Below are 60,948 nucleotides of genomic sequence, written 5' to 3' on the forward strand. Positions count from 1 at the left end.
CCCCAGAACATCACAGATGCTGGCTTTTCAACTTAGCGCAGGTACAAATCCATATGGTCTTTTTCCTCTTTCGCCCGGAGGACAAAATGTCTCTGATTTCTAAAAACAATGTGAAATGCGGACTGGTCAGACCACAGCATACGTTTCCACTTTGCGTCTGCAGTCCATCTCATATGAGCTCGGGCCCAGGGAAGCCGGCTGGCGGATCTCTGGGTGTTGTTGATATATGGCTTTGGGTTTGCATGGTAGAGGTTTAAGTTGCATTTGTAAATGTAGCGACCGACAGTGTTAACTGACAATGGTTTTCTGAAGTGTTCCTGAGCCCACGTGCAGGCAATATCCTTTACACAATGATGCCGGTTTTCACCGCAGTGCCGCCGGAGGGATCGAAGGTCACGGGCATTCAATGTTGGTTTTCGGCCTTTCCGGTTATGTGCAGAGATTTCTCAACATTCTCAGAATCATTTGATGACGATATGAGCAGCAGATGATGAACTCCCTAAATTCCTTGCAAATGTACGTTGGGAGACGTTCTGAAACTGTCGGTCTATTGACTTCCACACTTTTTGACAAAGTGGTGAACACTGCCCCGTTCTTGCGTGTGAGTAACTGCCCCTTTTATACCCAATCGGGATACTCGCCTGTTTCCAATTCACCTGTTCATCTGCGCAATGTTCCAAACAGGTGTTTTTTTTTTTTTTGCTGAGCATTCCTCAACCTTTTCCAGTCTTTTGTTGCCCCTGTCCCAGCGTTTTTGGAACATGTCAGGCACCAACTTCAAAATGAGAGAATATTTGCCCAAAAACAAAGTAATGACTTTGTAGTGTATTCAATTGAATGTAGGTTGAAAAGAATTGGCAAAACATTGTATTCTGTTTTTATTTAGGTTTAACACAATGTCCCAAAGCGGCAAGGCGGCCGGCCCACGGGTTAGAGGATGGATGGATGGATGGATGGATGGACAATGTCCCAACTTCATTGGAATTGGGGTTTGTACAAACAATAAAAACCACATGGGAACATAAGGGAGGTCTGTATAAAGGCTTCGTGATACAAAAGAGCTTTCATGCCTTGTTTGAAACCGTCCAACTAGGATTCGGCTGATCTAATACATTGCGGAAGTTGCTTCCGGAGAGTTGGGGCGAAGAATGCAAATGCGAGGTCACCTTTGGATGCAAGCACAGGGGTCATGTGGGACCTCTGGCTGGTTCTTATTGAGAAGTCTGGTGGCTGTATTTCGGCGTTTGATAGAAGAATGAGCGAGGCAGCCGTAGACGGAGTGACAGTAATTCAACCACGAAAAGATGAATCGTTCAAGAACCGAAGTAGGCAGAGTAGGTGTTAATCTAGCGATATTTCTCAACCGGACACGATGGTCAAATGTCCTGTACCCAAAGGTGGCATCCAGATCTTAGCAGCAGCTTTAACATTCTGGCGAGGTGGCCCAATAAACCGAGTAGCAGCATTGCCAACGATTTGTCTATTCCCACAATTGCAATCAGATCCCGGGGGACTCACCATGAGAGCTTTGTCCATGAAGAACTCCTTTCCCGGCGTGCCGTCGTTGTACTTGGTGTCGATGGCGAAGCAAAGGAAGAGCACGTCCACCACCATCTCGAAGACGGACAGGAAACAGTGTGCCACCAAGAAGGCGAACAGACAAACGATGACCAGCGGCAGCAGCCACTCGGCGTAATCTCGCCGCGCGTTGAGCAGCAGAACGCCGGCGAAAGCCGTCGTGGTCACGATCAGAATCTGGCAGAGGGAGAGGCGTTAGCCGAATCGCCCGATCTGCGCGGGGGCGTGCCTCCGAGCGCTCACCTTCCCTAGGAAGAGCACGAAATCTCCGATGGCGTTGACGGTAGCCACACGCAGGGCGTTCTCCACCAGCAGGACGAAGGCGTCTCGCGCGGACGTGCAGAAGCCCGTGCTGTTGATGGCCGTGGCCGCGTAAGCGTTCTGGGCGGGCGGGCGGGCGGGCGGGCGGGATCCCGCAATCATAAGAACTTTGATTTATACGGGCGAGCCGACGAAAGAAGAAGAAAAAGTCACCTGGTTGAGATAATTGAGGCACTTCTCTAAACACCACAGACAGCAAATGCAAGACTTGAGCACGCAGCGAGCGCACGCGTTCTCCTGAAACGCAAACACACGAATGCACGTGAGCTGAGCTTACGCCGGCGCCGCCGCCGCCGCGACCGCCGGCGCCGCCGTTACCTTCCCTTTGAGCTGCTTGTGCACGTAGATGAGGAGGAGTCTGGGCATCTTGACCAGCGTGATGATGAAGGAGCCTTTGGCCACCGTGCCCACGTGATACCGCAGCAGCCGCAACGCAGCGCGCGCTATCGGCCAGGCCGGAAGTCGCTTCTTGTCCCTGCGGACAAGTCACTTATAATGACAATCACAATACTTACATACTACCAGTTGGGAGTTTTTCGAGATACGAGCTGAAGGTCGGCCCTTTTTGGGGTTTTTTTTCCTTCGGTTTGAGAGTTTGCCCGACACAATCAGTAAATATTGTTCCAAAAGAGGCCTTAAGCGGTTTATTGCCAATCTCAGCTGAATGTTACTCGAAAACTCAACGTAAAACGAAGAGACTTTGTGTATTTTAAGTAGACCTTACGGTTTCGGCCGATAATTAGCATTTGATGCCGATCGGCTTTCATGTCATAATTCGCCGATGCGATCGATGTCCGCACGAGACATTTAACTCTGCGTCGCCGTTGCGTACGAATCCAAAAGCTGGTTTATTTTTAGACTTTTGAGACACGAGTCTTGTGGCGCAATACTGACGGCCAATCGAGTTTTTTCCAATCTTGTTTTGCGGCATCTCAGACAATTTCTTTGCGGTCTGTGCACAACTGAAGTACGCCGTGGGGAACGTCATCTCAATGCTTCAACACAAATTTGATCGGGCGCCTGACGGATGTACACGACGACGACGACGACGAGGAGGAGGAAAAAAAACAAGAAAAAGGAAAAGCAAACTCTGGCCAGTTCGAGTAAGCATGCCATTGACAAGGCGTCCTCCTTAGCTCTTCTCTTCTCCTTCGCCTTTGATAGCCAGTGAGAGGTTGACTCTATTTTTTATTACTGCCGTTTCTCTTTTTTTTATATGAGCCTCCCTGTCTCCGTGTGATGGATTTCTTCCTTTGCACAGCACTGTTATAAAGTCCCCAACAAACTTGGACAGCATCGGCTAACGTCACGTCACGTCACGCTATCGATCCGCGCGGCGTGTCTGCTGACCTGGTGAAGTAGTAGGTGACCACGGCGCCGGCCACCGTCATCTGCTGGCAGGCCAGGATGAACTCCGTGATCCACAGCAGGCCCACGGCGTGGAACCAGGTCAGGTACTCCAGGCGACCGGTCAGACGGAACTCGGTCAGGCCCGCCTCCTCGTTGCGCACCGCCTCCCCTGGGGCGGCAACGCAGCCACAAGCTAACTCGGCAGCCGACCCGCTAACGGCCGATCGACGGCCGCTCATCTGTCGCTTGACGCGACCCGCTTAATTGGCTTCCTCCGTGAGCCAATTAAGGAGTAAATACTAGAATTGTGTGACACCGAATCGATTGTTAAATGAATGGACAACTCTTTGAGCTTCAATGGATGCGAATCCTCCGAATTTCAGCCTGTCAGTAGCAAATGTTGAGCAGAGCGATTGGCTTTGTGTGGCTTCCAAATCAGACAATTGCAAACATCTGCTTTTCCTTTGGAAAATCATCAAATCTTTCCGTAGTTTCTGACGTGCTACGGACCAAACCAGTAACTGAACCCGAATCGATGTATGGAAAAAGGAATAGTGACTTGAATCTATGAGGAAAGCAACGGTTATTTGCAGCCGCCGAAGGAATAAGGTGTGCTGTCATCGACATGTTGCTGAACCGCCATCAGACGAGTCCCTCTCGGTTCAAAAAGTACAGCGGCGTGTCGCCTGACATTGCTTCGTTGTTGTCCATTCGGTTTGGATTTTCAGTATCCATTTGTAAAGCTACGTGACCGCGGAGCACAATGCTAACATCCTGGTGCTGGCCAGGATGTTAGCATTTGAGTTCTTGAAAAAAAACCCTGGCTTTGGCATCATGAGGTTTACGTGCGTGTGGTGAGCTGGGTTTGGGTTGACTTTTTCTTTGTTCTGTCCTGTTTTTTTCACGTCTTGTCTGCCGGTTAGGTTTTCATATTCACCTGTTCTCGTCAGCCCCGCTCCTTGTGTCAACCAATGAGCTCCCTCCAGCCAGGTACGCCTCGTCATTTAGTTCCGTTTTCTGTCAGTCTGTCTGTAAATCACGTTTGCTTTGTCACGGTAGGTTTTCTGTTGTGGTAAGTTTATCCCTAGTGGGGTTTTTGTTACTTTGAACCTTGCTTTATAAAAGCAAAGTTCAAAAGAAAGTCAGAATTAATGAAGTAATGATTATTCCAGGTGCCTTTTTGCCTTCTCGATCATCGACCCTTTTTTTTGGAGACGAGCGCCGAGACTCGTCGTGCGTCGCCTCCCCTGCTTGCCTGCGCTGGGGTCCTCAAAACTCATTGTCGCGCTCCGAGGCGTTTTGCGGTTTCCAACCAAATATGTCGGGCCCCATCTGAAAAGTCGGCGGCAAGAGCAAATCGGGCCGAAAAAACATCTATTGATCCGCCCTTGTGTTTTCTACATCTCGGGTTTCGGGCTGCAGCTGTCGAATATTTTTCATTGCGTATTCCATCGATGAATTGAATGATCCGATACGAATTTATTTGGCATTAAAGTTCATTGCAAAATGTTGTTTTCTGATTGTTGTTTAGTTTCTATTGTTTAATGATGACACAAAACCAAATAAACAACAATGAAGCAATATCAGCTAAGAGGGCGTGACGTCGTTTTAAAACGGCGACTTCCTGTCTACCGATTCACATTCCTGCAGGATTTTTGTGATTCCGATTTTTGTCGGGGGGAGATGCGTACCGCTGGTTCCCAGGAAGAGCAGGACGAGGATCCAATAGATCCAGAAGAGGAGCAGCACGAGGAAGGTGATGAACGGCTGCAGCGTGAGCAGCGGCAAATGGATGAAAACCTTTCCGGCCACGTGAAAGAGAGCGATGGCCAATGCCACGCGCTTCCTCATGAACAGCATCAGCAGCAGCAGGATCACCTGAGAGAGCACACGAACCCGCCCGTCAGGGAGGAAGCGCGAGGGCACCACACGCCGAAATCCAGCAACAAAATCTGGAAGCACTCCAGATATAAACAGTCAACACAGCCTGGAGGACTATTCAAGAGGGAAGAGGGAAATCCCTCTAGCATTCGAAAATCGAAGTTATTGTATTCAAGGGAAAAAAAAAAATAAAAATAAAAAAAAAATATATATATATATATATATATATATATTTTTTTTTTTTTGTTTGTTTTTTTTTACTAAAGCAGTCGCACATTTTACAAGACCTACGGTAATTATTCCATCCATCCATTTTCTGTCGCGCATCTCCTCACTCGGGTCGCGGGCGTGCCGGAGCCCATCCCGGCCGTCATCGGGCAGGAGGCGGGGCGCACCCTCAACTGGTGGCCAGCCAATCGCAGGGCACATGCAAACAAACAACCATTCGCACTCGCATTCACACCTACGGGCAATTTAGAGCCTTCAATCAACCTACCACGCTTGTTTTGGGGGATGTGGGAGGAAAGCGGAGCGCCCGGAGAAAAGCCACGCAGGCGCGGGCGGGGAGAACATGCAAACTCCACACGGGCGGGGCCGGGGGTAATTATTCCACTTTATATATATATATTTTTTTTTTTGTCCATTTCTTGTCACCTTGATTCAGATACGTCTGTTCAGTTACCCCATTAAGTATTTCCTTGACATTTAATTGTTTATTAAATCAAATGTACTTTTATTTTGATCAATTAAAGGCCTTGTACACACGTAAGGATTTTTCAAATCTTCCAAGATTTTTTGAATTGGGATACAGCCCACACATGAAGATAAAAAAATCTGTTTTGCTCGTATTATGTGCGGTGTGCTCAACACACATCAAGATTCTGTGCCACCACTGATCTCGAATCCAGTCCGCCAAGACAGAAATCTCGCGTGATCAAACAGAAACGAAGATGAGCAGACACCCGAGCACTTGCGCATATGCGCCCACGTTTCCCGAGTGCTGCCGAAGGGACCGGCGGCGGGAGTGTCGTAAATGGCGACGTCGTCACAACGGCCTCGCGAGGGAAAATACTTCTCGCCGTCTGGGGAAACGACTTGTACAAACTACGACATCGGGTAGGACCCGATCGTCTCAGAAGACCTACGGGTCGGGGGCGGGGCTCAATCGGAACAAAAACAGCCCGATTGTCTCGATGTGTGGAGCGGGTCTAAAAGAGCTTGTTTGTTGTTACACTTAATATGTTGTTATTGCACAATCCATTCTTTTTGCACTTTGCTGTTAGGGTTAAGGTCTAACCCAAAAGCCTGTTTGTTTTGTTTTTTTAAACCAAAAAGAATCAATCAGATGACATATTTACAATGAATACATAGTATACCGGTTTATTTCTGTTACTTGGAGAAGGGTGAGATGATATTCAGTTTTGCACTTAGTGCTCCATCATTCCGAGTGTCGTGTACATCCAGCCCGATCCGCTCTCGAGATGGAAAACGCACACGGGAAAGACGTCGGGATGACGGGAACAACGCAGCCGCCGGCTCCGCGGTACGTTTTTAGGAATGATCGATATTTGGCAAGTCAGAATCAAGTTCAACAGATTCAACTCTCAAAGGACTACAGAAATGGCAGATGAACTACAATAACTCGAAAAGGTGGAACTCATTCCAATCAAGCAGCAGACGGCGACGGCAGGAAGACGATTCCAAGCAAAACCATCTCCAAACGCCGGAGACGGTGAGAGACGGCGGCGAGCAGTCAAACTGTCGCTTGTGCGAGCGCGGCCGTCGTGCGGGTTGCCTCGCTACGTGGAGCTTGGTTAGCCATTTGTGTGCTAGTTGTTTGTCAACAAATTAGGATTTGGAAAAGATGGGATTAGATTGTACTTGGATGTTGAGCGCATTTGCGGGGGTTTTGTCTTTTGAGAAACTATGAAAGGAGCATTTATTGTTTCAATTCAGCAATGTAAACATAGCGTGGAACTTCTCATCACTCCATGCTAACATTTAGTATCTTTGAAATGTTCGCACTTCATCATTTGTGTATAACTTTCCTTTTAAAGATGAAATAGTTAATGGTAGAATACAGTTACACATTCATGAGAATGTATGTTAAAGGGGGTTCAAGAATAAATCATAAAAAGTGAGATTCATACTTCGTTGACAAACCGGTTGAAAGAACTGACAGCAGCGGGTCACCGGATTTGCACTTCATTTTCAATTTAACGGAACAGGTCAGGTGTTGGTTTGTATATAGCCATTGGAAATATTCATGACTATATACAGAATTCCAATATATTTTTTGCATGTTTTTGTGGCTCATGGCTTGCAGAGATGTCCGCAAACTGCCCACAAATAAAAGCTGCCTGGTCTTTCGAGTGGGGATGTCGCACGGCAAAACGCGAGGAGCTCGACAACATTCGCGCTCATCTCATTTTGAAGGCGTGTGTTGCGTCGGTGCGTGTCGCTACCGTGAAGACTGAGGCGGCGACGGCGTAGACCAGCAGCGTCCGCTCGCCGTCCCGACTCGGCTCGTCCTCTTCGGCGTCCGTGTGGTTTCTGTGGAGACGGCGGTCCACGTAGAACCACCACAGAATGCCGGTGCCCGCTGGGACACGACGCCTGTCACAGCGATGCTCTTATTTTGAAAACAAAGCCAATGGGAATCGAGCTCACCTAGAGACCCGAGCACCGCCAACGAGGTGAGGATCCACACCAGGACCGCCGAGATGTAGCGAATGATCACCGTCAGCGCCATTGACAGCACTGACACACACACACACACACACACACACAGACACAATTACGTCTGGACCAGCTTTATGGGATGTTGGGGATTCTAGTCTTCACGTATCTGACAGAGCACTTTCAGTCACACTGGAAGAGTCAGCGACAAAGCGGCGTCATACTCGTCACACACACGCCATTCGCTCGGGGTGGAATCACAGACAAAGGGCTCACAGATCTGACAAGTCATTGTTAAATCAAGTCATAGAGCCGACCAAAATGCCATATATCTGTCGACGGGTCAGTAATTATTGAGTCTCAAACACACACGAGTCCGTGGAAAAAGGATCACAGATCTGACGAGTCGGATTTCGACCAGTCCCAGATAAACACGTGAAAGGCAACTGACCGACGAGCCGGCGATTGCTGAGTCAGAGAGAGAGATGAGTCAGTGGTTGTCAAGTGATAGACAGACGAGTCAAAGATCGACGAGTTGGAGATCGTCGGGTCACGGGCGAGTCACGGCAGAGATGGGAGGCGAGGCGAGGCGAGGCGGCGGGCGTTTGTGGACTGACCGAGCGCGAGGAGACAAAGCCCTACGATGACTTCTTTACTGGCCGCCACGCCGGCGATGACTCGATGCAGGAAGGAGTCGTCGCTCACGAAGGTCACCACGGCTTCGGCGAACTTGGAGTAACACGAGATGTCCACCGGCGTGCAGCGATTGAAGAGCGGCAAAGGCTTGCTGGCGACGAACAAAGCGGTCGAACGTTAGAGGATCTTACGATCGGGATTCTTCTTCTGCTTGATTATTATGATGGTTGTCGTTATTCTTACCTGGGCGGGACGGGAAGTTTGGGACACTTGGAGAACCTCTCGGGCAGGCTGGGGTACTTGTGACCCGCTAACTCGTACGAACACAACTCAGAACCTGAAACGCATGCGCACACGTTTCATCCTCATGTGAAATATGAATGACATCTCGTCCCAGGCCACTGTAATGCGCTTCCCGCCAGACCCATGCGACAAGTGTACCGTACCGCACAATCACGTATTTTGGTGTTGTGCGACTTCGTGCGATAGCTTAGCGATTAGCACGGTGGCGTTCCATCTGTCTCTGCTTACCTGCCGGTCCTTCGTCCTGACGATAGTTGAGTTGATTCGCCATTATGGAGGCTGCGCCGACAACGAAACCGAGGCGCATCATATTTGGCCACGTTAGCTTAGCTGTAGCTCGTAGGTAGCTGATGGAAAATCCATGCGGTTCCCATAATTCATTGTGACATGCAAATTTGAATTATTACAGTAAAGAAGACACGAAGTCATCTTTTGTTGTTAATGTGTGTTTATGTTACGAGTAGTTTGTTGAATGGATGTGTTGTTTAAGATTTACACATTTCTGGTTGATTTATGGCAATATGTCATTCTGAAAGCGTGAGCGTCGGGTTCCAGTCGATAGCAATATTCTCCGGGGCATTGCGTGTCAATAGAGAACCATTTGAACCTCTGCACGGCCGTCAGTGACCAACATATGACATTTATTTATTTCGGTGAAAAAAGTATTTTGGTCCGATCGCAAAAATGCAATTTTGGTCAACGTTTTGGCGGCTCGAGTTTGGGCACTTCACGATTCAAAATGGCTTTGTGTGTACCCCACTTGGATGGCGCTCACTGTGTCTTGAAATGTCTTAAGTGTGTGTTTTTCGGTGAGCGTGTGTGTGTGTTCATGTGCGTTTGTTTGTCCGCGTGTCCGCTGTTGTCACCATTGAGCACGGCGAAGGTCTTGAGGTCGTGGTAGGTGTGGAGGGTGTGCGGGGGGCACAGGGACACGCAGAGCGCCACCGACTTCATCTTCCTCTGAACGATGTCGATGTTGCAAGGATCCAAAAAGAAGACGAACCTGAGAGGGCCCCGCAGGACCGGGACGGACGCAATGTTTGTCATCTCGGCAGCGCAACCACCCCCACCCGGCGCCAAATACGGGCGTGAGCAAACACTGACTTCCTGTCCGTGTGGTCCAGGCCACTGAGCCGGACCCCGTCCAGGTGTCGGTTCCGGCGTCCGCAGGTGTTGCCGTAGCTGTCGTAGCCCAAGACCAGGCGGGCCGCGCCCCCCGACACCACCGTGAACGCACACACGCTGCCCTGAGGGACAACACAACATTAACCGCAACAACCACGACAATCTGCGCTTGGAATGTGGAGCTCTTCGAGGACTTCGGCGTTTCCCAACTTTGATGGTGTCAGGATGCCTATTTTGCATTTGGATTTCTATATATCTCACACACACTGCGGGGCGGCGGCCGACACATCTGCCTCACAGTTCTGAGGACCGGGGTTCAGATCCCGATCCCGCCCGTGTGGAGTTAGCACGTTCTCCCCGTGTCTGCGTGGCTTTTCTCCGGGCCCTCCGGTTTCCTCCCACATCCCAAAAACATGCGTGCTAGGTTGATTGACCGCAGGTGTGAATGTGTGCGTGGATGGTTGTTTGTTTCTATGTGCCCAGTTCAGGGTGTATCCCGCCTCTCGCCCGAAGTTAGCTGGGATAGGCTCCGGCACGCCCGCGACCCTCGTGAGGAGAAGCGGCTCACAAAATGGATGGACGGATATCACACACACACACACACACACACACACACGCGGTGCCTTGGAAAAAGTATTTTTGCATAGTTTCCCCACTTGTTTAAGATCTTCAAACAAATGTAAATAGCAAACAAATATGACCCAAGTGAACTGCTTTTAAATGGTGATTTCGTTTCTTAATGAATTTATGAATGAAATTGTTTTTTGAACATAAATTAAGCAATCTGGAAGACTGTAAGTAACTTCTGATATGTTTAACCACAGCATGAACATCAATTCAACAAATAAAATAAAATGCAAATTCTGATGTTGCTGTGAGTGGGCGTGTGTGTCCAAACACAGTCCAAACATCTGCAATTTACTGCACGGCGTTTCCTCAAGTGATAAGCGAGCTGAGCGTCCACGTTTGGGCACACAAATCCGACAATACATGAAAGCTGTCGTTTTTGTTCATCTCAATGTGAACACGAGGAGCGTGCCGTCGCCTTCACGGCAACGACGACCTTCCCTAACCCTACGGTCACGAGCTGTGGGTCGTGACCGAAAGAACGAGATCCCGGATACGAGCGGCCAAAATGAGTTTCCTCCGCAGGGTGTCCGGGCTCTCCCTTAGAGAGAGGGTGAGAAGCTCGGTCATCCGGGAGGGGCCCAGAGTAGAGCCGCTGCTCCTCCGCATCGAGAGGAGCCAGATGAGGTGGCCGGGCCATCTGTTTAGGATGCCTCCCGGACGCCTCCCCGGTGAGGTGTTCCGGGCACGTCCCACCCGGAGGAGACCCCGGGGACGACCCAGGATATGCCGGAGAGACTATGTCTCTCGACTGGCCTGGGAAGTGGCTGGGAAGAGGGGAAGTCTGGGCTTCCCTGCTCAAGCTACTGCCCCCCGCGACCCGACCTCGGATAAGCAGAGGAAAATGGATGGATTTGAAGCTTTTGGAGTGACCTACTCAAATTCCAGACTTGAATTGGACTGAAATGCAGTGGCAAGATCTCAAAAAGGCCGCTCATGCTGGAGAACCCTCCGTTTTGGCTGAATTCAAACAATTCTGCAAGGCAAAGGGAGCCAAAATATCTCCACAGAAATGTGAAAGACTCATTGCCAGTTCTCGAAAACGCTTGAGTTCAGTTGTTTCTTCTGAGGATGACCCAACCAGTTCTTAGATTTTCACGCAGGGCCAGGTAACTGAATCGTTTGTTTTCCTTACTAAATGAAATCACCATTTCAAAACAGCATTTTAAGTTCACTTTGTCTATTTACATTTGTCTGATGATCGTCATCATTTAAGTGGGGAAACTATGCAAATATCTACGAATTTGAGAAGTGGTCCAATACTTATTCACAGCACTAATGTATATCTATCTAGATGTTTTCCATGGGACAACACTGAACAAAGGGCACTTTATTGTCCTTTCAAAATAACGCAACACACAGCCTTCAATTGTCCTACCCACTGGCAACAAACGTGAGTAAACCCCTGAGGGAAAATGTTCATTGGAGCAAAATGTTATTTCTTCGGTGTGGTCCCATGAAGAGATATGAGAAAATATTTACAAAAGCCACGAGTGGACGAGCATTCACGACAAATGTTCTGCCTGTCACCATACGTCACTGGCATACGTAGATTATTTCTAGTGAATAAATAGACTTGGCTCGTTAATGTGTTTGGGAATCATTGTTCTAGGTTAGCGTGATCTACGATGATGGTGATGAGGAGGAGGTTGCGTTACCATGCCGACACAGAAGATGATGAAGAGCAGGAACCAGGGCAGGTCAGTGCAGCTTCGCTCCTCCAGTGGTCTCCATTCTCTCTTTGTCCTCTGCAACACACGCACACGCGTTCACGAGCACGTATACAATGCACAACATATTCGCACACACATGCATGCACAGGCGCTGTTAGCAGGCCCAGTGACCGTGTGGCGGCTAATTGGATGAAGAGCGAACAGTATTCTTGGATTATGGGATGGATTGTTGTAATCACACATCGACGCTGCAGACAAGATCCGACAAGAACCGGGCGGAACCGAGCCGAGCTCACCTCAGCGCTACCGCAGCATCCCATCTCATCCGGGTGGGGGCGTGCGCGCTATGGGACGGAGCTCGAGCCGAGCGGCACCGACGGCCGGAGCCGGGGGGGTGTTAGGGCTGGGGCTTGGGGGGCGGCTCGGAACGCACGGCCCCGCAGACGCAGGCGGCTCGCATGAAAGGCCCAAGTCGGAACCGGACCCGACGCTCGCAGTCCGAGCCGATGGCGTCCAAACGTCTGTCAGATTGGTCGTCCGCCTCACTTCCTGGTGGCCTGGCAGCGCAGCGGCCATTCATGTCATTGCGCATGCGCAATGCCAAAACAACAACGCCCGCTCGGGCGCCAGTAGTCGACGCGGTACTCGACGCTACCGCGGGGGGGCTCTCGGCGAACGAGAACGGCCATAGACATGAATGGATAGCTACGCCAGCGCAATGAAGCAGCCTGGCTAACCGACGTGCCTCTGTAGCGGCCATGATGGGGAGGTCGACGTTCCCATAGAAAGTACGGAAATTAAGTCGTAACTTCCTTATTTCTCAATCGATTTTCATGAGGGTTACTTTTTTTGTCAACGCCAAAGCGTATGCTATCAATAAGCAACATTGTTGAAAAAGCAGCAAAGATTATATTTAAATATGATAGCCGGGATAGGCTCCAGCACGTGAGGAGAAGCGGCTCAGAAAATGGATGGATGGATATTTTTTCATGTGAAAGAGACTCGCAACAGTATGAAGCACAATGTACCGGCAACCTTTAATCTTTTAGTTTTCTTGCCGTACACACACGAAACTCGCTGACGGCTTTGACCTCCTTAGCTTATCGTCGCTGTCGGCACGGAGCTGAAAATGCGCGTGTGGTATCTATCTTTGAAGAAAATCAACTGTTGTCATCATTTTTTCATTTTGGGCTGAGCACTTTGTATGAAGGCATCGATCATGTGACAATCATCCACACTGCTCCACTTCCGGACGGACTCTCCTCTCCAGCACCCCCGAATAGACCTTACCAGGGAGGCTTAGGAGTGCGATCCCCTTATAGTTGGAACTCAGCCCTTTTTAAGAAGGGGGACCACCACCCCGGGACTGTCCCCGATGTCCATGCGATGTTGCAGAGGCGTGTCAGCCAGGAAAGCCCCGCAACATGAAGAGCCTTTAGGAAGTCCGGGGGTCTTGCCATAGAAGAGATTTTTGACCACCTCGTTGACTTCAACCCCAGAGATATGAGAACCCGCCTCAGAATGCCCACACTCTGCTTCCTCATAGGAAGGCATGCCACTGGAATTGGAAATGGTCCTCTAAGTATTCAGCCCACCGACTCACAACATCCCCATCCCCACAATACACAATGTCGATGGTGCACTGCTTCCCCCTCCTGAGACGGTGGATGCTGGACCAGAATTTTGTCTCAGCGACCACCAAAGCCGTATTCCGCTTGGCCAGTCGGTACCCATCAGCTGCCTCCAGAGTCCCACAGGCCGACAAGGCCTGATATGACTCCTCCTTCAGCTTGACAACCAACGGGTTCGGGGATTGCCGCCACGACAGGCACCGACCACCTTACAGCCAAAACTCTGGTCGGCCGCCTCAACAATGGAAGGGCGAAACATGTTCTGCTGGAGGTAGGAGTTGAAACTACTTCTGACAGGCGACTCTGCCAGATGTTCCCAGCAGACCCTCACAATACGTTGGGTTTCTGATCATGGGGGCCGTTCTTCCCAATCATGCCCTTCCAGGTCCCACTGTCATTGCCCACGTGAGCGTTGAAGTCCCCCAGCAGAATGAGGGTGTACCCATCTGGAGCGCTCTCCAGCAACCCCTCCAAGGACTCCAAAAAGGGTGGGTACTTTGGGCTGCTATTTGGTGCATGGGTACAAACCACAGTCAGGACCCGTGCCCCCACCCGAAGGCGGAGGGAGGCCACCCTCTTGCCCACCGGGGTGAACTCCAATGTACAGGCACCAAGGTGTGAGGCTATAATTATGCCTGCACCTGATCGGCACCTTTCACCATGGGCAACTCCAGAGTGGAAGAGAGTCCAACCCCTCTCAAGAGGACTGGTATCAGAGCCCAAGCTGTGTGGTGAGCAAGACTATAACTCGTCAGAATTTCTCAAACTCGCACATCAGCTCGGGCTTCTTCCCTGCCAGAGAGGTGACGTTACACGTTCCAAGAGCCAGCTTCTGTAGCCGGGGATTGGACAACCACGGTTCCCGCCTTCGGCCTCCACCCAGGTTTTTGCGCACCCGACCCCCTTGGCCCCTCTCTCAGGTGGTGAGCCCATGGGAAGGGGGACTGATGTTGTCTCTTCGGGCTGTGCCTAGGCGGGCCCTATGGGTGCAAGCCAGGGCACCGGGCGCTCGCCATCGAGCACCACCTGGCTCCAGATGGGGGCCCGCATCCGGGCGAGAGAAAACGTCTTCCAATGTTTGTAATCATCATGGGGCATCTTTGAGTCATGCTTTATCTGGTCCCTCACCTTGGACCTGTTTGCCATGGGTGACCCCGCCAGGGGCATGAAGCCTCAGACAACTTAGCTCCTACGATCATTGGGACACGCAGACCCCTCCATCACGATAAGGAGACAGCTCAGGGAGGGGATGAATGATATTCATAAATCATAATCAATGATAGTTATCATGTAGACTGAGCTGTATAAACTGTAAAGGCCTCTTTATACTCGCGCGGCCGCCAACGCCCGCATTGCATCACGTGACCGACAAATTGGCCCGCACGGCCCGTCTGCGTAGCTTGACGCGCACACGGCAAAAATTGTTGCTGTGCATAGAACGCCGCGGAGATGATCGCTCGTGATTGGTCTGTTTTAGTACTCTGCTTGCCCCTTGGTTCTACAACCCCAATTCCAATGAAGTTGGGACGTTATGTTAAACATAAAAACAGAATACAATGATTTGCAAATCATGTTCAACCTATATTTAATTGAATACACTCCAAATATATTTGTCCACATTTCAAATTGTTCTTGGAAATTGTGGACGCCGTATCCTCCGGGCCAGAGGAAAAGAACCATCCGGACTGTTATGGACGCAAAGTTCAAAAGCCAGCATCTGTGATGATATGGGGCTGTGTTAGTGCCAATGGCATGGGTAACTTACACATATGTGAAGGCACCATGAATGCTGAAAGGTACAAACAGGTTTTGGAGAAACATATGCTGCCATCCAAGCGACGTCTTTTTCACGGACGACCCTGCTTATTTCAGCAAGACAATGCCAAACCACATTCTGCACGTGTTACAACAGCGTGGCGTCGTAGTAAAAGAGTGCGGGTACTCGACTGGCCTGCCGGCAGTCCAGACCCGTCTCCCATTGAAAATGTGTGGCGCATTATGAAGCGTCAAATACGACAACGGAGACCCCGGCCGGACTGTTGAACGGCTGACGCTGTACATCGAGCGAGAATGGGAAAGAATTCCACCTGCAAAGCTCCAACAATGAGTGTCCTCAGTTCCCAAACGTTTATTGAATCACAGTGGTAAACATGACCCTGTCCCAGCTTTTTTGGAACATGATGCAGCCATAAAATTCGAAGTTAATGATTATTTGCTAAAAATAAAGTTGATCAGTTTGAACATTAACATTGTGTTCACTGTGATGGGTTAAATGCCGGGAACAAATTTCATGTGCATACATGCATGTTCATGACAATAAAAGGTGATTCTTCTTTCATTGGAATTGGGGTTGTACATACAACCTACGCGGCCGCCTTCTTGATCCATTTTGCAGCATCATTAAACGTTATCATCTGGTCCACGGTCGCCATTGTTGTTGCTTTGTTCCTTGTTACTGAAAGCAAAGTAAAAACGGCTACCGGAACTGGCCCAAAAAATGCAGAGGAAACTCCACCCCGTGGCCTCCTAGCCAATAGCAGCCGTAGCGACACCCCCGACTTGGAGGTGAACTGCAGTACATTTTCAAAACTGCGGACGTGGGTTGCGCTCGAGTATAAAGGCAAACGACGCGCGGGACAGCCGCAGTGACGTCAGCGCGGTCGCCGTCCGCGCGACTATAAAGAAACCTTAAGTCGTTTTGATTTTCAGACAGTTGATATGACTCATGAAAATGATATCAATGTGTCAAACTCAATTTTTGTTAAGAAGGGATTGGATGAGATCATATTTGTAAGAAGTGAAGAAAGATGGCAATCTTGGGACGCATTGACTGCCCTCATGAAAGGAACACGTCAATTTAGTTGGGAGCTTGAAGTAGACTCACTTCCACCCAAAAAAGACTCAAACAACCGTTATGCGCAAGAAAAATGATGTCATCATATGACTGTCGGGCAGAACCTTATTCGTTAGACTTTGGTCAATTTGATATTTTTTCACAGATCAATAATGCTATTGGTCAGTCCCAACCTGGTTCTGTTTTTTAAACAATTGATTAACAATCTAAAGTGTTGAAAACAGTGAGCTCTCTTGAACCATACAATGTTTTTTTGAATTTTTATTTGCTGATAAAATGCTTTTCGATATGCTCGGATTCTGCCCGACAACAACGATACGATATGATGTTGAAGATGAACATTTCAAAATCACAAACAGGAAGTGAAGGTGACGGTGAAGCTAAACATCTCCTCATCTTTGCAATGTTACTTCCTCTAGGTGAATATTTTCTACCTTCAACCTGAAGTGGAGTTGCTGCTCAGGACGTCTGGACTCCATGTTGACGGATTGGCCTGGAGACACTTGGAATGTCCTGGAAGGTCTTGGAAGGTCCTGGTGATACATGGAAGGAAGCTTTTGGAGGTCTCGGATGGTCTTTGAAGGTTTGGGAGAGATTTGGAAGGTCCTGAAGTGACTTGGAAGGTGGTGGACAGACGTGTAAGGTCTTGGAGGATCCTGAACGGTCTTGAAGGGCCTCGGAGGCTCTCGGGGTTGTCACTGTGTGAATAAGGTCTGCGCTGATGCGCTTGGGATCACTCACAGAGATCTTTTGTCCTTTTGTTTACTGTTGTACCAGGCCGTGTGTGTGTGTGTGTGTCTGTGAGTGAGTGTGAGAGACAAACAGCTGATTCATTTATTTGAGGAGCAGACTTTATCTTTTAAATGTAATTGGAAGAATCCATCCATCCATTTTCTGTACCACTTTATCCTCACAAGGGTCGCGGCCATGCCGGAGCCTATCCCAGCTATCTTCGGGCGAGAGGCGGGGTACACCCTGAACCGGTCGCCAGCCAATCGCAGGGCACATAGAAACACACACCCATTTGTGCACACATTCACACCTGAGGGCAATTTAGAGTCTTCAATCCACCTACCACGCATGTTTTTGGGATGTGGGAGGAAACCGGAATGCCCGGCGAAAACCCACGCAGGCACGGGGAGAACATGCAAACTCCACACGGGGGGGCCGGGATTTGAACCCCGGTCCCCAGAACTGTGAGGCAGAGGTGCTAACCAGTTGTCCATCGTCTCCCCACTGGATGAGAGGGTAGCCTCCCTCCGCCTTCGGGTGGCGGGACGGGTCCTGACTGTTGTTTGTGCCTATGCACCAAACAGCAGTTCAGAGTACCCACCCTTTTTGGAGTCCTTGGAGGGGGTGCTGAAGAACGCTCCCGCTGGGGACTCCAGCATTCTGCTGGGGGACTTCAATGCTCACGTGGGCAATGACAGTGAGACCTGGAAGGGCGTGATTGGGAGGAACGGCCCTCGCGATCAGAACCCGAGCGGTGTTCTGTTATTGGACTTCTGTGCTCATCACGGATTGTCCATAACGAACACCATGTTCAAGCATAAGGGTGTCCACACGTGCACTTGGCACCAGGACACCCTAGGTCGCAGTTCGATGATCGAATTTGTGGTCATGCCATCGGACTTGCGGCCGCATGTCTTGGACACTCGGGTGAAGACAGGGACGGAGTCGGACACTCGAGTGAATAGAGAGGCGGAGCTGTCAACTGATCACCACTTGGTGATGGTGGGGGAAGATGCCGGTCCGACGTGGCAGGCCCAAACGTATTGTGAGGATCTGCTGTGAACGTCTGGCAGAATCCCCTGTCAGAAGGAGTTTCAACTCCCACCACGGACAGAACTTTGCTCATGTTCCGAGGAGGCGGGGGACATCGAGTCCGAGTGGACCATTTTCCGCGCCTCCATTGCTGAGGCGGACGACCGGAGCTGTGGCTGTAAGGTGGATGTCGTGGCAGCAATCCCTGAACCCGTTGGTGGACACCAATGGTGAGGGATGCCGTCAAGTCCTATCGGGCCTTTTTGGCCTGTGGGACTCCTGAGGCAGCTGATGGGTACCGGCTGGCCAAGCGGAATGCAGCTTTGGTGGTCACTGAAGTAAAAACTGGGGTATGGGAGGAGTTCGGTGAGGAAATGGGGAAAGACTTCCGGACGGCTTCGAGGAAACTCTGGCCACCATCCGGCGTCTCAGGAGGGGGAAGCAGTGCATCACCAACACTCTGTATAGTGGCGATGGGGCGCTGCTGACCTCGACGTTGTGAGTCGGTGGGGAGAATACTTCGAAGACCTCCTCGATGCCAACGACACACGTTCCCATGAGGAAGCAGAGTCTGGGGTCTCTGAGGCGGGCTCTCCTATCTCTGGGGTTGAGGTCACCGAGGTGGTTAAAAAGCTCCTCGGTGGCAAGGCCCCAGGGGTGGATGAGATTCGCCCGGAGTTCCTAAAGGCTCTGGATGTTGTGGGACAGTCCTGGTTGACACGCCTCTGCAACGTCGCATGGATATCGGGGACAGTGCCTCTGGATTGGCAAACTGGGGTGGTGGTCCCACTTTTTAAGAAGTGGGACCGGAGGGTGTGTTCCAACTACAAGGGGATCACACTCCTCAGCCTCCCTGGTAAGGTCTATTCAGGGGTGCTGGAGAGGAGGGTCCGTCGGGAAGTTAAATCTCAGATTCAGGAGGAGCAGTGTGGTTTTCGTCCTGGTCGCGGAACAGTGGACCAGCTCTACACCCTCGGCAGGGTCCTCGAGGGTGCATAGGAGTTTGCCCAACCAGTCTACATGTGTTTTGTGGACTTGGAGAAGGCGTTCGACCGTGTCCCTCGGGGAGTTCTGTAGGAGGTGCTTCGGGAGTATGGGGTACCGAACCCCCTGATACGGGCTGTTCGGTCCCTGTAAGACCGGAGTGAGAGTTTGGTCCGCATATCCGGCAGTAAGTCAGACTCGTTTCCGGTGAGGGTAGGACTATTCAGGGGTGCTGGAGAGGAGGGTCCGTCGGGAAGGCGAATCTCAGATTCCGGAGGAGCAGTGTGTTTTTTGTCCTGGCCATGGAACAGTGGACCAACTCTACACCCTCGGCAGGGTCCTTGAGGGTGCATGGGAGTTCGCCCAACCAGTCTATGTATGTTTTGTGGTCGAGAAGGCATTGGACCGTGATCCTCAGGGTTTCCTGTGGAGGGTGCTCTGTGAGTATGGGGTACCGGACTCCCTGATACGGGCTGTTCGGTCCCTGTACAACCGGTCTCAGTTTTTGGTCCTTATTGCCGGCAGTAAGTACAAAAGTACACACTTATAAATGTACTTAAGTAAAAAAGTAAAAAGACATTTTTAAAAAGACATCAATGAACGAATCACTCTTCAGTTCCTCAGTCCACCAATTCATTGAACAAATCACTCAGTTCACTTAAGTCCCTCCCCTGAACGAAGCACTCTTTCAATTCTTCAGTTCACTGAACGGATCACTGAGTCCCTCCCCCTCCTGCACGGCACTACCTGACGCTGGCCGCTCATTGGTCATTCGCCGAACTGAGTGACAACGCTGGCGAATCGCAAATCACATGGCAGTACGTTTGATGAAGTCCCGCCCCTGCTTGCACGCCGGCTACCCATTGGTCATTCGCCGAGGATTCAGAAGTGAGTGACAGAACGCTTCAGCAGTTCCTTTTCCGCTCCCAGCCTACTCGCTCGCCTCACAGCGGCGGGCGGTGGCCAAGCTAAAAGAACGACTCATTTCATAAGCTGATTCGGTTCAGTTCGTTCACAAAAAGATTCAATCTTCTGAACGAAACGCTCGCGAACGAAACAACACTAGCGTTGTGCTTTTTACGTTGCGTCATCACTAACTTTAGGTTTTAAGTAACAAGCTCATTTTTTAAAATGTAAGGAGTAGAATGTACAAATATTTGTGTTTAAAAAGTAAGGAGTAAAAGTAAAAAGTCACTGGAAAAATAAATACAGATACCTGAAAATGGACTTAAGTACTCTGGTAATCTGCCCTCGGCCTTCACGAGCACTAATGCCCCGGCCTCGTAACGTTCAACTGGACCGGCGGCGGGACTGTTTCTTGAACCAAATTGGTCCTCACAGGGCCAGAGCGCTGCGGCAACCACCAAGCGGGCAGCGACTTGAATATGAATTGGCCGAAGAGACCCTCAGAGACGTCAGCAAATTCAAATCCAGCCGTTTGGTGTTCAAAGGCTTTTGCATTCCGTCGACAAAGCGCATCGATGTCAAACTTCAACCGGGTCATGCGCTCATTTCGACCTTTGTGATGCATAAAGCAAGTGGAAAAAGGGGCTTTACAAGAGCGATGAGAAAAAAGCTGGACTTGAAAACATTGACACTTGGGGCTGATTTCACTTCTGTTGGCAGCTTCGTCCATAACAACCAGACGCTGCTTCACCATGTTTGATTTGAACTCTGGGCTCCACTATCCAACCTGAGTTTGCAGATCTCAGAGCCCTACCGACTTTCTATTCCATCCGTATTTCTTGAACGGTTAGTGATTTACAGAGCAGTAGTGCCAACGTTCCAATCTATTCTACAGCTGATTGGGAGAATTGGAGTAATATGCTGCGATGTCTTTGTTGTGTTCTGAATCTTTTGGGGGAGTCCAGTCTATCGGTGATAAAAGCATGGATGGGGTTCACTCCGGATCTGGATAGGTTCTGCAACTGCTCGTAGGCTGTTTGGGTGATTGATTTGATACGGCTGCTGCAAGTCAGATCTCGAGTCCGATTTAAAAAAAAAAAGTCACTCTCTTGAAAAACCACAGACCAAGGTTTTTCAAGAGAGTGACTCCAGGTATTTACGAGCAGCAATCCTCTCTGCTTTGCTGCCAAAAACAATGACTTCAGTTTTGGTGCTTTCATTCAAGGAAACAGATTCCAGTTATTTATTTATTCTGCAAAGGGAGACAGCACTTCTATTGAACTGCTTGACCTTGTGCGTCATCTGCACAGCTATGATAGTCAACAATAGAATCGGTTGACCCTTGAGGGTCCCCATATGTCATTGTCATTCGGTCCGATTTAAAACCTCCAGTGGTCCTACTTTCCTCCAAGTAGGACCTGAGCAATTTACCGAGTTTCACCGAGACCGTTTCACCGAGTCCTACCAAAGTTTCCAAACTGAATTTCTTGTCATGTTAAGTTCACAATGAATCTAGATTGCGAACTGCTCCAATTGATGTACTTGACACAGTCGAGTGCTGTTATGTTGCCTTTTTGAACGAATTTGAGGGCTTGTACAATTGGCGGTGCTTCCGCTAAGTCGTGTAAGTTCACGTACCAAATGTAGCCACCCGTCCCCACTAGGTCGTAGCCATGTTTTCATGAAGTTGTCACGTGTTGAGGGGATCGGTGCCGTCTTCTCCTTGGTCTCAAGCTGCCGTGGTGATGAAGCGCTGTCATATTAGTCTCTGTTACTTAGCTTTTCTAATCCATCTTATCTTTATCCATCCATCCATTTTCTGAGCCGCTTCTCCTCCATTGGGTCGCGGGCGTGCCGTAGCCTATCCCAGCTATCATCGGGCAGGAGGCGGGGTACACCCTGGACTGGTTGCCAGCCAATGGCAGGGCACATACAAACAACCAACCGTTCGCACTCACATTCGCACCTACGGGCAATTTATAGTTTTTCGATTAACCTAGCATGCATGTTTTTGGGATGTGGGAGGAAAGCGGAGTGCTCGGAGAAAACCCACCCAGGCACGGGGAGAACATGCAAACTCCACACAGGCGGAGCCGGGGATTGAACCCGGGTCCTCAGAACTGTGAGGCTCGACGCTCTAACCAGTCGACCGCCGTGCCGCCTCTTATCTTTATACTTTGTCAAATGTTACACATAGTTTGTCTAATTGTACTTTGAGCAGTTGGAGAATCAATATAGTCATTGTGTGGTTTAGATATTGTTTGTGTTTTGTGCAGTTATGTTTGTCTATCCCGGAAATGCGTTTCCTTTCTGCTGTTGCTCTTATTCTGAAGGAGACAGCTGCTCAACTATGCGTGACCGGAAGTACAGCGAGCGAGATGGATCTTACAAAATAAGTCACCAACATCGGAATTGTGTGTTTGTGTGTTTATTTGTTGACAAATGTTTTATTCTTAAAAGTGAAACAAAACTTGTATGGGCGACGAGGAGGGCCAAAGAAAGTCTCGACAGCGACAGGAGAGGGCGCCAATTTCCAAAATGGAGCAGAAGAGATCTTTTAACCTCTCTCTCTCTCCATCCATCTTCCATTTTCTGAGCAGCTTCTCCTCACGCGGGTCGCGGGCGTGCTGGAGCCTATCCCAGCTGTCATCGGGCAGGAGGCGGGGTTACACCCTGAACCGGTCGCCAGCCAATGGCAGGGCACATACAAACAAACAACCATTCGCACTCCCATTCACACCTACGGGCAATTGAGAGTCTCCAATGAACGCATGTTTTTGGGATGTGGGAGGAAAGCGGAGTGCCCGGAGAAAAGCCACGCAGGCACGGGGGAGAACATGCAAACTCCACACGGGCGGGGCCGGGGACCGAACCCGGGTCCTCAGAACTGTGAGGCAGTCGTCCACCGTGCCGCTCTGTCTCTCTCTCTCTCTCTCACTCTCTCTCTCTATATATATACACACACACAGTATTTTTTTTTGGGGGGGGGGGGGGGGGCAGCACGGTGGAGGACTGTTTAGCACATCTACCTCACAGTTCTGACGACCCGAGTTCAAATCCGCCTCCTTGTTTGCATGTTCTCCCCGTGCCTGCGTGGGTTTTCTCCGGGCACCGCGGTTTCCTCCCACATTCCCAAAACATGCAAGGTAGGTCAATTGAAGACTCTCAATTGCCCGTAGGTGTGGATGTGAGTGCGAATGTTCGTTTGTTTATTTGTGCCCTGCGATTGGCTGGCGACCAGTTCAGGGTGTATCCCGCCTTTGGCTTGAAGCCAGCTGGGATAGGCTCCAGTACGCCGCCCTCAACATTATTGCCTCATGTTTTCCCTCTGGGGCCAGGCCTGGAGGAGGTGCGTGATGGCAAGCCTCCATCCATGGGACCTGAAGGCAGCACGGGTTCCCATTCCCTCACCACCTGTGCACCAAACAACAGCTCAGAGTACCCACCCTTTTTGGAGTCCTTAAAGGGGGTGTTGGAGAGCGCTCCCACTGGGGATTCCCTCATTCTGCTGGGGGACTTTAATGACAGTGAGACCTGGAAGGCTGTGATTGGGAAGAATCTGAGCGGTGTTCTGTAATTGAATTTCTGTGCTCGTCACGGACGGTCCATAACGAGCACCATGTTCAGATGTAAGGGTGTCCGCACATGCACTTGGCACCAGGACACCCAAGGCGGCAGTTGGACGATCGACTTTGTGGTTGGGCGATGAGAGCGGGGCGCAGCTGTCAACCGATCGCCACCTGGTGGTGAGTTGGCTCCGACGGTGGGGGAAGGGGACCACTCCGGTTTCCTCCCACATCCCAGAAACATGCACGGTAGGTTCATTGGCAACTCTCAATTGCCCGTAGGTGCGAATGTGAGTGCGAATGGTTGTTTGTTTGTATGTGCCCTGCGATTGGCTGGCGACCGGTTCAGGGTGTACCCCGCCTCCTGCCCGATGACGGCTGGGATGGGCTCCGGCGCGCCCGCGGCCCGCGTGAGGAGAAGCGGCTCAGGAAATGGAAGATGGATGGATGGATGGAAGCAATTGAATACTATTTACCTTCAAATACAATTTGCCTCAAATAGTCACTTTAGATTGGTTTGAAAGAGAATAAGAAGTCTTTGTGGCTTTCTTGGGAAACGACGCATTCGAATCGAACAGTCTACAGCCACACACAAAACAAAACAGTTGGGCAAAAATCCGCGTCCAAAATGGCAAAAACCGGGCAAAGCCACCGTATTGAAGCGCACGCCTATGCGGGAAATCAAGACGCTTGTAACAACATGGCGCTCGTAAACCATGTGACGTCGATTCAACCAATGACGGAGCAGTGCACCGAGTTCACGGTATCTCCTCGTCTTTGTATCTATCCGGCTTTGAGGGGCGCATTGGCTTTTATTTTGAAGATCCTGGCGGAAGCAGCGCGTGACTTTACTACTGTTCATTGACGCCGGTACTTCAGCGGCCGAAGAACACAAACTACACTGACGAACTTGCAAGAAGAAGAAGAAGGAGAAGAAGAAGGAGAAGAAGAAGCAGCAGGAGAAGGAGAAGAAGAAGGAGAAGGAAGAGGTGGTAAGTTCACGTTTTATGACGTCTTTTCGTCAGCGACCCCTCGAAGTCCTCAGGTGGGGTTTTTCTCCAACAAGTCACCTCAAGTTTGTTGTAGAAAAGTTCGCCAGAGCCCCAAATGACAACGAAATGGGAGAAAAGCAAGTTTGATGGAGTTGATCGACAAGGCCATACAATCAATCGATCGATCGATCGGTCGATCGATCAGATGCTCATCATTTCTTTTTGATTGCTCACTTAGTAATTTCCAAGTTGATTCGTGAAAACTTTGAACAAAAACAAAATGCTCCACTGACTTGTGTGAATGGTTGCCAACCTCCTGATTGATGAGATTGCGTTTGACTTCCAAAGAGGTTTATGAGTTGGACTGATTGATCATCAAGCAAGGTGAGTCACGGCTCCTTCACCGCGGGGTTCGGCTCCAGACCACCCCCGCAAAAGACGAAATCCGCGAAGTAGCGACCACTCCAGACTCTGATTAAGCTTCCCTTACACTCCGACTAAACTCTTAGAAACACTTTCTATACGACCTTTTCAACTCTTAAACATACAGTAATGCAGAGTAATAGTGTACACGCTGTACATTTTATTTCTAGGAACGTTTTATTTCCAAACATGCATACATACAATTCAACCCAAAGTGCTTTTGGTGTGTGTGTGTGTGTGTGTCCCGCGGCCGTGTTTGCGAGCAGGCCAAAAGTTTGCCGAGGATCCGGAGATGCTCCCGCCCCTCCCGACGTGGAGGGCGGGCAACGTTGCCCCTTTCGTCCCCGTTTATTCTCGTTCCGGCTTCTGGCCTGAAGGACAGAATATTAGGAACACTCGTCAGGTCAACACTGGTTATTGATTAGCGATCACTGGGAGATAATCAGGTGTTCCTAATAAAGCGAGCAGCCCGGGAGATGATAGCGTGCGTGGAAGCGGTGTGATCAGCACCTTCGCTATCTGACGCCGTGTTTGTTGACCTTTCCCCTTTGAGACGTGCGTCGGAGTCGCCGAGGGTCGTCGTTCCCGCCCGTGCCGCGCCTGCGCCGGGCGCTCGCGCCGCCATGTCCCAGCGGACGCAGCTGAGTCTGCTGCTGTGGAAGAACTTCACGTACAGACGGAGGCAGAAGGTGAGAGGTCGTTGTCTCACCTGTTCACATACTGTATGCGTCATTTAGGGCTGCAGCTAAACACTTTCATCATCAATCAATCTGATTATTATGATTTATTTATTTTTTCAAGTAAGAATATTTTTCTTTTGCCATCCCTTCATTCAAAAACAGGACATAGTTTCAAAGTGATTCGGATTCAGTTTCTGGTTTGGGCCATGACATCCATCAGAAAATCGTCAAAAATGTTGATGATTGTTCTCCAAAGTAAAAGCAGACGTCTTATTTTGAAGAAAAAAAAACAATCGGTCTCCTGCGATTGGCCGTCAGGAGGAGAACCCGTACGCAAACGGACGGATGGAAAATCGGAGGACCACCGAAATCGGAGAATTTTTACTGTCGAGAGACTGACATTTTGACAAATTAACATGAAATAAGGTCTCGAAACGATGAATCGATTGTCAAAATAGTTGAATCGACTAATTTGATAATCGATGATTTGTCGCCCCTCCGCTTTACAGCTCAACTGCATTCCAGCTTCTCGAAACTAATTTTGTGTGCCTCTCTGTGGCTCCTCCAGTCTCTCACGGCACTCTGTGACATTTGACTCCCTGAAGTTGGGAATATTGGGCTTCGAACGGTGGGAAGAGAGGGGCGTGGCACTGAGCTTATAGTGTCATCTGCAGGTCGCGACAGATACTGGAGGAGTCACAGAAAGGCACACAAGGTTTTGAGCTTTTCATCTGTAGTGAATTTTCTCGTTCACCTTCCAAGTTGAAGCTTTCCACGGTTGGACGCTGAAAAGTTGATCCAAGGTCAAATGGCGTTGACCTGTAGAGGTCAAAGGACCTTTTAGCTGAATTTGGAAATTTCACCCAAAAGATGAAAAGTGGAAACTATTTGGGAGTCGTTGAAAAGGTTTACTCGACAAAGTCACGGAATAAGATCCACGACGAGTTAGCTTTTCTTCGTCATGCATGCCATCGATGAGTTCACAACACGCACACACATTGTTTTGTGTTGTTGACTCGTTTTGTGTCGCGTCGACTCGTGTTGTGCTGTGTGTAGCTGCAGCTGCTGGTGGAGATCGTGTGGCCGCTGTTCATCTTCGTCATCCTCATCGCCGTGCGCCTCAGCTACCCGCCGTACGAGCAGCACCAATGTGAGTCCGCTCGCTTCGCCTTCCTTTTTTCTCGACCGCTCGCCGGCCGATTTCGACACGCTCGTGTCGGCGTCTTGTTCCGCATGCGCTTTCGCGTCGACGTCCGTTCACGTCGCGTCTGGCGGCCCCTTTGAACTTTGAACTTTGAAAGGGTCGGCACAAAGCGGCTCCCCGCCCGTCGACTGAAACGACGAACGGACGGACTTTGACGCTCATGTCAACACGTCAGCTCGCGTGTGTGCGCGCGCACGTGTCCTGCCCTAAAGACGATTGGCCTGCTATCAGCGAGCGGAGCGCCTGACCGATGAACAATTGATAAGCTCGACCTCCTCATACTCAATTATCTTTTTCTTTTCTTTTTTTATGGACGTGATACTTGGATGACTTCATTGTGGGCACGCCGCCAAGAGGATGCTGGGAGTTAGTCCTATTAAAAAAAAATAATAATAATTTTTGGGGGGGTTGAATTTGTCGAAAAGAGACGACGACGACGAGGATCCGCCGTTTGGGCCAAGTTGTGGCGATCCTGTCGCGATCCGTACTGGCCCCGCCCCTATTTCCAGACTATTGGCGGCGGGTAGCGACTGGGCTGGACTGCAGATTGTGAAAATCGGTTGAAATTGAAATTTCTTTCTTTATTTATGAATGAATCTATTTTCCGTACCGCTTATCCTCACAAGGGTCGCGGACGTGCTGGAGCCTATCGCAATTATCTTCGGGCAAGAGGCGGGGTACACCCTGAACTGTTCGCCAGCCAATCGCAAGGCACATAGAAACAAACAACCATTCGCACTCACCCCTCCTGGAAGCCGTCACCTTATCGTGGTGGAGGGGTTTGTGTGTCCCAATGATCCTAGGAGCTAAGTTGTCTGGGACTTGACGCCCCAGGGTCACGCATGGCAAACGGGTCCGAGGTGAGGGACCAGACAAAGCATGGCTAAAAGACCCCTATGATGAAAAATATGAATGGATCTAGGTTTCCATTGCCCGGACGTGGGTCACCGGGGCCCCCCTCTGGAGCCAGGCCTGAAGGTGGGGCTCGAAAGGGAGCGCCTGGTGGCCAGGCCTGCACCCATGGGGCCGGGGTGTTTTTAGGGTAACGTGGGTCCCCTTTCCCGTGGGCTCACCGCCTGTGGGGGGGCCATAGGGGTGCAGTGCGAGCTGGGCGGTGGCCGAAGGCAGGGACCTTGGCGATCCGATCCGTGGCTACAGAAGCTGGGTGTAGGGACGTGGAATGTCACCTCTCTGGCAGGGAAGGAGCCTGAGCTGGTGTGTGAGAAGTTCCAACTAGATATAGTCGGACTCGCCTCCACACACAGCTTGGGCTCTGGTGCCAGTCCTCTCGAGAGGGGTTGGACTCTCTTCCACTCTGGAGTTGCCCACGCTGAGAGGCGCCGAGCAGGTGTGGGTGTACTTATTGCCCCCCGGCTCGGCGCCTCTACGTTGGGGTTCACCCCGGTGGACGAGAGGGTAGCCTCCCTCCGCCTTCGGGTGGGGCGACGGGTCCTGACTGTTGTTTGTGCCGATGCACCAAACAGCAGTTCAGAGTACCCACCATTCTTGGAGTCCTTGGAGGGGGTGCTGAAGAGCGCTCCCGCTGGGGACTCCATCGTTCTGCTGGGGGACTACAATGCTCACGTGGGCAACGACAGTGAGACCTGGAAGGGCGTGTTTGGGAGGAACGGACCCCCTGATCAGAACCAGAGTGGTCTTCTGTTATTTGACTTCTGTGCTCATCACGGATTGTCCATAACGAACACCATGTTCAAGCATAAGGGTGTCCACATGTGTACTTGGCACCAGGACACCCTAGGTCGCAGTTCGATGATCGACTTTGTGGTCGTGTCATCGGACTTGCGGCCGCATGTCTTGGACACTCGGGTGAAGAGAGGGGCGGAGCTGTCAGCTGATCACCACTTGGTGGTGAGTCGGCTCCGATGGTGGGGAAAGATGCCGGTCCGACCTGGCAGGCCCAAACGTATTGTGAAGGTCTGTTGGGAATGTCTGGCAGAATCCCCTGTCAGAAGGAGTTTCAACTCCCATCTCCGACAGAACTTTGCTCATGTTCCGGGGGAGGCGGGGGATATTGAGTCCGAGTGGACCATGTTCCGCGCCTCCATTGCTGAGGCGGCCGACCGGAGCTGTGGCCATAAGGTAGTCTGTGCCTGTCATGGCGGCAATCCCCGCACCAGTTGGTGGACACAAACGGCGAGGGATGCCGTCAAGCTGAAGGAAGAGTCCTATTGGGCCTTTTTGGATTGTGGGACTCCTGAGGCAGCTGACGGGTACCGGCTGGCCAAGCGGAATGTAGCTTTGGTGGTCGCTGAAGCAATAACTCTGGTATGGGAGGAGTTCGGTGAGGTCATGGAGAAAGCCTTCCGGACGGCTTCGAGGAAATTCCTGTCCACCATCCGGCGTCTTCAGGAGAGGGAAGCACCATCAACACTGTGTACAGTGGGGATGGGGCGCTGCTGACCTCGACTGGGGACGTTGTGAGTCGGTGGGGAGAATACTTCGAAGACCTCCTCAATTTCACCGACACGCCTTCCCATGAGGGAGCAGAGTCTGGGGTCTCTGAGGCGGGGTCTCCTATCTCTGGGGTTGAGGTCACCGAGGTGATTAAAAAGATCCTCGGTGTCAAGGCCCCGGAGGTGGATGAGATTCGCTCGGATTTCCTAAAAGCTCTGGATGTTGTGGGGGTGTCCTGGTTGACACGCCTCTGCAACATCACGTGGACATCGGGGACAGTGCCTCTGGATCGGCAGACTGGGGTGATTGTCCCCCTTGGCCCAATGCTTAAGATCATCGCCTGCCACCGTGGGGGACCTAGGTTCAAGACCCCGACTGGACCATCTGCCATCATCCCCCGGACTCACAGCAGTGGTGTCCTTGAGCAAGACAATGATACCCCGAAATGCTCCCCCCCGGCAGGGTCCTTGAGGGTGCATAGGAGTTTGCCCAGCCAGTCTACATGTGTTTTGTGGACTTGGAGAAGGCGTTCGACCGTGTCCCTCGTGGAGTCCTGTAGGGGGTGCTTCGGGAGTACGGGGTACCGAACCCCCTGATACGGGCTGTTCGGTCCCTGTACGACCGGAGTCAGAGTTTGGTCCGCATATCCGGCAGTAAGTCGGACTCGTTTCCGGTGAGGGTTGGACTCCGCCAAGACTGCCCTTTTTTTTACCGATTCTGTTTGACTTTTATGAACAGAATCTCTAGGCGCAGCCGAGGCGTAGAGGGGGTCCGGTTTGGTGGCCTCAGTATTGCATCTCTGCTTTTTGCAGACGATGTGGTTCCGATGGCTTCATCGAGCCGTGATCTCCGACTCTCACTGGAGCGGTTCGCAGCAGAGGGTGAAGCGGCTGGTATGAGAATCAGCGCCTCCAAATCTGAGACCGTGGTCCTCAGTCGGCAGTGAATGTGTTTTAAGTGGATAAACTCTTATTTGGGTTAAAAAGCAAACCGAGTTACTGCATTCACAATCATTCATTGGTAGTTGGGAACTAACTAGGTCTGCTATAGCAGAATCTATTTCTAGTGACTGAGGAACAGGTCAATGGTTCTCAACACAGGCAATGCCTGTTTTTGCCAACCGCGTGTGCGTGCGTGCACGCGCGCGCGCGCTGTTGTAGTCGTCTGAGGAATGTCTGCACAGTGATTCAGCGACTTGGGACTTTTGTAACTTGTCGTGACTTGTTGCCGCCAAGTCAGGCCGCACTCGAAATCTTCGACTTCACAAGACGTGCTTTCGCGACGTGCGCATTATGCATCGCATACATTTGATGTCATGCATCATGTAATTCGTGTTGGGGAGTAACTAATTACATGTAACAACAGGTCATTTGATTGAATTACAAAATGCACGTCATCGTAATTCATGACATTACTGGGAGAAAATGTGTCATTGAGTTGCTTTTGGAAATTTGAGTTACATTTGAAAAATCGCCACAACAGATTGGCTCTCTCAGCTCACGTCAAAAGGTGCACATGTGCAGTGCAGTCCTAGTTACACGGAAAAGAACATTTGCCACGATCATTTTGGACTTGTTTTATGGAACATTCACTTATCTGGTTGTCTTATCTAGCCATATTGTCTAAATTGTGCATTTGTCATGAGGTCAACATGGTATCTTGTTTTCCCCATCCTGTACCCACATATAATGCTTTTTTAATGATGTATTTAGATGTTTTGTTATGAGTTTATTATTTGTGTAAAGAAGAAATTCAAATAATGATCTGTAGTTTGAATCCACTTTTTTTGTCATGCTGATGCATTCATTCAAACTTAGGAAAGGTCATCAAAATGTAATCACTTGCTTTGAGAAAGTCATTGAAATAGAGTGTTCCTGTTCCATTTTCAACAGGGTAACTTTTAATTGCAACCAATTACATTTCCAAAGTCATCTTCCCAACACTGCATGTAATGTCATGATAAACGGAGCGCACTTATATAACGCTTTCTCTACACCATACGGTGCCCAAAGTGCTTTACAGAGGCTAACTTTCACGCACCAAAAGGCAGCTGCTGCCATCCAAGCACTGCCAGGCCCACTGTGAGCAATTTAGGGTTCAGTGTCTTGCCCAAGGACACTTTGGACGACCCGCTCTCCTAACTGATAGCGATAACTGATAATGAGTATCACAAATAAAAAAAATACCGCGAGCACATCATATTTTCATGTTTGTTGAGGCGCACCCTCAGTTTCACATACCGTAAAAAATAAATGGGAAAAAAACACACAGGCACATACAACATACCTAGAAATAATACCTCAAATACCACCAATACCAAATGCAGAGGAGGTTTTATTCCAGTTGGTATTTTTGTTGTTGTTTTGAATGGGAAGGGCATTCAGTTTTGAATATTAGGGCCTTGAAGATGAGGATTTGAGTAGTAGCCTCGCTTTTGGGGCTCGTCCAGTGAAAAACAACTTCAATCAGATGTGTTGGATGAATGAATGAAGATGGAGGACAAGGAGTTTAGTCAGCACCGTCGGCTTGTTGTTTGTTATCTAATCAGACTTCATAAAAGGTTTCCGTTGTCTTCCGATTGCGCCGTCGTGCATCCGGGGTCAGGGGTCAAGGCCGAGCGACGTGCGGCCGCGCCCGTTGACTTCCTGTTTCCCGTCCGCAGGTCACTTCCCCAACAAGGCCATGCCCTCGGCGGGCACGTTGCCGTGGATACAGGGCATCCTGTGCAACGCCAACAACCCGTGCTTCCGCAGCCCCACACCGGGCGAGTCGCCGGGCGTCGTCGGGAACTTCAACGACTCCATGTGAGACCTGCTTCGCTTTGCTTCACTTCACTTCACTTCATTCCGTTCAGTTTGACTTTCAAATTTGGACTTCCAGTTTGAGTTTAAGGTTTCAAGCCTGGGTTAGGGTTTCAAACCAGCGTTAAGTTTTCCAAATAGGGTTTCAAGACTGGGTCAGGGTTTCAAATTAGGATTTCAAGACAGGTTTGGGATTCCAATTCAGGTTTCAAGCCTCTGTTAAGGGTTTTAAGATTAGATTAGGGTTTCCAATTTGGGCTTAAAGCCATGGTTAAGATTTTAAATTAGGGTTTCAAACCAGGGTTAGGTATTCCAATTAGTGTTCACTCCGGGGTTCGAGTATTTAAGAAATGTAGGGCTTTCAAGCCAGGGTTATGCTTTCAAATTAGGGTTTGGGTTTCCACTTCAGGTTTCAAACCCGGGTTTCAGTTTTAAACATGATTTCAAATTTGTGTGTGAGATCTTAAGCCTTGGTTAGGTTTTTAGATTAGCATTTCAATACCAGTTTTAAACATTGATTTGGGTTTAAATTAGGGTTTCCAATTTTGGTTTAAAGCCATGGTTAGGATTTCAAGCCTGGGTTAGGGTTTGCGATTAGGGTTTTGAAAACAAGGTTAGGGTTTCAAAGCCAGGGTTATGGTTTTAAATGTTGGTTAGGGTTTCCAATTAGTGTTCTTAATTTGGGTGTAAAGCTATATTTAAGATTTCAAGCCTGGGTTGGGGTTTCCAGTTAGGGTTTCAAACCAGGGTTAGGTTTTCAAATAAATCTATGGGCTTTGAAGGTAGGGTTTCAAGACAGGTTTGCGTTTGCAGTTGGGGTTTCAAAATAAGTTAGAGTTTTAAACAGGGGTTAGGATTTCGAATTAGGGTTTAAAGTCATGGGTAGGGTTTCAAGCTAAGTTTAGGTTTTCAAGTCAGGGTTGAATGGAATTGAATTGAATAGCTAACGCAGCAATCGACAAGAGAAAACTCCTTCAGCTGGAGGTGAAAGCGTCGGAGTTGTCGGCAGCACCGCCTACTGGTGAAAAGGAGCAGACGGGGAATGTCGTAGCAGTGTTGTTGTCTGCGACAGTGGACTGAAGATGGTTTGTGTGTGCAGAATCTCTCGTCTGTTTTCCGACGCCAAGAAGATTCTTCTGTACAGTCAGGATGACAAAAACTTGGACGGCTTTAAGGAGCTCGCCCGTGCCCTCAGAAAGCTCCAGAGCAGCAGAACAGGTACCGACCGAAACAAAACCGTCACGTCATTATTACGACCCGGTCGGCCTAAAAGCACGACATGTTCATTCGAACCTCGTCAAGTCAAAGTTGGTGGCCGGCCGTCCTGAACGTAGTTTTCTTACCGTCCTATATTGTTGCCACACACATCAACGCAACACCATCCCCAAATCATGTTCGATGGTTCATTTAATACGCTACAAAAATGGCTAATTGATTACGCTGTGAGTGATTAAATGGTAGAATACGGTGCTAGCCCGCCGGCCTTCGCAGCTAGCCACACGACTACAAACCAGCAACAAACCAGGCTTGCTCCAATGCCAGGGAACACGCTAGCTAGCTAGCGCTATGACATCACGTCCTCCCTTTCGCCGGAAGGTGTGTGGAATGGTGCGCGCTTTTAAAAGTATTATTATTTTTTTTTTAGAATAATTACATCATAGATTTAGGTAAATGGCATAAGATAAAGAAGCTATGCATATTGATACTATAACAGGAAGTTTTGACATGGAGGGTTTAGTTCTCCTTTAACAGTAAATGCAGCTGTTCTCCGATTTCTGTCGTCCTCCATCAAAGCAGACCGATTATCTTTGTTTTTGTTTTTTCAAATAAGACATTTGCAGACTGTTGCTTTGACTTTGGAACCCACTGATCAACATTTTTGCAGATTTTCTACGTAGATGTTGCGGACCAAGCCGGGAACTGAATCATCATCCGTTTATATTGGTGCATTTTCTACTCTGTCAATTTTTGGGAATAAAGGGATTGAAATTCAAAGTTTTTGTTGGAAACATCAGATTCATCGCTCACTTGAGAAAATAATCGACAGTTTATTCTATTATGAATGTAATTGTTAGTTTCAGCTAGAATTTGCACGATCAGGATTTCTGGGGCCGATCAGCGAGTTGAAAAAACAGATAACCGATCAACGATCCGATCACAAGATGGATGGATGGATGAATGTCTATTTAAATGACTTGTTCATTTACTGTATATACTTATGTAATTGCTCCAAAAATACTTACAATATTTACAATAAATAATGTATCTTTGTTCCTCTATTTATGCCAGTGAGGCATAGTGACAGACACAACAAATGAATGGTCTTCTATGAGATGGCAGGAAGTCGATACAGTAATGAATGTATCCACTTTTTGTGACATTTTGGTTTGTTGGTGTGCCGTGAGATTTTTCAATTGGAAAATATGTGCGCTGGCTCCATAAAGGTTGGAAATCAGATCGTGGATTCTAATCGGTCAGGTCAAACCAACATTACAACGTGACAGAAAGAATGGGTGCTGACTTACTGTCATTAAATGACTTCACTCACACCGAAACTTTAGAGCACGGTTCGACAGAACTCCTGCATGTTCGCTTACAACCGTTAGTGCTAGCACTAGCTTGCTAGGCCACATAACGTTTTGTTGGCTGCTTGCAAGCCGTATCGTATGAAAAGTACGTAAACATACCTCGAGCCTTAAACGAACGCCCTCAGTTGTCTTGTTGTCTGATCCGGCGTTACGTGTTGTCTGTCTCACACTCCCGACATGTTTTTTGAAAATAACTTTATTGGTGGTCAGGTATTTACGGTACTACGTCAAAAGACACGCGACAAGGCTAAAAAATAAACTCGCTTTTCGATTCGAATATACTGTACACGACGGCGACGTGGAGTCAATGTCTTTTATCGATCAGATCGGCAAATTATGACATTAAAGCCGAGCAGCATAAAATGCTAATTATCGGCCGATACCGATCAGACCGATCAGTGTAGTTTCAGCCCGACAGTGATCCTTAACACACATTGCGGTTCCCATGGTAGCAGGAGTTGTCACGGTAGTGGGAGGTTGCTTTGGTGGCAGGATGTTGCCTTAATTGCAGAAGCTGCCATGGTAAAGGAATGTTGCTATGGTAACTGGAGGTTGCGCAATACACTGTTGGCACAACAAGCTGCCTCTTTTTGTGACATGATCAAGATTCGACGTCCCAGAATAAGCCATCCCCTTGGAAACACAGTGACGCCGAGCGCGCTTTTGACTGATGTGAGCCGACGGGCGTCTCTGCTGGAAATGCCGCTGGCTCGTTTGACCGATCTCGTCGTGGCAAGTCAGCACGTTGGTCGGCCTGCGCCGACACACTTTCGACACCCCCGCCGGCCCTGCAAAACCTTTCGCAATCGCACACGTGCCTGTTTTTACTTGCAAGTCGAGACAAAGCCAGGGGAGGTGTGTGTGTGTGTGGTGGATTGTTTGAATTTAGTAGAGTTTATGAAAAAAGTAAACGGTCGCTGGTCCAGACATGTGACAACTTGAATATGTGACATCATCAAATAACCCCCACATCACCTGATGTGACTCGGGTGTGTGTGCGTGCGTGCGTGCGTGCATTTCAGGCTTCAAGTTGAAGCACTTCCTGCGGGATGAGGAGACTTTGTCCAGCTTCCTGTTGAGGAACGCCTCCTTGCCTGCGTTTGTCGTGGACCAGATCCTGGAGGCGGATGTGGACTTGGAAAAGGTCAACATCCCATAATCGATCGATCGATCGATCGATGAGTGACAAGCGTGACCAAAGGGAAACGCGTGTGTTCAGGTCCTCCTGAGAGGCTTCGGGGTCCGCCTGCGGGACGCGTGTCCTCGCAGGTCAGGGGGCCGAGGCGTGCGGGACTTCGTGGACATCGCGGACCCCCTGGCCGCCGTGATGGTGCAGGAAGTGGTGTGTCGCGCGCCGCTCGTGTGGCTCGACCAGGCCGAGCGCAACTTCCTGGACAACGTGGACTTCCTCAAACCCGTCCTGGTGAGACGGCCTGGAAAACCTCCCAAAGACACACACACACCTCAGTCAGCTCTCGTTCACCTGGAGGCGTGTGCGTGCGTGCGTGCGTGCGGGAGCTTGCAGGCGTGTCGGGGCGCGTCTCTTTTCTTTTCTTTTGTCGACGGTCTCACTTTGTGCTGCCCGAGGCTTCTTTTTTCCAACCCAGGAAACAGGAAGTGAGTGGCTGACGGAGCGTGTGAACCCGGACCGAGCGCCGCCGTCTCAAATGCTTGTTTCCATAGCAACGTGCCACAGCCAGCAAAACACTGACGGGAATCAAAAAGAAAAAAACTGGACTTTTCAGTTTTACGACCAGCCGGCACTTTATTTGTGTCCAAGTCGCACGAACAAAAAAAAACTAAAGAAATCCAAAGAGAGGCTGTGCTGGGGATCCCTCACTCGTGTCCACGATATTCACTTGTGGCCTTTGTAGTGACTTGCGTCCATTTTGTGGGAGGGGGTGGGGGGGGGGGGTGTCAGCTCTGCCAGGGGGGCTTCGCCAAGCGTCGATGCTCGAGGTCCACGTTTGAATTTTAAAAGGGACACCTGGGCCTTCAGTTATTGTAAGAATAAATTGATCATTCATTGTCATTTTTAAAAGTTATTAGTCAGAAGAAGTTAGGAATAATTTGTCAAATATTTCAGATAATTAGATAAATGAAAAAAATAATAATAATTGAATTAACCTGCTGTTAGGAAAAGAACGGTCAAAATGAAGGTAACAAATCTAACAGGACTGCGTATAATATAAATGCTCGGTGGGTCGTACGTGACCCCCCTGCCTGGGTTCGCCCCTATATAGTGCCCTAAATGCTTTGGGGGGGGGGGGGGGGGGGGGTTCAGAGTTGTCGTAGTCAACGCTACGGTGATGATAGTTGAATCGATGTCAACTAATCGATGACATCATTGATGTTTTTTGTCAGGCCCCCCTTCCCACTTGTTCAATCAACCGCATTCAGATACCTTCAAGGTACAGTCGGAATTTGGACGACTCTAACTCTCCAATTCTTGTAGCACAACTACAGGATCGCTACTTGCTACGGCATATATAAGAATACTATAAAGTTTCAAAAAAAAAATGAGGGATTGCTTTTGAATAATACATTTGAGCAAACCTTTACACACGGTGGCCATGTTGGTCTTAAGGGCGCCTTGTGGGAAGGCCCGAGGTTGCACCCCTAGGCCCGTAGATGGCAAATGTTCTGTATTTATAGCATTTCGATTGACAAAAAAGTAAATCTCATGAAAAACTGTTGAGAAATTAGCAAGTTTTGACTTTATGTTTCCTTTGAAGGGAACATTGCCCCCACCAACACGGCTGCCACGTAGTCGCGTCGATTAGCCGCGCTGCCGCAGCATGCTGGCGTAGCAAGTCTTGACATCTGTGGTAGAGAGAAGCAAACTTCTCGAGCAGCGCGTTATTTTATTTTCCAATAAAATAATTTTGTCTGTCTGTGGACTTTTCCAAGAAGGCCTTTGGTGAATTTGTGAGGTTTAAGGCCGCTCGTTATGTAGCGTTACGGACGTGCATAGCACTTGTGGATGTAAATGATTCACTCATTCCCTACTTCCGAATCACTCCAAAGGAATTTTCAGTGGACATTTTATGGAACCGCTATGTAAAAATATGCGTGCGCATGCTTGTCTGTTTGTGTCGCAGAGGGACGTCCGATCGGACCCCGAAGCCATCCAGGATGTTTCTATGGCAACCAACAAACTGCTGAACAGTCTTGGCTCCCTGGCCGTGGAGGTAAGACGCTCCCGGTGATATCACAGGAAGTGATGTCATCACACACGCATCACTCCGTGCCGCCGTCTTGACATGACGGCACGTCTTGTGAACTCAGCCCGTAGTCCTGATTGTCATTTGATATCGAAGGACGCGTACGACTAACACGCCGCAGGAAGTTGGATTCAGTTCAGAGGTCAGGAGTGTGTTTTGGAAGTGCACGTGAGCGTATGCACGTGAGTGTGCGTGTGGGTGGGTTCTGCCCGGAAAAAAAACTGTGACAAAAAGTCACGTTAGCCACTTCACGGTCAGGACACCCGACGTCTCAGCTGAACAAAGAAACAGAACCAACAAACACACACTGTGTGTGTGTGTGTGTGTGCGTGTGTGCGCGTGTGTCTCCGTCCACCGGCCGTCTCGGCCTCGTTGACTTGTGCAGTCCACGGAAACATCTGGTTGCAACACACATCTGTCTTCATAAACTCGTTGACTGCGGCGGACTATTCGTTAACTGGAAGATTAAGACATAATGACTTTATCTTGGCAAATTACAACCTTATTCTGGTAAAATGACGGTTTATTCCAGATTATGATGGGATGATCGGTCCACTTGCTCAAGTGTCTGGCCGTCAGTGGGTTAATAGCATTACAATACAGCCATACATCGTCTACAGCGCCTCCAGCGGGTCTCCTTTTGGGTCTCAACGTGTCCCATTGGGTCGGAAGATGTCACATTTTGTCCGTTGCGTCTCGCACACACGTCACCACGTTTGTGGGCGGGAGTGGAGCCCCTTTATTAAAAATGTGTCAATCTTGGGATGAATGAAGAGAAGTTGTCAAGTTTTTTAGCTTGATGCTGATGTGACTGAAGTTCCAGTTGTACAAAGTTGGAATCAGAATCTGAATCATCTTTTTTGGCCAAGTATGAATTTGCCCCTCTTGTCCGAAAGCAAACAAGCCCCGAAAGCAAAATAGACATTTAGGAAAGAAAAGATTGTAAGGGTACTAGTAATGTGGTAATACTGATTCATTGACAATTGTGCAACTGATCCATAGTCGTCAAGCAATTTCAAGTGTCCAGTAGTGTGGAAATGCATAGTTGACCCCCGCATCCTCGCGGTTCGGCACCGTTTTTTTTTTCTTTTTTAGGGAAACAACCCCGAAAATACTTAGTGTCAATTTATCTCCACTTATTCAATAATTTTGTGTGTTAAAATAAATAAATAAATAAGAAGTAAATGCAATTCTAATGGCCGACAGTTATCTGCGGATTTTCGCTATTCACAGTCCGGCCCGGTCCCTAGCCCCCGCCAATAGCGCCAGTCCACTGTACTGATCAAGAACCGTTATGCAAATAACACAGAGTGAATATGGTTATAATGTCATTTTGTAAGTCAATGATGGTCATAATTGGAAGTCGAGTGTTTAAGAAGTGAAAAGCTGTTGGGATGTCTGCTGGTTTTCGATAGCGCCCGCCTGAGGGAAGGAGCTGGAAAAGGTGTTGAGCAGGATGGGCAGGGTCCAAGAGAATTGTGCCTGCCTTTGTCTTTCAAGTCCTGGAGAGCGCGTAGGGGGCCACCGACGATCCTCTCGGCAGTCCTGACTGTCCGTGGCTTTTGTCTTTCGTGGTAGCGGCACTGAACCGGACCGTGATGGATGAACACGGGAGCGATTTCGTTTGTGTGACTTTGTGTGGCGTGTGCCGCAGCTGGCCGGCATGAAGAGCTGGATGGACCTGAGGAAGGAGATCATCTTCCTGACGCACAACGCCACGTCCTCGCCCAGTGCCATGTACCAGGCCGTGTCGCGTATCGCGTGCGGCCACCCGGAGGGCGGCGGCCTGCAGATCAAATCTCTCAACTGGTACGAGGACAGCAACTACAAGGCGCTCTTTGGGAACCACAACAGCAGCGAGGACGACGCCGCGCAGCACTACGACAACTCCTCCAGTCAGTGGGCAAACCGCTTCCTGTCTCCATCCCGTTGCTTCCTGCCCGCATCGCACCACTTCCTGTCGGTGTTGCGTTACTTCCTGTCTGCGTCGCGCCGCTTCCTCTGTGCATGGCGCTGCTTCCTTACCACATCACACCACTTCCTGTCTGCTTTAGCGCAGCTTCCTGTCTGCATTCCGCCGCTTTACGTCCGTGTCACCCCACTTCCTGTCTACATCGCGCCGATTCCGAGCTGCAAACCACTGCTTCCTGTCCTGACTCCGCTTTCTATATAGTCCCCATCACGGAGCCTCTTGTCCAGTCCGTACCGCGCCACTTCCCGTCTGCTTCATGTCGCTTCCTGGCTCGTCCGCATCGCGCCGGGTCGCTGTCCGAGGTGTTCGTCAAAGAGGTCATCTGCGTCGTCTTTTCACAAGTTGACTGACTTCCTGTGGAGGCCATCTTGGCGTGTTGTAAAAGTCAAACTCCGGTTCCTCTCGAACAGACATCTTGAAAACGGCCAGATGCAAGCTTCTCCTCACGCGGGTCGCGGGCGTGCTGGAGCTTATCCCAGCAATCCTCGGGCGAGAGGCGGGCTACACCCTGAACTGGTCGCCAGCCAATCGCAGGGCACAGAGAAACAAACAACCATTGGCGCACACATTCACACCTAGGGGCAATTAGAGTCGTCAATCAACCTACCGTGCATGTTTTTGGGATGTGGGAGGAAAGCGGAGTGCCCGGAGAAAAGCCACGCAGGCGCGGGGAGAACGTGCGAACTCCACACGGGCGGGGCCGGGATTTGAACCCCGGTCCTCTGAACTGTGAGGCAGGTGTGCTAACCAGTCGCCCAACGTGTCGATGTTTGATTTAATTTGTGGTCAAAATGTTTCATAGTGCGACATCCCATGTGAAAAATGGTGTGTGTGTCTGTGTGTGTGCGCGCGTGTGTGCGTACCTGCGTATGTGCGTGCCTGCCCGTGTGCCTACATGCATGCATGCATGCATGTACGTGTGCAGCTCCTTACTGCAACAGTCTGGTGAGGAACATGGATTCCAATCCCATGTCCAGGATGATATGGGAAGCTGTGAAGCCACTGCTGATGGGGAAAATCCTCTACACTCCCGACACTCCTGCCACACAGAGGGTCATCCGTGAGGTGATGATGTCACATCCTGCTTGCCCACCTCCAGTCTGCTGCACAACGTGTTTGTTTGCGGTGCCTTCAGGTGAACCGGACGTTCCAGGAGCTAGGCGTGTTCAGGGACTTGGAAGGAATGTGGAAGGAGATGAGACCCAAAGTTTGGAACTTCCTGGAGAACAGCGACCAGATGAACCTGATCCGGGTAACCCGTCGTTTTGACTTCATATTCCATCGAACGATGAAAACTGATTTGATGAACCTCATGATTCTTTTTCATTGGGTGGCGATGAAAGACGAGATAAGTCAAAGCACTTGTGTGCGTTCCAGTCCCTGCTGAAAATCAACGTGACCGCCAACTACTTCCACGCTCAATTGGCCGACACCGACTGGACCGTGGCCGACGTCTCCGACTTCCTGTCCAGGCACGCCGACCAGCGGCCACTGACGAGCGGGGCCCTCACCTGGAGAGACGTCTTCAACGAGACCGACCAGGCCGTCACCAGCATCTCCCGCTTCATGGAGGTGAGCTTCCGAACGCCGGTGACGAGCGTACGTAATAACACGTCGGCGACCAGTGAACGCTTGTGCCGACACCGTGAGCTCGGTCTTGACTTGAGACTGGCTTGTGAGGGTCACGTGACCATGACATGTTTCAGTGTGTGAATCTGGACAAACTGGAGCCCGTCTCGACTGAGGAGCGCATGATCAATGAGTCGATGGTTCTGCTGGAGGACAGGAAGTTCTGGGCCGGGATCGTCTTCCCAGATGTCGCCGCCAATGCCACAGAGCTTCCCCCCAACATGAGCTACAAAATCCGCATGGACATCGACAACGTGGAGCGGACTAATAAGATCAAAGACGCGTAAGGACACACGTGGGCTACTGTGAGAAGAACTCAAAAGTACATGTTTGTATTGAAGGGTGGGGTGTGATGCAAAGCGGCCGCTGAACCTCAATGAGATTTTGTTCAATCTGCTGCACCCGCACTGTTGAGAGACTGTGGCTTGCCTGGTTCTCTTCAGTTACTGGGACCCGGGTCCTCGCGCTGACCCTTTTGAAGACATGCGGTACATCTGGGGAGGGTTCTCCTACCTGCAAGATGTCATCGAGCACGCCCTTGTCCGAGTCATGACTGGCACCAAAGAGAAGATGGGTGTCTACATCCAGCAGATGCCGTACCCGTGCTACGTGGACGACATGTATGCCACAGTCACAGATAGTTGACGCTCGCAGGGCGCGAGAGAGTCCGCTCGCCGGAGAGTCGGGTCACTTGTCTTGTTCTTTCTTGGCATCCTCAGCTTCCTGCGGGTAATGAGCCGCTCCATGCCGCTCTTCATGACTCTGGCCTGGATGTTCTCCGTGTCCATCATTCTGAAGAGCGTGGTGTACGAGAAGGAGGCACGTCTGAAGGAGACCATGAGGATCATGGGATTAGACAACGGCATCCTGTGGTTCAGCTGGTTCATCAGCAGTCTGATTCCTCTGCTCATCAGCGCTGGACTCCTGGTGCTGATGCTCAAGGTCAGTTTATTAGTCAAGCTTTTTGTTTTGTGTGTTTTGTGAGCACATAAGATTCAAGTGTGCTTCCTCGAGTTTGTATGCTTGTTTGTGGTCTGGTTGATTGTTGTCCAGTTGCGGTTGACTTTTCGATCGGGGGTCAGGTTATCCGATTGATTGAGGTCTGATTGTACAAGCCCAATTCCAATGAAGTTGGGACATTGTGTTAAACATCAATAAAAACAGAATACAATGATTTGCAAATCGTGTTCGACCTATATTTCATTGAATACACTACAAAGACAAGACATTTAATGTTCAAACTGATCAACTTGATTGTTTTTCGCAAATAATTATGAACTTGGAATTTGATGGCTGCAACACGTTCCCGAAAAGCTGGGACAGGTGGCAAAAAAGACGGAGAAAGTTGAGGAATGCTCATCAAAGACCTGTTTGGAACATCCCACAGAGGTGAACAGGCTCATTGGGGACAGGCGGGTGCCGTGATTGGGTAGGAAAGGAGCTTCCCTGAATTGCTCGGTCATTCACAGGCAAAGATGGGGCGAGGTTCTCCGCTTTGTGAACAAGTGCGTGTGAAAATAGTCGAACAATTTAAGGACAATGTTCCTCAACGTACAATTGCAAGGAATTGAGGGATTTCATCATCTACGGTCCATGATATCATCAAAAGCTTCAGAGAATCTGAAGAAATCACTGCATGTAAGCGGCGAGGCCAAAAACCGTGACCTTCGATCCCTCAGACGGCATTGCATCAAAAACCGACATCGACGTGTAAAGGATATCACCACGTGGGCTCAGGAACGCTTCAGAAAACCAATGTCAGTAAATACAGTTGGGCGCTACATCCGTAAGTGCTACTTGAAACTCTACTATGCAAAGCAAAAGCCATTTATCAAGAGCACCCAGAAACGCCGCCGGCTTCTCTGGGCCCAAGCTCATCTAAGATGGACCGACGCAAAGTGGAAAAGTGTTCTGCGGTCCGACGAGTCCGCATTTCAAATTGTTTTGGGAAATTGTGGACGTCGTGTCCTCCGGGCCAAAGAGGAAAAGAACCATCCGGACTGTTATGGACGCATCTGTGACGGTATGGGGCTGTGTTAGTGCCAATGGCATGGGTAAGTTACACATGTGTGAAGGCACCATGAATGCTGAAAGGTACATACAGGTTTTGGAGAAATATGCTGCCATCCAAGCAACGTCTTTTTCACGGACGCCCCTGCTTATTTCAGCAAGACAATGCCAAACCACATTTCAACAGCGTGGCTTGGTCGTAGTAAAAGAGTGCGGGTACCCGACTGGACTGCCTCCCATTGAAAATGTGTGGCGCATTATGAAGCGTCAAATACGACAACGGAGACCCCGGCCGGACTGTTGAACGGCTGACGCTGTACATCGAGCGAGAATGGGAAAGAATTCCACCTGCAAAGCTCCAACAATGAGTGTCGTCAGTTCCCAAACGTTTCTTGAATGTTGTTCAAAGAAAAGGTGATGTAGCACAGTGGGAAACGTGAGCCTGTCTGCCCCAGCTTTTTGGGAACGTGTTGCGGCCATGAAATTCCAAGTTCATGATTATTTGCTAAAAAACAATAGTTTATCAGTTTGAACATTTAAATGTCTTGTCTTTGTCGTGTATTCAATGAAATATAGGTCGAACATGATTTGCTAATCATTGTATTCTGTTTTTATTTGTTGAACACAACGTACCAACTTCATTGGAATTGGGGTTATAGTTACCCGGTTGGTTGTGGTCTGGTTGTCTGATTGGTTGATTTTGGTCCAATTACGGTTTTATGGTTAATTGCTATCTGTTTGATTTTGGTCGGTTTTAGGCCTGATTTTCGGGTTGATTTTGGACTGGTTATCTAATTGATTGTGGCCCGTTTGTGGTCTTGCTGTCTGGATGATTGTGGTCTGTGTGACAATATTTCCCTCCCCAATCTGATTCTCTGGCCCTCAGAAAGGAAACTTGCTGCCGTACAGCGACACCGGTGTGGTCTTCCTCTTCCTGGCATCTTTTGCCGTGGTGACCATCATGCAGTGCTTTCTCCTCAGTACGTTATTTGCTCGAGCGAATTTGGCTGCTGCCTGTGGAGGAATCATCTACTTCACACTGTACTTGCCCTACGTACTCTGCGTGGCCTGGCAGGACCACATCGGGTTTGGCACCAAAGTCTTCGCAGTACGAACGCACAAGAGCGACAGTTTGTGAGATATGAAGTTACTATTTGACAGCTCAAGTCTGACCCCCTAACTCCTACAGAGCCTCCTGTCCCCTGTGGCTTTTGGGTTCGGCTGCGAGTACTTTGCTCTGTTTGAAGAGCAGGGCGTCGGCATCCAATGGAAGAACCTGGTGGGGAGTCCCCTGGAGGAAGACGACTTCAGCCTCCGTACTGCCATCATCATCATGTACTTTGACTCCTTCCTGTACGGGCTCCTCACCTGGTACATCGAAGCCGTCTTTCCAGGTGGGAGACCTCAGAGTGTGTAGTGAAACATTGTTTTCAAAAATTATACAGTGTGTGTACGTATGTATATGTATATGTGTATATGTATATGTATATATGTATATGTATATATGTATATGTATATATGTATATATATGTATATGTATATATATATATGTATATATATGTATATGTATATATATATATGTATGTATATATATGTATATATATATGTATATATGTATGTATATATATGTATGTATATATATATGTATGTATATATATATATATATATATATGTGTGTATATATGTATGTATATATATATATATGTATATATGTGTGTATGCATGTATATATGTATATATGTATATGTATATATGTATATGTATATGTATATATGTATATGTATGTATGTATATGTATATATATATATATGTATATATATATATGTATATGTATGTATATATATGTATATGTATGTATGTATATATATGTATATATATATATACGTATACATGTATATATATGTGTATATATATATGTATATATGTATGTATATATATATATGTATGTATATATATATATGTATGTATATATATATATGTGTGTATATATGTATGTATATATATATATATATATATATATATATATATATATATATGTATATATGTGTGTATGCATGTATATATGTATGTATGTATATATATATATATATATGTATATATGTATATATGTATATATGTATATATATGTATATATATATATATATATATATATATATATACATATATATATATATATATACACACACACACGAACGGGACTCTCGGTCCAGCATGTTAAGTCGTGACTTGTTTGTATGTCGCAGGTCAATACGGGATTCCTCGGCCGTGGTTCTTCCCCTTCACCAAGTCCTACTGGTTTGGAGACGAGGATAACAAGTCGAACAAAGTCCCTCTGAAACACAAAGGAAACCCCGGTGGTGAGAATGCAAAGACACGCCACAAATCTAAAAGATGACTGTGAGTTTTATCGTGAAAGGGTGTGGAGGACTAAATTGTGTGTGTCCAGCGGTGTGCATGGAAGAGGAACCAGCTCATCTTGACCCTGGCGTCTACATCGAGAATCTGGTGAAGGTTTACCGGCACGGAAGGAAGCTGGCGGTGGACGGACTGACGCTTGGCTTCTACGAGGGACAGATCACCTCCTTCCTGGGACATAATGGCGCAGGAAAGACCACCACCATGTAAGCCCAGACCACACGCAGAGACTATTTCAGGAATTGAAACGAGTACCGACTCAACTGCCCGTCACCGCAGGTCCATCCTCACCGGTCTGTTCCCACCCACCTCCGGTACCGCCTACATTCTGGGTCGAGACATCCGCACGGAGCTGAGCGCCATCCGGCAGAGTCTGGGTGTCTGCCCTCAACACAACGTCCTCTTCAGCATGTGAGCGCTCTTCCGGTCCCGCTCAGGTGCTTTCGAACTTTTACTGTTGGCCAGCGACAGTTAAGTGCATGTCGGGCGCCCCGCACAGGTTGACGGTGGAAGAGCACATCTGGTTCTACGCTCAACTCAAAGGCCTGTCGGAGGAGCAGGTGAAAGGCGAGATCGAGCAGATCCTCCACGACACTGGCCTGCCACACAAACGCAAGTCCAAGACCAGCACGTTGTCCGGCGGCATGCAGAGGAAGCTGTCTGTCGCTCTCGCCTTTGTCGGGGGTTCGAAGGTGGTAATCTTGGACGAGCCCACGGCCGGAGTCGATCCCTACGCTCGAAGAGGAATCTGGGATCTGCTGCTGAAGTACCGGCAGGGTGAGCTCGTCCCGGACTTTTACGTCAGTTCTTTCTTCTTGAGATGCGCTGTCTCGTTTTTGAGGTGTAGAAAGAATGAATAGTCACAAATAAGCAAGACCGTAGACAACACAAAGAAATAAAACAAGGCAACAACAACAAACATTTCAAATCAATCAAACAAAACAACGTTCTGTAAAGTCATATGAACTCGTAATGTTCACGTTCGTGTTCCTCGTTCATAGCAAACATGCACTTTGTTATATTCGAGGCTGTCAAGGTGTCGCGGGTTAGGGTTATATTTGTCAAGGACCCTCATTTCTTAGATCCAGCCATCCATTTTCCGTACCGCTTATCCTCACGCGGGTCGCGGGCGTGCTGAAGCCCATCCCAGCTATCTTCGGGCGAGAGGCGGGGTACACCCTGAACTCGCAGGGCACATAGAAACAAGCAACCATTCACACTCACACCTACGGGCAGTGTAGAGTCTTCAATCAACCAAGCACGCATGTTTTGGGGATGTGGGAGGAAAGCGGAGTGCCCGGAGAAAACCCACGCAGGCACGGGGAGAATATCAAGATAGAGCAGTCGTCCATCTTTTCTGAACCCTAACCCTAACTCAGGACGCACCATCATCCTGTCCACGCACCACATGGACGAGGCCGACATCCTCGGCGACCGCATCGCCATCATCTCGCACGGCAAGTTGTGCTGCGTCGGATCGTCGCTCTTCCTCAAAAACCAACTGGGGACGGGCTACTACCTGACCCTGGTCAAGAAGGACCCCGAACCCTCGCTCAGCTCCTACAGGAACTCGTCCAGCACCGTGTCCTTCACCAAGAAGGTCCCAGACCACCACGGTACTTTTGATTAAAAAGTCGCTCGACCGACAAGTCATCGGGACCCTGCCGGGTTCTATTGCAGGACGAGAGCGGTTCCGTCAGCAGCAGTGACGCCGGACTGGGCAGCGAACAGGAAAGCGATGCCGCCACCGTCGGTGAGCACCGTGTCGTCTTCTTCACCTTCTAAACTTTCTTCACTCTATTCACTTCCTTCACCTTGCTCCGGAACCACTTTCATCTCTGATCTGCATCCTTAGAAACCGGGAAGGCGGCATCGGCGTGCGACGTGCCCCTCCCGCCGGTGGATACGTCCCAGGTGTCGGGCCTGATCCTGCGCCACATCCCCGCCGCCCGCATGGTGGAGGACCTCGGACACGAGCTGACCTTCGTCCTGCCGTACTCGGCCGCCAAGGACGGAGCATTTGTGGAGCTTTTCAGGGAAATGGACGAAAAGCTGAGCGACTTGAACATCTCCAGTTACGGCGTGTCCGACACCACCTTGGAGGAGGTGGGTCGCTAATGCTCCCCAACACGAATACTTAAGCAGAGAGTACAATTCAAATTAGTGTCCTTCGAGAGAATGATCAATCAAAATCCAAACCTTCGTTGAGACCGAGGTCTCTTTTTCAAGGGCGATCTGGCCGAGAAGACGGCGCACCGTATGGAACGCAGTACAATTACAAACAGAAAACTTCCATCGATAGACTACCATCCACCCAGAATGGAGAAGAGTAAATACTGATCAGGGGTACAAAATGCAAGCGCAGCAAAACAATATCACAACACAACGAGGAGCATCATCAAAGTCCGTGTGCGAGTGGTCACGGCAGGAGCGACTGCTATCAAGAACTGCGGCAAAGAGTCCAGGAGTAAAATAGTAATACAATGGGAAAATGGGAAAATGGGATTCTCTTATTGGCCGCAGTCCGCACGGACGGACGGCACTTTGAAAACGCACCCAGGTGCTGGATCTGAGATTCGCGGAATTTCGATCATCGCAACATCTTTTTGGTTTCCACAGATTTTCCTGAAAGTGGCCGAAGATAACGGCGTGGACACAGACGTGCCCTCGGGTAACGTCCGATCTCCGACGCGCTCGACGCGTTCCTCGGTCCGACGGCTTAAACTCCGCCTCGTGTGTCGGTGTGTGTAGACGGCACGCTTCCCGTCCGGCGCCGACGACGGACTCATGCCTTCGGAGGAGGCGACCCTCAGAGTTGCCTGAGACCTTTGACGGACGAGCACGACGACGACGACGACGGCGGCGGCGACGCGTCCGACGTCGATCCCGGTATACGCGCGCACGTGATTACACGCGCACGTATGTTAACACGCACGCTGTTTGACGGATGCGTGGCGTTTCAGAGAGTCGTGAGACGGACCGGTTGAAGTGTGTCGGCGGGAAAGGGTCGGAGAAAGTGAGCGGCTGGAATCTGAGGAAACAACAATTTGTGGCGCTCATGTGGAAAAGATTTCTTTACGCCCGACGCTCCCGCAAAGGTTTCTTCGCCCAGGTCTCCCGTCGGCCGCACGGCATTTTTGTCACGAGCTCCGCATTCGCGATGACGTCGTTGTCGCGTCTCGCAGATCGTCCTTCCCGCCGTCTTCGTCTGCATCGCGCTCGTCTTCAGTCTCATCGTTCCTCCTTTCGGGAAATATCCCAATTTGGAGCTGCAGCCCTGGATGTACGAAGACCAAGTCACCTTCATCAGGTACTCCCGGCGTCTCGGCCAAATAGGAGAGCTTTGAAAATAGTGACGTTCGACTTGGCGTTGTGTGATAGTGACGACGCGCCAGGAGACGCCGCCATGCAGAAATTGCTGACTTCGCTTTTGGACCCGCCTGGACTGGGGACACGCTGCATGCTGGGACATCCCGTCCCGTAAGATGACCGTTCCTCTCTCCTCTTCTGGCCGGGTTCTCACAAGCGGCCTCCGCTTCTCCTCGCCAGCGACGGGCCGTGCACGATGGGCGACGATGACTGGAGCGTCCCGGAGGTCCCGGAGAGCGTCCGACGAATGTTCGTCTCTGGAAACTGGACCATGGAGGACCCGTCTCCCGCCTGCTCGTGCAGCTGCGACGGCAGGAAGAAGATGCTGCCCGAGTGCCCCGCCGGAGCCGGGGGAATGCCCCCGCCCGAGGTAACCGTGACGCTGTGACACCGATGACGTCATAGCGGGGGCGGCGTCAGCGACCTGCGCTTTGTGTTCAGATGAAGGTGAGTTCTACAGACATGCTGCAGAACCTGACCGGGAGAAACATCTCCGACTACCTTGTCAAGACCTACGCTCAAATCATCGGCAAGAGGTCGGGCACGATACGGAATACACGCAAAGTACACGCAGAGTGCACGAAATACACATCAACTTTAGGTTTGTGTCCTTCGCAGTTTGAAGAACAAAGTTTGGGTCAACGAGTTCAGGTGAGTTTGTGCGATCGGCGAGTATGTTTTCGATCGAAGAATTGATCATATGACCGACGGGCGGAAAGGTACGGAGGCTTCTCATTGGGCGCCAGGAGCACGCAGGTCCTCCCCCCGGCCGTCGAGATCGACGACGCCATCCGGCGCATCCGCAAAATCTTCGAACTGCAGAAGGTTCGGTTCCCCGAGTGATTATCGATGACTGTCGATGATCTTTCTTTGGTCACGACCGGTCTCTTTCAACTTAACGTATGTTCCTGTTTGGATTTCGACATGTCTTCGCGACGATACAACGGTGATCGTTAATATGCGAACGTGACTCCCAACCTCACGGCGATGAAACGTTTGCCTATTGATCATCGAACAGGGAGCTGCAGCCGATCGATTTCTCGACAATTTGTCGGCTTTCATCAACGGTTTGGACACCAAAAACAACGTCAAGGTGAGCGCACGCGCACGACCGACCGACCGACCGATCGATTGACTGTCGGCCGCCCGTCCAGATCTGGTTCAACAACAAAGGCTGGCACAGCATGGGCTCGTTCATGAACGTGATGAGCAACGCCATGGTGAGGGCCAACCTTCCTCCCGGGAAGGACGCCGGCCGCTTCGGCATCCGAGCCTTCAATCACCCGCTCAACCTGACCAAGGAGCAACTGTCCCAGGTGGCGCTGTGAGTCACACGCGCACACACGTACATGCGCGCGCACGTGTCGTCCGGCGCGTGAGCCTTTGCGCCGCCGCTCTCCAGGGTGACGACCTCGGTGGACGTGCTGGTGTCCATCTGCGTGATCTTCGCCATGTCCTTCGTTCCGGCCAGCTTTGTGGTTTTCCTCATCCAGGAGCGCGTCAGCAAAGCCAAGCACATGCACTTCATCAGCGGCGTGCACCCCCTCCTCTACTGGAGCGCCAACTTCATCTGGGACATGGTGCGACCGCGTGCCTGCGTGCCTGCGTCTGCCTGTGCGCGCGTGTCGGCTGACGCGTTGTGTTGCGTCTCCGCAGTGTAACTACGTCGTCCCGGCAACGCTGGTCATCATCATCTTCGTGTGTTTCCAACAAAAAGCTTACGTCTCCTCCACGAACCTTCCCGTGCTCGCTCTGCTCCTCCTGCTCTATGGGTACGCACACGCGCACGCACACGTGCAGATTTGGGTTCATTTGATCCCGATTTCATCCTGGGTCAAAAAGGGACCGACCGCCACTCGGGTTATCCGCTTGCATCAAATTAAAATAAGCCAACATTGTAGTTGCGTACTGTCTGCACATTATGAAACACACAGACCAAAGTTGCAAGTGGCGAAAGGAGAGCGTCGATACCAAAAGTAAAGTTACGTATATTGACGACAATGTGTCGGGCTACTGCAAAAATCAAATGGAACACAGACAGTGTTCAAGTTTGACCCTTGTCTAATTCATAATTGAATAGATTTACATGACTTCAAATTTGTAAAAGAAATCAAAACAAAACTGTGAACGAGAACATATAGAACTCTGGTTATTTGGGATCGAGTACAAGTGAAAGTTGAGTAAATCCAGATTGCTATTGACTAGATTTGTTGTGGAAAATAGCAAAATAGAAAAGACAAATGCATACCGCTCTGACATGCACCAGTACTAGAGACAACGCTACATCCACGTGCACACTCCTCCAACATACAGCGTGTGCGCGTGCGTGCAGGTGGTCGATCACCCCGCTGATGTACCCGGCGTCGTTCGCGTTCAGCATCCCCAGCACGGCCTACGTGGTCCTCACCAGCTGCAACATCCTCATCGGCATCAACGGGAGCATCTCCACCTTCGTGATGGAGCTCTTCGGAGACCACGTGAGCGCACGCGCACGCCGGACGACCGATGTCGCTAACGTGCTAACGTGCTAACGTGGCTTCAGGAGATCGGCGGCATCAACGACATCCTGAAAAACGTCCTCCTCATCTTCCCGCACTTCTGTTTGGGCCGAGGCCTCATCGACATGGTCAAGAACCAGGCCATGGCCGACGCCCTGCAGAGATTTGGTAACGCGCCCTCGCGTGCGCGCGCACACATCGGCGCCGTGTGCGACGTGACGTGTGCGTGTCTTGCGTGTTACAGGAGAGAACAAGCTACGGTCTCCTCTGGAGTGGGACATGGTGGGCAAGAATTTGTTTGCAATGGCGGTCGAGGGCGTCGTCTTCTTCATCGTCACCCTCCTCATACAGTCCAGATTCTGCGTCGAACCCAGGTGAGAAACGCACGCCGATGCACAAAATTGCATATTCGGTCCCAAAATGGGCCGAGTGCTTTCCTCACATCTTCATTTCATTTGTGTGAATGCGTGTGTGTGTTTTTCGTTTTCAAACTCGGTTAGTTACATTGTTTCTTTTCAAAAAGACTTTGTTTTACTTTAGTTTTTATTAGTTTTAGTTTTATTTTTATTTTTTTTTAAATAGAGGGTACTTCTGGCAGCACGGTGGACGACTGGTTGGTACATTTGCCTCACAGTTGTGAGGACCGGGGTTCAAATCCCGGCCCCGCCTGTGTGGCGTTTGCATGTTCTCCCCGTGCCCGCGTGGCTTTTCTCCGGGTTCTCCGCTTTCCTCCCACATCCCCAAAACATGCGTGCGAGGTTGATTGAAGACTCTAAATTGCCCGTAGGTGTGAAAGTGAGTGCGAATGGTTGTTTGTTTCTATGTGCCCTGCGATTGGCTGGCGACCGGTCGAGGGTGTACCCCGCCTCTCGCCCGAAGATAGCTGGGATAGGGTTCCGGCAGCCCGCGACCCGCGTGAGGAGAAGTGGTATGGAAAATGGGTGGATGGGGGGGTTTCTTGTGTGCGAGCTTAAAAACAGTACTGTGTCCTAAAAACTCCTTTACGAAACAAATCAAATGCAGGTCCTGTATGACAGTTCTCAGACTTTGAAGTTCAATAAGTCAACGCATAAAACTGCTTCTAAGGTTCAAGTAGATGCATCACAACCATTCATGAAACACATCCTTTATGTTTAACCTCTAAATATCATTGGAAACAAAAGGAAATTCAAACGCAGCCACGACACATCCTTTCCCTTTTCCTTTTCCCTTTCCTTTTCCTTTCTTTCCTTTTCCTTTCTTTCCTTTTCCTTTCTTTTCCTTTCCCTTTCCCTTTTCCTTTCCCTTTCCTTTCCTTCCTTTCCCTTTTCCTTTCCCTTTCCCTTTTCCTTTTCCTTTTCCTTTCCCTTTTCCTTTCCTTTCCGCCAAATTTGAAAGTGGAGTTGTGGCTGCTCTGTTTTCCCCTTGAAAAGGATTCCACACATAACTTTGCTATAATCCTAGTTAGCTTGAGTTAATTTTGTACATGTCAAACGTAGTGTCAATTGACTTTTTAATTTTATTTTTCTTTGACAAAAATGTTTTTTTAGTTGGAGTTATTTTGTTGTGTTTCACGAACCCCAATAACGTTGGCGTGCGCGCGTACGACAGGCCCATCGGTCGTGTGGCCAAACTGGGAGTTTTGGGAGACGAAGACGAGGACGTCGCTCGCGAGAGGCAGCGGATCGTACACGGACTCGGACCCGGACACATCCTGGAACTCCGACAACTCACCAAGGTCCGCCGCATCCGTCCGTGTGTGTGCACGCAATCGAGTTGTGGTTGTCATCGCTTCCTGCTTCCCGGCCTCCAGGTGTTCAAAAGGAAACAGAAACCGGCAGTCGATCGACTTTGCGTCGGAATTCCTCCCGGAGAGGTTTGTTGCGCACGGACAACGGTTGTTTGTGTGTGTGTGTGTGTGTGTGTGTGTGTATATAAAGCGTGTAAGTGCGTGCGTGCGGTCAGTGTTTCGGCCTGCTGGGCGTGAACGGCGCGGGAAAGACGACCACCTTCAAAATGCTGACGGGCGACACCGCGGTGACCGGCGGGGAGGCCTTTCTGGCCGGGAAGAGGTCAGGTCAAAGTTCATTGGTTAATGTCACGCCTCCGCTAACGTGCTAACCTTCACCAGCATCCTGCGGGAGCTGGACCAGGTCCACCAGAACATGGGCTACTGTCCGCAGTTCGACGCCGTCAACGAGCTGCTGACGGGCCGAGAACATCTGGAGCTCTACGCCATCCTCAGAGGCGTTCCCGGCGAGGAAGTGTGCGACGTGCGTGGCGAGCCCAGATCACCTTACGGGTTGACGATGATGATGATGATGAGGATGACGAAGACGACGACGGTCTGATTGACAGGTGGCCGAGTGGGGCATCAGGAGGTTGGGCCTGCTCAAGTACGCCGACAAAGCCACAGGAAGTTACAGCGGCGGCAATCTGCGCAAACTGTCCACCGCCATGGCGCTCATCGGAGCGCCACCCGTCGTCTTTCTGGTGAGCGCGGCGGCCGGCACGGCGACGACACGCTTTAGGTTAGCCAACCTTAGCCGCGACGTTAGCGCAGCATTGTTTACAGTAACCTAAGGCCCGGTCCACACATCAAGACAATCGGCCTGTTTTTGTCCCGATTTTGCTTCTTCGCGACGAACGCCAGACCAGACCGGACCGGAGCAGACCGGACCTGTCTTATTAGAGGATCCGATAATATTATCCTCCTGGTCTGAGGTGTACTTGTTAACGATCATGTGCAGTAATCCCTCGTTTGTCGCGGGGTTAGGTTCCGGACCACCCTCGCTGGAGGTGAAATATGACCACATATTTTGGGGATTATATATTTTCATATTTCGAAGCCGTATGCACAAGCCAGTGAAAAGCGTAGGCCCGGATAAAGGCAGAGGGTTGCGTCAGGAAGGGCATCCGTCTTCAAACTTTGCCAAACAAATATGAGCGCTCATCCAAAGAATTCCGTACCGGAATTAACAACGTCCGCCACCGGAGAGAGTCGTGATTGATGCAGATTGGAATGGACATGTCGCTGAAGGTAATAGGGGTGATCAAGAAGTGAGGGCTAAGTTTGGTGGTAGACTTTGCAAAATGGATGCTGGAGTGAAGACTTTCTTCCAGAAGAGGCAGGAACATAGGGTGACCTACAAGGGCGGAGGGAGAAGCACACGGGCGGATCGCGTCTTGTGCAGACGACGTCTTACTGACTCGAAGGTCGTGGTAGGGGAGAGTGTGGCGAGGCAGCAAAGAAGATGACTCCGGTGTTTGGGGGGGAAGATTAGGAAGACGAAGCCGGAGCAGAGAACCACGTGGCGGAAGCTGAGAAAGGAAGGGTCTTGTGCGGCTTTTCGGGAAAAGCTTAGACGGGCTCTCGGTGGACAGGAGGAGCTCCCAGAAGACTGGACGGCGACCGCCGAGGTGATCGGAGAGGCAGGCAGGAGAGTACTTGGTGCGGAAAGGGGAGAAGGAGACTTGTACAGGAAACCATACAAGGAAAGAGGTTAGCTAAGAAGACGGGGGACACTGAGAGGACCGAGGAATACATTGAGATGCCACGTAGGGCAAAGGCCAAACGAGAGGCATATATATATATATATATATATATGACATGGATGCAAAAAAACAACAACAGGGGGACTCAACGGAAAAACAATCAAAGCGGAAGCGCATCGAAAAGCGATAACAAAAATACTCGGCCAGAGTCGAAGAAAGAGTAGAGTACCAAGGGGATAACGTTGAATAACGCAAATGCAAAGACGAACTAAGACAAGAAAAATAAGAAAGAAGCAGAACGTAAACCGCACGTTTCGAACAAGAAATAGGTGGCATGCGAATGTGCACTGCGCAAGAGGAGAAAGGAAAAGCGCCATTACTTCCGTGGAGGGAAAGCGCAACGTGGCGGAGAAGAAGCAGCCCATCGACGGTGAGCACACAACAAGTCGACAAGCTCTCTCGCGTCTGTCCGGCCTTGAAAAACCTCACTCCGATTCGGACGTAGAGCGGCCGCGTGCTGGAGGCAGCAGAGACAATTTTGCACCAAACGCAAGCGTTCAGGTTCCGGACGGCTCGGGCCGACAATCTTCAATATTGAACTTGTGCGATATTTACGGGCAAAAATCTGATGACTGCTGAGTCACGACTTGGTGAATTGTGACGTGGGACGGAATGTAGCCGATCGATCGGGAAGTGGCGTCGGCAGTCTTTTGTGATGAGATCACCATTCTGCAACCCTCCCGCTCACAGTCCCTTCGGCGACGTTCGGGAAACATCGGCGCATATCCGGTCGTGTTGAGATTATCGGAGAACACCGCAAACTTTACCGGCAAAACGGATTCTTTTGTTTTGTGTGTGTGGGCTCTGAAGCAGATCAAAACAATTTTCGATTTGTGTGTGTGTGGACCAGGCCTAGCTTCTACGTTAGCGTTACATTAGCGCACTTTTGTCCCACTTTGAGGCTGATTTTGTGTCGCATTTTCTCGTTGTTTTGATGAACTTTGAGTCATGTGAGCGATGACACGACGACAACGAGCAGCCAATCGGATGGAGGTGTTTTGTTTAGGTTACGCGAGAGATTAGCAGGCCCTCGGCCATTCAGAGCTCAGTTTTAAGTTACGAAATGCCGAGGATCTTAAAAGTCGGATCTTCTCGTCGTCCTCGTGGCCTTGTCGCTCTGCTTCCTGTCGCACTTGCGGGCGGAGCTAACTGTGGCTGTCGCCGTGGCAACAGGACGAGCCCACCACGGGCATGGACCCCAAAGCCCGCCGAGCGCTCTGGAACTGCATCCTCGGTGTCATCAAGGAGGGACGCTCCGTCGTGCTCACCTCGCACAGGTGCCACACACCCTTCCTTGTCACCTTGATGGCTTGACGCCTTGTCCCGTGTCCTTTCACACGCCGCCTGGTCCTCCTTGTCGCTTTGTCCTTGTTACGGCTTCGTCTAGGGGTCGCTAGGCGCGTCATAAAACGGCGAGACACGGCTCATTGTGATGAACAAAAAGCGATGATCACGCACGCACAGACACGGAACAATTCATACGCACAATATTTGCGCCAGAAAAATGAAGCCTTCCTTCGGGGCAAGCCGAGGCCAAAATAACAAACAAAACCGATCTGACTTTCGCCAATTGACTTTCTAAACCCTATGTGAAATCAGAGGAAACCAAAATACATTCGCTAACCCTAACATCCTACACGGAGCAAAAACAGGAGAAAATGGCAGCTTAGCCTTACTGCTTCGTGCGCTATGGTTGGTCTAGGGCGGTTAACAAAATCTCTCAATGCAGGAAAAACACAAAACGCTAACCAACGATGGGAGGGAATACTGGAAGGCGAACTTAACAAACGAACAAAACGATCTTACTAACGAGGCTTTACAGTTGCGACAAACACACGAACCGACGCAACGAGGAGCGACGTGACGGCCGTCGAACGGGCCTCCCGACGAGGGTTGGGCGGGGTTTGAATTTGAGCGGTTCCGGTCCCGATTCCTGTTCCAAACGATTCTCCATGCCCGACTGACAGCGGCGGGATTGGAACATCGGCGTCCGTTGGACTCCTGGTCGAAGCCGACCAGCTGGGCCCGTTTCAGGGAGGCAATTAGCCAATCGCCTGCAGAAAGGCTCAAAGGAATACGCACGCAAAGGTCCTCCCAAGACGACGTCTCACTCCGTCTGAAAAACAGCAGGAGCCGTAACAGTCCTCTTGTCCCATCTCCTTCACTTGTCTCCTTGTCCCCTTTCTCTCCTCTTTCCCTCACATGCCTCCTTGTCCTCTCATCTCCTTCAATAGAATGTTTTAAACGTATTTTTCGAATGTTTGAACAGATATTAGAATCTTTTAAAGTTTTTGAGAATCTTTTAAATGCATTTTTTGTTTGAAATGTTTTGATTTTTTTTTGGGGGGGGGTCGGCACGGTGGACGACTGGTTAGCACATCCGCTTCGCAGTTCTGAGGTCCTGGGTTCAAAGTTTGCATGTTCTCCCCGTGCCTGGATGGCTTTCCTCCGGCATCCCAAAAACATGCATGCTAGGTTCATTGAAAAACTATAAATTGCCCGTAGGTGTGAATGGTTGTTTGTCTATATGTGCCCTGCGATTGGCTGGCGACCAGTTCAGGGTGTACCCCGCCTATCACCCGAAGATAGCTGGGATAGTTTCCACCACGCCCGCATGAGGAGAAGCGGTACGGAAAATGAATGCAGGAATGTATTTTTTGGGAGTTTTAAAAGTATTTTTTAAAGGTTTGAATGGTATTGTTAAGAGTGTTGAACCTTTTTTTTGATGTGTACATATTTTTAGAACATTTCCAAATGTTCATGTTTGCGCGCGTGTGTGTGTCAGCATGGAGGAGTGTGAGGCGTTGTGCACCCGGATGGCCATCATGGTGAACGGCAGGTTCAAATGTCTCGGCAGCGTCCAACATTTGAAGAACAGGTACAACGGTACACACGCAGGTGAGTTGTTGCGGAAGGAGCGAACGTCCTCTTGTGGTCGCACGGCAGGTTCGGCGACGGATACACCATCGTCCTGCGCGTGGCGGGGCCCGACCCCGATCTGGTTTCCGTCATGAAGTTCATCGAGAACGAGCTGAGCGGCAGCACGCTGAAGGAGAAACATGGAAACATGCTGCAGTACCAGCTGCCGTCCACACGGGGCTCACTCGCGCACATTTTCTCCACGCTAGCCAACAACAAGCAGGCCCTCAACATCCAAGACTACTCCGTCACGCAGACCACCCTGGACCAGGTACACGCACGCACGCGCACAAACACACACACTAATGCACACGCACACACGCACGTGAGGTGGATTTTTTCGCCTGTGGTCTGAGGTGGCCCGGGAGAGCTGCGGCTTTCCGTCGGGCGGGGATGAATGAAGACCGCGGGACACTTGGCGTTTGGGCTCATTCGATTGATTGAACAAGCCTTGGTGTCAGAACAGCTGCTCACATTGCCAGAACGACGAAAAAGCCCCCGAAAACCCCCGGATCTCCATTGATCAAGGTTCTAATTCTCTGGGCGTGGAATTAGCCCCTCCCTGGGTGCACCCGGAAGAGGGCCGTTCCTCATGCCCATGTTTGGAATCGCACCCGCCTGCCGGCTCCTCACGTTCTAGCGACGCTCACACCCGGTACCCTTATCTTAGGAGATGCAAAACAATCCTCTTTGCAGACCGGGACGCCTGTCGTGCACCCAAGACATGTTCCTGTGTGGGCGGAGAATGAAAACCCGAATAAACGAACAACTGGTTGAAGGAAGTCCTTTGATGTAGAAGTTCCCAGAAAAGATGGTTGCCTTGAATGCAGATCTCCAAACATTTGGCCCTTGCAAAGGAACTCGATTGTGGTACCATTGAAATATACTACACACACCCACAAACGCACACATATACCCACACACTGACCCCCCCCACGCGCACACACATACACTGACATATACACACACACACACACACACACGTGTTCACGCGTATGTCATTGACGTGCTTGTTTCGTGCGTGTGCAGGTGTTCGTGAACTTCGCCAAGGAACAAAGTGACGATTATCACTCCAAAGACATTTCCTCTTCCTCAACAAAGCGGCGCCGGGGCAGACCTCCGGTCCGAGTGGACCTTCCCGAGGCGGACCGGCCCGAAGAAAGCATCATGTGACCGCGGCGTGTGATCACGTGACGGCGGGGTCACGTGATTTCCGGGGGGGGCGTGGCCTTCCCGCTCGGCAGAAGAAAAAAACTTGAAGCGGTGCTAGCGCATCACCGCCTTTTTTAATTTGTCGAACGGTCTCGCGCCGTCCGTGTTGATGAAGATTCCAAACAATTTCAAATCAGTTTCCTTTGACTTTATTTATGGTTCTTCCACTGCGAATCAAAGTGTTGATTATTAGTATTATTATTATTATTTGTTTTTTTAAGAAACAAAAATGTGTGAAAATACCTCACTGTTTTTCCTTTAAAAAAAGAAATAAATAAATAACTGCCACTGAAAACATTCAAATCAAACAAATCCACGGACCACTCTTACTTTGACCAAACCGCTCCAACCATTTTCGAATCGAAGCGGCACGGTGGGCGACTGGTTAGAGCGTCTGCCTCACAGTTCTGAGGACCGGGTTCAATCCCCGGGCCCGCCTGCGTGGAGTTTGCATGTTCTCCCCCGTGCCTGCGTGGCTTTTCTGCGGGCACTCCGCTTTCCTCCCACATCCCAAAAACATGCATGCTAGGTTGATTGCCCGTAGGTGTGAAGGGTTGTTTGTTTGTATGTGCCCTGCGATTGGCTGGCGACCAGTTCAGGGCGTACCCCGCCTCCTGCCCGATGACAACTGGGATAGTGAGGAGAAGCGGTTCAGAAAATGGATGGATGGATGAATTTTGAATCGGCCTGCTGAATCTTGCAAACTGGATTTATCCATCCATCCATCCATCCATTTTCTGAGCCGCTTCTCCTCACTATCCCAGTTGTCATCGGGCAGGAGGCGGGGTACGCCCTGAACTGGTTGCCAGCCAATCGCAGGGCACATACAAACAAACAACCCTTCGCACTCACCTTCACACCAACTTTTTTTAGCAGACTTGATTGTCCGTTGCAGTCGGAGTTTGTCCTTTTTGGTGGCAGCACCAAACCAGACTGTGACGGAAGAACAGAGGACCGATTCGATGACCGCCGTGTAGAACTGCCTCAACAGCTACGGTGGCAGGCCGTGCTTCCGTACATCCTCTGCTGGGCCTTTTTGAGGACGGAGTTGATGCTGGTCTCCCACTTCAGGTCCTGAGAGACTGTAATTCCCAGGAACTTAAAAGCTTTCGACGGTTGGCACAAGGCAGTTGGACGGCGTGAGGGGCAGCTGTGGCGAAGGATGCCTCCTGAAGTCCACAATCA

At 50.0% G+C, this 60,948-nt stretch overlaps 3 protein-coding genes across 15 annotated transcripts in view; 2 read left to right on the forward strand and 1 right to left on the reverse strand.

Annotated features, from left to right (window-relative positions):
• tbc1d2 (TBC1 domain family, member 2) overlaps positions 1–3,300 on the forward strand; it is a 23,799-nt gene extending 20,499 nt beyond the window's left edge. The window contains exons 16-17 of one of the 2 annotated variants that reach the window (XR_009790345.1): positions 2,836–3,002; positions 3,161–3,300. Coding sequence is in view for 1 of the 2 variants with exons in the window: in XM_061786545.1 (XP_061642529.1) it covers positions 2,836–2,911 (76 nt within the window). In the remaining variant the exon portion in view is untranslated. Of the gene's footprint in view, positions 1–2,835; positions 3,019–3,160 lie in introns of those variants that run through there. The other variant, XM_061786545.1, reaches the window with a different exon arrangement.
• slc44a1b (solute carrier family 44 member 1b) overlaps positions 1–17,463 on the reverse strand; it is a 20,227-nt gene extending 2,764 nt beyond the window's left edge. For 2 of the 10 annotated variants that reach the window (XM_061786553.1, XM_061786552.1), the window contains exons 1-14: positions 17,093–17,452; positions 12,159–12,248; positions 9,853–9,995; positions 9,615–9,751; positions 8,689–8,782; positions 8,427–8,596; positions 7,801–7,890; positions 7,596–7,732; positions 4,941–5,127; positions 3,250–3,418; positions 2,218–2,374; positions 2,053–2,136; positions 1,822–1,930; positions 1,519–1,755 (exon numbers count right to left, since the gene is read on the reverse strand). In XM_061786553.1, the coding sequence (XP_061642537.1) occupies positions 1,519–1,755; positions 1,822–1,930; positions 2,053–2,136; positions 2,218–2,374; positions 3,250–3,418; positions 4,941–5,127; positions 7,596–7,732; positions 7,801–7,890; positions 8,427–8,596; positions 8,689–8,782; positions 9,615–9,751; positions 9,853–9,995; positions 12,159–12,248; positions 17,093–17,203 (1,915 nt within the window). In that variant the 5' untranslated portion in view covers positions 17,204–17,452. Of the gene's footprint in view, positions 1–1,518; positions 1,756–1,821; positions 1,960–2,052; positions 2,375–3,249; positions 3,419–4,940; positions 5,128–7,595; positions 7,733–7,800; positions 7,891–8,426; positions 8,597–8,688; positions 8,783–9,614; positions 9,752–9,852; positions 9,996–12,158; positions 12,249–12,469; positions 12,748–17,092 lie in introns of those variants that run through there. The other 8 variants (XM_061786555.1, XM_061786554.1, XM_061786560.1 and 5 more) reach the window with 8 other exon arrangements.
• A 7,219-nt stretch (positions 17,464–24,682) lies between these two features.
• LOC133484360 (phospholipid-transporting ATPase ABCA1-like) lies at positions 24,683–60,075 on the forward strand. 3 transcript variants are annotated; one of them, XM_061786784.1, is made up of 49 exons: positions 24,691–24,870; positions 25,847–25,982; positions 27,030–27,123; positions 32,255–32,396; positions 33,493–33,611; positions 36,004–36,125; positions 36,201–36,404; positions 38,083–38,172; positions 39,860–40,100; positions 41,103–41,242; positions 41,313–41,429; positions 41,555–41,749; positions 41,884–42,089; positions 42,250–42,426; positions 42,526–42,748; positions 44,703–44,924; positions 45,006–45,210; positions 46,060–46,173; positions 46,263–46,437; positions 46,511–46,642; positions 46,731–47,008; positions 47,611–47,831; positions 47,912–47,984; positions 48,087–48,337; positions 48,851–48,902; positions 48,983–49,120; positions 49,195–49,343; positions 49,417–49,541; positions 49,613–49,711; positions 49,781–49,970; positions 50,042–50,136; positions 50,219–50,251; positions 50,320–50,425; positions 50,619–50,693; positions 50,755–50,924; positions 51,003–51,180; positions 51,257–51,372; positions 51,933–52,077; positions 52,143–52,266; positions 52,343–52,472; positions 53,689–53,815; positions 53,891–53,953; positions 54,043–54,149; positions 54,209–54,350; positions 54,436–54,570; positions 56,806–56,909; positions 58,418–58,510; positions 58,579–58,822; positions 59,581–60,075. In XM_061786784.1, exons 2-49 carry the CDS (start codon positions 25,917–25,919, stop codon positions 59,722–59,724), a joined length of 6,891 nt encoding a protein of 2,296 aa, XP_061642768.1. In that variant the 5' UTR covers positions 24,691–24,870; positions 25,847–25,916; the 3' UTR covers positions 59,725–60,075. The 3 variants fall into 3 exon arrangements, 2 of the variants coding, with proteins under 2 accessions (XP_061642770.1, XP_061642768.1); XR_009790383.1 differs by lacking the exons at positions 56,806–56,909; positions 59,581–60,075 and having other exon boundaries at positions 24,683–24,870; positions 58,579–58,716; XM_061786786.1 differs by lacking the exons at positions 56,806–56,909; positions 58,579–58,822; positions 59,581–60,075 and having other exon boundaries at positions 24,683–24,870; positions 58,418–58,572.
• The last annotated feature ends 873 nt before the right edge of the window (positions 60,076–60,948 follow it).

Source organism: Phyllopteryx taeniolatus, chromosome 10, assembly GCF_024500385.1.
Source record: "Phyllopteryx taeniolatus isolate TA_2022b chromosome 10, UOR_Ptae_1.2, whole genome shotgun sequence".
NCBI classification, from domain to species: Eukaryota; Metazoa; Chordata; class Actinopteri; order Syngnathiformes; family Syngnathidae; genus Phyllopteryx; species Phyllopteryx taeniolatus.

Bases quoted from the DNA above. Each gene is read 5' to 3' on its own strand.
- LOC133484360 (XM_061786784.1), top strand. From the start codon at position 25,917: ATGTCCCAGCGGACGCAGCTGAGTCTGCTGCTGTGGAAGAACTTCACG. The intron at 27,124-32,254 runs GTGAGTCCGCTC...TCCCGTCCGCAG, and splicing joins GCCGTACGAGCAGCACCAAT to GTCACTTCCCCAACAAGGCC. The intron at 58,511-58,578 runs GTACAACGGTAC...GTCGCACGGCAG, and splicing joins GTCCAACATTTGAAGAACAG to GTTCGGCGACGGATACACCA.